The sequence below is a fragment of the Aristolochia californica genome, unplaced genomic scaffold, assembly GCF_029961685.1.
Source record: "Aristolochia californica isolate CCGP_79_NKW_82.1479 unplaced genomic scaffold, dmAriCali1.0.hap1 SCAF_6, whole genome shotgun sequence".
In the NCBI taxonomy this organism is placed as follows: Eukaryota; Viridiplantae; Streptophyta; class Magnoliopsida; order Piperales; family Aristolochiaceae; genus Aristolochia; species Aristolochia californica.
In genome coordinates this window covers 21,451,791-21,523,879 of record NW_027182257.1, presented here as the reverse complement: position 1 = coordinate 21,523,879, position 72,089 = coordinate 21,451,791, and positions in this window count along the sequence as shown.

Below are 72,089 nucleotides of genomic sequence, written 5' to 3'. Positions count from 1 at the left end.
GAGTATAAAAAATCAGATTCTCAAGTGGCTGGATATTTTAACAGAGCCAAACAACCTACTTTTTGCCAATCCTTAAAAATCACAGATACTTTTTGGAATTATCTCTCTCCGCATTTGTCCATTTTCCATTTTGGATATTAAAATTTATTTTCAGATCCAAACTTGAGTTTTCGCTCTCCCATTTTTCTCGTAAACAAAAAAGATATGAGACAAATAGATCACAACAAAATGAAAATTTTAGAGTTGTTATGCGCAAATAAATTTCAAAACTAAAATATATGTATGTGAAGAAAATTATTTCATGGACTAAAAATGAAATCCAAGGTTTTCATATCCTTGTTTGGGAAATTTCACTAGCACAACCCCCAATAATTAGCTTGGTGGAATTTCAAAAGAAAGGGACATCTAACTGATCCTAACATGCTTTAAATGTGGTGGATATACATGCCAGAAACATGTTGAGGATGCAAAGGGCCTAATGATGCCAAAAATTTGAAGGTGTATAAAAAATCAGATTCTCAACTGGGTGGATATTTACCAGAGCCAAACAACCCACTTTTTGCCTATCTTTAATAACCACAGATACTTTTTAGAATTACCTCTCACTGCATTTGTGCATTTCCCATTTTGGATGTTCAAATTTTGTTTCTGATCCAAACTTGAGTTTTCCCTCTCCCATTTTTCTCGTAAAAAAAAAAAGATATAAGGCAAATAGATCCCAACAAAATGAAAATTTAAGAGTTCATGTATGCAAAAAAATTTGAAAACTATAATAAATGTAAGTGAAGAAAATTATTTCATGCACTAAAAATGAACTCCAAGGTTTTGTGATCCATGTTTGGGAAATTCCACTAGTACAACCCCTAATTATTAGCTTGGTGGAATTTTATAGGAAAGGGACATCTAACTTATCCTAACTTGCTTTAAATGTGGTGGATATTTATGCCAGAAACATGTAGAGGATGCAAGTGGCCTAATTATGCCAAAAAGTTCAAGGAGTGGAAAAAATTAGATTCTCAAGTGGTTGGATATTTTACCAGAGCCAAACAACCCACTTTTTGCCAATCCTTAAAAATCACAGATACATTTTGGAATTATCTCTCTCAGCATTTGTGCATTTTCCATTTTGGATGGTCAAATTTTTTTTCAGATCCAAACTTGAGTTTTCGCTCTCACTTTTTTCTTGTAAACAAAAACGATATAGGGCAAATAGATCACAACAAATTTAAAATTTTAGATTTCATATATGGAAAAAAAATTGAAAAGTAAAATAAATGTATGTGAAAAAAATTATTTCACGTACTAAAAATGAACTCCAAGGTTTTGTTATCCATGTTAGGGAAATTCCACTAGTACCACCCCTAATAATTAGCATGGTGGAATTTTATAGGAAAGGGACATCTAACTTATCCTAACATACTTTAAATGTGGTGGATATGCAAGCCAGAAACATGTTGAGGATGCAAGTGGCCTAATGAAGCGAAAAATTTCAAGGAGTATAAAAAATCTGATTCTCAAGTGGGTGGATACTTACCAGAGCCAAACAACCCAGTTTTGGCCTATCTTTAATAACCACAGTTACTTTTTGGAATTATCTCTCTCTGCATTTCTGCATTTTCCATTTTGAATGTTAAAATTTTTTTTTAGATCCAAACTTGAGTTTTCGCTCTCCTATTTTTCTCGTAAAAAAAAAAAGATAACAAGCAAATAGATCCCAACAAAATGAAAATTTTAGAGTTCATGTACACAAAAAATTTGAAAAGTAATATAAATGTATAAGAAGAAAATTATTTCACGGATTAAAAATGAAATCCAGGGTTTTCTTATCCATGTTTATGAAATTCCACTAGTACAACCCCTAATAATTAGCTTGGTGGAATTTTATAGGAAAGGGACTTCTAACTGATCTTAACTTGCTTTAAATGTGGTGGATATGCATGTCAGAAACATGTAGATGATGCAAGTGACCTAATGATGCCAAAAATTTCAAGGAGAAGAAAAATTCAATTCTCAAGTGGTTGGATATTTTACCACAGCCAAACAACCCACTTTTTGCCCATCCTTAAAAATCACAGATACTTTTTGGTATCTCTCTCAGCATTTGGGCATTTTCCATTTTGGATGTACAAATTTTTTTTTTACCCAAACTTGAGTTTGCACTCTCCCTTTTTTCTCGTAAACAAAAAAGATATAAGGCAAATAGATCACAACAAAATGAAAATTTTAGAGTTCATATATGCAAAATAAATTGAAAAGTAAAATAAATGTATGTGAATAAAATTATTTCACGGACTAAAAATGAAATCCAAGGTTTTCTTATCCATGTTTGGGAAATTCCACTAGTACAACCCCTAATAGTTAGCTTGGTGGAATTTTATAAGAAAGGGAAATCTAACTGATCCTAACATGCATTAAATGTGGTCGATATGCATGCCAGAAACATGTTGAGGATGCAAGTGGCCTAACTGTGCCAAAAATTTCAAGGAGTATAAAAAATCTGATTCTCAAGTGGTTGGATATTTTACCAGAGCCAAACAACCCACTTTTTCCCTATCCTTAAAAATCACAGAGACTTTTTGGAATTATCTCTAACAATACTTGTGCATTTTCCATTTCTGATGTTAATATTTTTTTTCATATCCAAATGAGTGTTTTCGCTCTCCCATTTTTGTCGTAAACAAAAAAGATATAAGACAAATAAATCGCAACAAAATGAAAATTTTAGAGTTCATATACACAAAAAATTTGAAAACTAAAATAAATGTATGTGAAGAAAATTAATTCATGTACTAAAAATGAACTTCAAGGTTTTCTTATCCATGTTTGGGAAATTCCACTAGTACAACCCCTAATAATTAGCTCTGTAGAATTTTATAAGAAAGGGACATCTAACTGATCCGAATATGCTTTAAATGTGGTGGATATGCATGCCAAAAACATGTTGAGGATGCTAGTGGCCTAATGATGCCAAAAATTTGGAGGAGAAAAAATCATATACTCAAGTGGGTGGATATTTTCCAGAACCAAACAACCCACTTTTTGCCTATCATTAAAAATCACATATGCTTTTTGGAATTATCTCTCTCTGCATTTATTCATTTCCCATTTTGGATGTTCAAATTTATTTTTCAGATCCAAACTTGAGTTTTCGCTCTCCCATTTTTCTCGTAAACAAAAAAGATATAAGGCAAATAGATCGCAACAAAATGAAAATTTACGAGTTCACATACGCAAAAAAATTAGAAAACTAAAATAAATGTATGTGAAGAAAATTATGTCATGCACTAAAAATGAACTCCTAGGTTTTGTTATCCATGTTAGGGAAATTCCACTAGTACAACCCCTAGTAATTAGCTTGGTGGAATTTTATAGGAAAGGGACATCAAACTGATCCTAACATGCTTTAAATGTGGTGGATATGCATGCCAAAAACATGTTGAGGAAGCAAGTGGCCTAATGATGCCAAAATTTTCAAGGAGTAGAAAAAATCAGATTCTCAAGTGGGTGGATATTTACCAGAGCCAAACAACCTACTTTTTGTCTATCTTTAAAAATCATAGATACTTTATGGAATTATTTTTCTCTGCATGTGTGCATTTCCCATTTTGGATGTTCAAATTTATTTTCAAATCCAAACTTGTGTTTTCGCTCTCCCATTTTTCTTGTAAACAAAAAAGATATAAGGCAAATAGATCGCAACAAAATAAAAATTTTAGAGTTCATGTACGCAAAAAAATTTGAGAATTATAAAAAATGTAATTGAAGAAAATTATTTCACGCACTAAAAATGAAGTCAGAGGTTTTGTTATCAATGTTTGGGAAATTCCACTAGTACAACCCCTAATAATTAGCTTGGTGGAATTTTATTGGAAACAGACTTCTAACTGATCCTAACATGCTTTAAAAGTGTTGGATATGCATGCCAGAAACATGTTGAGGATGCAAGTGGCCTAATGATGCCAAAAATTTCAAGGGGTAGAAAAAATCAAATTCTCAAGTAAGTGGATATTTACTAGAGCCAAACAACCCACTTTTTCCCACCATTAAAAATCACTGATACTTTTTGGAATTATCTCTCTCTGCATTTGTTCATTTTCCATTTTGGATGTTCTAAATTTTTTTCAGATCCAAACTTGAGTTTTCGATCTCCCATTTTTCTCATAAAAAAAAAAGATATAAGGCAAATAGATCACAACAAAATAAAAATTTTAGAGTTCATATACGAACAAAAATTTGAAAAGTAAAATAAAATTATGTGAAGAAAATTATTTCACGTACTAAAAATGAATTCCAAGGTTTTGTTATCCATGTTAGGGAAATTTCACTAGTACAATCCCAAATAATTAGCTTGGTGGAATTTTATAGGAAAGGGACATCTAACTGATCCTAGCATGCTTTAAATGTGGTGGATATGCATGCCAGAAAGATGTTGAGGATGAAAGTGGCCTAATGAAGCCAAATATTTCAAGGAGTATAAAAAATCAGATTCTCAAGTGGGTGGATATTTTACCAGAGCCAAACAACGGACTTTTTGCCTATCTTTAATAACCACAGATACTTTTTTGAATTATCTGTCTCTGCATTTGTGCATTTCCCATTTTGGATGTTAAATTTTTTTTTCAGATCCAAACTTGAGTTTTAGCTCTCCCATTTTTCTCGTAAACAAAAAAGATATAAGGCAAATAGATCACAACAAAATGAAAGTTTTAGAGTTCATATACGCAAAAAAAATTGAAAACCTAAATAAATGTATGTGAAGAAAATTATTTCACTGACTAAAAATGAAATCCAAGGTTTTCTTATCCATGTTTGGGAAATTCCACTAGTACAACCCCTAATAATTAGCTTGGTGGAATTTTATAGGAAAGGGACTTCTAACTGATCTTAACTTGCTTTAAATGTGGTGGATATGCATGCCAGAAACATGTAGAGGATGCAAGTGGCCTAATAATGCAAAAAACTTCGAGGAGTATATAAAATCAGATTCTCAAGTGGGTGGATATTTACCAGAGCCAAACAACCCTCTTTTTGCCTATCTTTAATAACCAAAAATACTTTTTGGAATTATCTCTCTCTGCATTTGTGCATCTCCCATTTTTTATGTTAAAATTTTTTTTCAGATCCAAACTTGAGTTTTCGCTCTCCCATTTTTCTTATAAAAAAAAAGATAATAGGTAAATAGATCCAAAAAAAATGAAAATTTTAGAGTTCATGTACACTAAAAAATTTGAAAACTATAATAAATGTAAGTGAAGAAAATTATTTCATGAACTAAAAATGAACCCAAGGTTTTGTGATCCATGTTTTGGGAAATTCCACTAGTACAAACCCTAATAATTAGCTTGGTGGAATTTTATAGGAAAGGGACTTCTAACTGATCTCAACTTGTTTTAAATGTGGTGGATATGCATGTCAGAAACATGTAGAGGATGCAAGTGGTCTAATGATGCCAAAAACTTCAAGGAGAAGAAAAATCTAATTCTCAAGTGGTTGGATATTTTACCAGAGCCAAGCAACCCACTTTTTGCCTATCCTTAAAAATCACAGATACTTTTTGGAATTATCTCTCTCAGTATCTGTGCATTTTCCATTTTAGATGTTCAAATTTTTTTTCAGATCCAAACTTGAGTTTTTGCTCTCCCTTTTTTCTCGTAAACAAAAAAAAGATATAAGGCAAATAGATCACAACAAAATGAAATTTTTGGAGGTCATATAAGCAAAAAAATTTGAAAAGTAAAATAAATGTATGTGAAGAAAATTATTTCACGGACAAAATATGAAATCCAATGTTTTCTTATCCATGTTTGGAAATTCCACTAGTACAACCCCTAATAATCAGCTTGGTGGAATTTTATAGGAAAGGGACTACTAACTGAACTGAACTTGCTTTAAATGTAGTGGATATACATGTCAGAAACATGTAGAGGATGCAAGTGGCCTAATGACGCCAAAAACTTCAAGGAGAAGAAAAATCAGATTCCCAAGTGGTTGGATATTTTACGAGAGCCAAACAATCCACTTTTTGCCTATCCTTAAAAATCACAGATACGTTTTGGAATTATCTCTCCTAGACTTTGGGCATTTTCCATTTTGGATGTTAAAATTTTTTTTCATATCCAAACTTGAGTTTTCATTCTCTCCCATTTTTCTCGTAAACAAAAAAGATATAAGGCAAATAGATCAAAACAAAATGAAAATTTTAGAGTTCATATCTGCAAAAAAAATTGAAAACTAAAATAAATGTACGTGAACAAAATTATTTCACGGACTGAAAATGAAATCCAAGGTTTTCTTATCCTTGTATGGGAAATTGCACTAGTACAACCCCTAATAATTAGCTTGGTGGAATTTTTTAAGAAAGGGACATCTAACTTATCCTAACATGCTTTAAATGTGGTGGATATGCATGCCAGAAACATGTTGAGGATGCAAGTGGCCTAATGTTGCCAAAAATTTCAAGGAGTATAAAAAATCAGATTTTCAAGTGGGTGGATATTTACCAGAGCTAAACAACCCACTTTTTGCCTATCTTTAGTAACAACAAATACTTTTTGGAATTATCTCTCTCTGCATTTGTGAATTTCCAATTTTGGATGTTCAAATTTTTTTTCAGATCCAAACTTGAGTTTTCGCTCTCCCTTTTTTCTCGTAAAAAAAAGATATAACGTAAATAGATCCGAACAAAATGAAAATTTTAGAGTTCATGTACGCAAAAAAAATTGAAAACTATAATAAAAGTAAGTGAAGAAAATTATTTCATGCACTAAAAATGAACTCCAAGGTTTTATGATCCATGTTTGGGAAATTCTACTAGTACAACCCCTAATAATTAGCTTGGTTCAATTTTATAGGAAAGGGACATCTAACTTATCCTAACTTGCTTTAAATGTGGTGGATATGCATGCCAGAAACATGTAGAGGATGCAAGTGGCCTAATGGTGCCCAAAAGTTCTAGGAGTAGAAAAAATCAGATTCTCAAGTGGTTGGATATTTTACCAGAGCCAAACAACCCACTTTTTGCCTATCCTTAAAAATCACAGATACTTTTGGGAATTATCTCTCTCAGCATTTGTCCATTTGACATTTTGGATGTTCATATTTTTTTTTAGATCCAAACTTGAGTTTTCTCTCTCCCATTTTTCTCGAAAACAAAAAAGATATAAGCCAAATATATTCCAACAAAATGAAAATTTTAGAGTTCATATACGCAAAAAAATTTGAAAAGTAAAATAAATGTATGTGAAAAAAATTATTTTACGGACTAAACATGAAATCCAATGTTTTCTTATCCATGTTTGGGAAATTCCACTAGTACAACCCCTAATAATTAGCTTGGTGGAATTTTATAGGAAAGGGACTTCTAACTGATCTTAACTCGCTTTAAATGTGGTGGATATGCATGCAAGAAACATGTAAAAGATGCAAGTGGCCTAATGATGCGGAAAACTTCAAGGAAAAGAAAAATCAGATTCTGAAGTGGTTGGATATTTTACGAGAGCCAAACAACCCACTTTTTGCCTATCCTTAGAAATCACAGATACATTTTGGAATTATCTCTCGCAGTATTTGGGCATTTTCCATTTTGGATGTTAAAATTTTTTTTCATATCCAAACTTGAGTTTTCGCTCTGCCATTTTTCTCGTAAACAAAAAAAATATAAGGCAAATAGATCACAACAAAACGAAAATTTTAGAGTTCATATACGCAAAAAAAATTGAAAAGTAAAATAAATGTATGTGAAGAAAATTATTTCACGTACTAAAAATGAACTCCAAGGTTTTGTTATCCATGTTTGGGAAATTCCACTAGTACAACCCCTAATAATTAGCATGGTGGAATTTTATAGGAAAGGGACATCTAACTGATCCTAACATGCTTTAAATGTGATGGATGTGCATGCCAGAAACATATTGAGGATGCAAGTGGCTTAATGATGCCAAAAATTTCAAGGAGTATGAAAAATCAGATTCTCAAGTGGGTGGATATTTACCAGAGCCAAACAACCCACTTTTTGCCTATCTTTAATAACCACAGATACTTTTTGGAAGTATCTCTCTCTGCATTTGTGCATTTCCCATTTTGGATGTTCAAATTTTTTTCAGATCCAAACTTGAGTTTTCGCTCTCCCATTTTTCTCATAAAAAAAAGATAATAGGCAAATAGAACCCAACAAAATGAAAATTTTAGAGTTCATGTATACAAAAAAAATTGAAAACTATAATAAATGTAAGTGAAGAAAATTATTTTATGCACTAAAAATGAACTCCAAGGTTTTGTGATCCATGTTTGGGAAATTCCACTAGTACAACCCCTAATAATTAGCTTGGTGGAATTTTATAAGAAAGGGACATCTAACTTATCCTAACTTGCTTTAAATGTGGTGGATATGGATTCCAGAAACATGTAGAGGATGCAAGTGGCCTAATGATGCCAAAACTTCAAGCAATAGAAGAAATCAGATTCTCAAGTGGTTGGATATTTTACCAGAGCCAAACAACCCACTTTTTGCAAATCCTTAAAAATCACAGATACTTTTTGGAATTATCTCTCTCAGCATTTGTGCATTGTCCATTTTGGATGTTCAAATTTTTTTTCTGGTCCAAACTTGAGTTTTCGCTCTCCCATTTTTGTCGTAAAAAAAAAAAGATATAAGGCAAATAGATCACAACAAAATGAAAATTTTAGAGTTCATATACGCAAAAAAATTTGAAAAGGAAAATAAATGTATGAGAAGAAAATTATTTCACAGACTAAAAATGAAATCCAAGGTTTTCTTATCCATGTTTGGGAAATTCCTCTAGTACAACCCCTAATAATTAGCTTGGTGGAATTTTATAGGAAAGGGACTTCTAACTGATCTTAACTTGCTTTAAATGTGGTGGATATGCATGTCAAAATTATGTAGAGGATGCAAGTAGCCTAATGATGGCAAAAACTTCAAGGAGAAGAAAAATCAGATTCTCAAGTGGTTGGATATTTTACGAGAGCCAAACAACCCACTTTTTGCCTAACCTTAAAAATCACAGATACTTTTTGGAATTATCTCTCTCAGCATTTGGGCATTTTCCATTTTGGATGTTCAAATTTTTTTTCAGATCCAAACTTGAGTTTTCACTCTCCCATTCTTCTCGTAAACAAAAAAGATATAAGGCAAATAGATCACAACAAAATGAAAATTTTAGAGTTCATATACGGAAAAAAAATTGAAAACTAAAATAAATGTATGTGAAGAAAATTATTTCATGGACTAAAAATGAAATTCAAGGTTTTCTTATCCATGTTTGGGAAATTCCACTAGTACAACCCGTAATAATTACCTTGGTGGAATTTTATAAGAAAGGGACATCTAACTTATCCTAACATGCTTTAAATGTGGTGGATATGCATGCCAGAAACATGTTGAGGATGCAAGTGGCCTAATGATGCCAAAAATTTCAAGGAGTATAAAAAATCAGATTCTCAAGTGGGTGGATATTTACCAGAGCCAAACAACCCACTTTTTGCCTATCTTTAATAACCACAAATACTTTTTGGAATTATCTCTCTCTGCATTTGTGCATTTCGCATTTTGGATTTTCAAATTTTTTTTCAGATCCAACTTGAGTTTTCGCTCTCCCATTTTTCTCGTAAAAAAACAGATCATAGGCAAATAGATCCCAAGAAAATGAAAATTTTAGAGTTCAAGTACACAAAAAAAATTTGAAAACTATAATAAATGTAAGTGAAGGAAATTATTTCACGCACTAAATATGAACTCCAAGGTTTTGTGATTCATGTTTGGGAAATTCCACTAGTACAACCCCTAATAATTAGCTTGGTGGAATTTTATAGGAAAGGGACATCTAACTTGTCCTAACTTGCTTTAAATGTGGTGGATATGCATGCCAAAAAAATGTAGAGGATGCAAGTGGCCTAATGATGCCAAAAAGTTCAAGGATTAGATAAAATCAGATTTTAGAGTGGTTGGATATTTTACCAGAGCCAAACAACCCACTTTTTGCCAATCCTTAAAAATCATAGATACTTTTTGGAATCATCTCCCTCAGCATTTGTGCATTTTCCATTTTGGATATTCAAATTTTTTTTCAGATCCAAACTTGAGTTTTCGCTCACCCATTTTTTTAGTAAACAAATAAGATATAAGGCAGCTAGATCACAACAAAATGAAAATTTAAGAGTTCATATACGAAAAAAAATTTGAAAAGTAAAATAAATGTATGTGAAGAAAATTATTTCACGTACTCAAAATGAACTCCAAGGTGTTGCTATCCATGTTTGGGAAATTCCACTAGTACAACCCCTAATAATTAGCTTGGTGGAATTTTATAGGAAAGGGACTTCTAACTCATCTTAACTTGTTTTAAATGTGGTGGATATGCATGTCAGAAACATGTAGAGGATGCAAGTGGCTTAATGATGCCAAAAACTTCAAGGAGAGGAAAAATCAGATTCTCAAGTGGTTGGATATTTTACCAGAGCCAAACAACCCACTTTTTACGTATCCTTAAAACTCACAGATACTTTTTGGAATTATCTCTCTCAGCATTTGGGCAATTTCCATTTTGGATGTTAAAATTTGTTTTAAGATCCAAACTTGAGTTTTCGCCCTCCCATTTTTCTCGTAAAAAAAAAGATATAAGGCAAATAGATCACAACAAAATGAAAAATTTAGAGTTCATATTCGAAAAAAAATTTGAAAACTATAATAAATGTTAGAGAAGAAAATTATTTCATGCACTAAAAATGAACTCCAAGGTTTTGTGATCCATGTTTGGGAAATTCCACTAGTACAACCCCGAATAATTAGCTTGGTTGAATTTTATAGGAAAGGGACATCTAACTTATCCTAACTTGCTTTAAATGTGGTGGATATGCATCACAGAAACATGTAGAGGATGCACGTGGACTAATGATGCCAAAAATTTCAAGGAGTAGAAAAAATCAGATTCTCAAGTGGTTTGATATTTTAGAAGAGCCAAACAAGCCACTTTTTGCCAATCCTTAAAAATCACAAATACTTTTTGGAATTATCTCTCTCAGCATTTGTGCATTTTCCATTTTCGATGTTCAAATTTTTTTTCAGATCCAAACATGAGTTTTCTCTCTCCCATTTTTCTCGTAAACAAAAAAGATATAAGGCAAATAGATCACAACAAAATGAAAATTTTAGAGTTCATATACGGAAAAAAAATAGAAAACTAAAATAAATGTATGTGAAGAAAATTATTTCATGGACTAAAAATGAAATTCAAGGTTTTCTTATCCATGTTTGGGAAATTCCACTAGTACAACCCCTAATAATTACCTTGGTGGAATTTTATAAGAAAGGGACATCTAACTGATCCTAACATGCTTTAAATGTGGTGGATATGCATGCCAGAAACATGTTGAGGATGCAAGTGGCCTAATGATGCCAAAAATTTCAAGGAGTATAAAAAATCAGATTCTCAAGTGGGTGGATATTTACCAGAGCCAAACAACCCACTTTTTGCCTATCTTTAATAACCACAGATAATTTTTGGAATTATCTCTCTCTGCATTTGCGCATTTCCCATTTTGGATGTTCAAATTTGTTTTCAGATCCAAACTTGACTTTTCACTCTCCCATTTTTCTCGTAAAAAAAATAGATATAAGGCAAGGAGATTCCAACAAAATGAAAATTTTAGAGTTCATGTACGCAAAAAAATTTGAAAACTAAAATAAATGTAAGTGAAGGAAATTATTTCATGCACGAAAAAAGAACTCCAAGGTTTTGTAATCCATGTTTGCGAAATTCCACTAGTACAACCCCTAATTATTAGCTTGGTCGAATTTTATAGGAAAGGGACATCTAACTTATCCTAACTTGCTTAAATGTGGTGGATATGCATGCCAGAAACATGTAGAGGATGCAAGTGGCCTAATGATGCCAAAAAGTTCAAGGATTAGAAAAAATCAGATTCTCAAGTGGTTGCATATTTTACCAGAGCCAAACAACCCACTTTTTGCCAATCCTTAAAAATCACAGATACTTTTTGGAATTATCTCTCTTGGCATTTGTGCATTTTCCTTTTTGGATGTTCAAATTTTTTTTTAGATCCAAAGTTGAGTTTTCGCTCTCCCATTTTTCTAGTAAACAAAAAAGATATAAGGCAAATAGATAACAACAAAATCAAAATTTTAGATTTCATATAGGAAATATTTTTTGAAAAGTAAAATAAATGTATGCGAAGAAAATTATTTCATGTACTAATAATGAACTCCAAGGTTTCCACTAGTACAACCCCTAATAATAAGCTTGGTGGAATTTTATAGGAAAGGGACATCTAACTGATCCTAACATGCTTTAAATGTGGTGGATATCCAAGCCAGAAACATGTTGAGGATGCAAGTGGCCTAATGATGCCAAATATTCCAAGGAGTATAAAAAATCAGATTCTCAAGTGGGTGGATATTTACCAGAGCCAAACAACCCACTTTTTGCCTATCTTTAATAACCACATATACTTTTTGGAATTATCTCTCTCTGCATTTCTGCATTTCCCATTTTGGATGTTCAAATTTTTTTTCAGATCCAAACTTGAGTTTTCGCTCTGCCATTTTTCTCGTAAAAAAAAAATAATAGGCAAATAGATCCCGACAAAATGAAAATTTTAGAGCTCATGTACACAAAAAAATTTGAAAACTATAATAAATGTAAGTGCTGAAAATATTTCATGCACTAAGAATGAACTCCAAGGTTTTGTGATCCATGTTTGGGAATTTCCACTAGTACAACCCCTAATAATTAGCTTGGTGGAATTTTATGGGAAAGGGATATCTAACTTATCCTAACTTGCTTTAAAAGTTGTGGATAAGCATGCCAGAAACATGTAGAGGATGCAAGTGGCCTAATGATCCCAAAAATTTCAAGGAGTAGAAAAAATCATATTCTCAAGTGGTTGGATATTTTACTAGAGCCAAACAACCTACTTTTTGTCTATCTTTAAAAATCACAGATACTTTTTGAAATTATCTTTCTCTGCATTTGTGCATTTCCCATTTTCGATGTTCAAATTTATTTTCAGATCCAAACTTGAGTTTTCGCTCTCCCATTTTTCTCGTAAACAAAAAAGATATAAGGCAAATAGATCGCAACAAAATAAAAATTTAAAAGTTCATGTACGCAAAAAAATTTGAAAACTATAAAAAATGTAAGTAAAGAAAACTATTTCACGCACTAAAAATGAACTCAGAGGTTTTGTTATCCATGTTTGGGAAATTCCACTAGTACAACCCCTAATAATTAGCTTGGAGGAATTTTATAGGAAAGGGACTTCTAACTGATCCTAACATGCTTTAAATGTGGTGGGTATGCATGCCCGAAACATGTTAAGGATGCAAGTGGCCTAATGATGCCAAAAATTTCAAGGAGTATAAAAAATCAGATTCTCAAGTGGGTGGATATTTACCAGAGCCAAACAACGCACTTTTTGACTATTTTTAATAACCACAGATACTTTTTGGAATTATCACTCTCAGCATTTGTGCCTTTCCCATTTTGGATGTTCAATTTTTTTTTTTCAGATCCAAACTTGAGTTTTCGCTCACCCATTTTTTTCATAAAAAAAAAAGATAATAGGCAAATAGATCCCAACAAAATGAAAATTTTAGAGTTCATGTACGCAAAAAATTTTGAAAACTATAATAAATGTATGTAAAGAAAATTATTTGATGCACTAAAAACGAACTCCAAGATTTTGTTATCCATGTTTGGGAAATTTCACTAGTACAACCCCTAATAATTAGCTTGGTAGAATTTTATAGGAAAGGGACATCTAACTTATCCTAACTTGTTTTAAATGTGGTGGATATGCATGCCAGAAACATGTAGAGGATGCAAGTGGCCTAATGATGCCAAAATTTTCAAGGAGTAGAAAAAATCAGATTCTCAAGTGGGTGGATATTTACCAGAGCCAAACAACCTACTTTTTGGAATTATCTTTCTCTGCATTTGTGCATTTCCCATTTTGGATGTTAAAATTTATTTTCAGATCCAAACTTGAGTTTTCGCTCTCCCATTTTTCTCGACAACAAAAAGGATATAAGGGAAATAGATCGCAACAAAATAAAAATTTTAGAGTTCATGTACGCAAAAAATTTTACAAACTATAAAAAATGTAAGTGAAGAAAATTATTTCACGCACTAAAAATGAACTCAGAGGTTTTGTTATCCATGTTTGGGAAATTTCACTAGTACAACCCCTAATAATTAGCTTGGTGGAATTTTAGACGAAAGGGACTTCTAAATGATCCTAACATACATTAAATGAGGTGGATATCAATGCCAGAAACATGTTGAGGATGCAAGTGGCCTAATGATGCCAAAAATTTCAAGGGGTAGAAAAAATCAGATTCTCAAGTAAGTGGATATTTACTAGAGCCAAACAACCCACTTTTTCCCATCATTAAAAATCACTGGTACTTTTTGGAATTATCTCTCTCTGCATTTTTTCATTTCCCTTTTTGGATTTTCAAATTTTTTTTCATATCCAAACTTGAGTTTTTGCTCTCCCTTTTTTCTCATAAACAAAAAAGATATAAGGCAAATATATCGGAACAAAAAAACAATTTTAGACTTCATGTACGCAAAAAAATTTGAAAACTATAAAAATGTAAGTGAAGAAAATTATTTCACGTACTAAAAATGAACTCCTAGGTTTAGTTATCCTTGTTAGGGAAATTCCACTAGTACAACCACTAATTATTCGCTTGGAGGAAGTTTATGGGAAAGGGACATCTAACTGATCCTAACATGCTTTAAATGTGGTGGATATGTATGCCAGAAACATGTAGAGGATGCAAGTGGCCTAATGATGCCAAAACGTACGAGTAGAAAAAATCAGATTCTCAAGTGGTTGGACATTTTACCAGAGCCAAACAACCCACTTTTTGCCAATCCTTAAAAATATCAGATACTTTTTGGAATTATCTCTCTCAGCATTTGTGCATTTTCCATTTCGGATGTTCAAATTTTTTTTCAAATCCAAACTTGAGTTTTCGCTGTCCCATTTTTCTCGTAAACAAAAAAGATATAAGGCATATATATCACAACAAAATGAAAATTTTAGAGTTCATATACGAAAAAAAATTTGAAAAGTAAAATAAATGTATGTGGAGAAAATTATTTCATGTACTAAAAATGAACTCCAAGGTTTTGCTATCCATGTTAGGGAAATTCCACTAGTACAACCCCAAATAATTAGCTTGGTGGAATTTTATAGGAAAGGGACATCTAACTGATCCTAACATGCTTTAAATATGGTGGATATGCATGCCAGAAACATGTTGAGGATGCAAGTGGCCTAATGTGGCCAAAAATTTCAAGGAGTATAAAAAATCAGATTCTCAAGTGGGTGGATATTTACCAGAGCCAAACAACCCACTTTTTGCCTATCTTTAATAACCACAGATACTTTTTGGAATTATCTCTCTCTGCATTTGTGCATTTCCCATTTTGGATGTTCAAATTTGTTTTCAGATCCAAACTTGAGTTTTCGCTCTCCCATTTTTCTAGTAAAAAAAAAAGATATAAGGCAAATAGATCCCAACAAAATAAAAATTTTAGAGTTCACGTACGCAAAAAAATTTGAAAACTATAATACATGTAAGTGAAGAAAATTATTTCTTGCACTAAAAATGAACTCCAAGGTTTTGTGATCCATGTTTGGGAAATTCCACTAGTACAACCCCTAATAATTAGCTGTGTGGAATTTTATAGGAAAGGGATATGTAACTTATCCTAACTTGCTTTAAATGTGGTGGATATGCATGCTAGAAACATGTAGAGGATGCAAGTGGCCTAATGATGCCAAAAATTTCAAGGAGTAGAAAAAATCAGATTCTCAAGTGGGTGGATATTTACCAGAGCCAAACAACCCACTTTTTGCCTCTCCTTAAAAATCAAAGATACTTTTTTGAATTATCTCTCTCGGCATTTCTGCATTTTCCATTTTGGAAGTTCAAATTTTTTTTCAGATGCAAACTTGAGCTTTCGATCTCCCATTTTTATCGTAAACAAAAAGGATATAAGGCAAAGAGATCGCAACAAAATAAAAATTTTAGAGTTCATGTACGTAAAAAAATTTGAAAACTATAAAAAATTTAAGTGAAGAAAATTATTTCATGCACTAAAAATGAACTCAGAGGTTTTGTTATCCATGTTTGAGAAATTCCACTAGTACAACCCCTAATAATTAGCTTGGTGGAATTTTATAGGAAAGGGACTTTTAACTGATCCTAACATGCTTTAAATGTGGTGGATATGCATGCCAGAAACATGTTGAGGATGCAAGTGGCCTAATGATGCCAAAAATTTCAAGGGGTAGAAAAAATCAAATTCTCATCTAAGTGGATATTTACCAGAGCCAAACAACCCACTTTTTCCCATCATTAAAAATCACTGATACTTTTTGGAATTATCTCTCTCTTCATTTGTTCATTTCCCATTTTGGATTTTCAAATTTTTTTTTAGATCCAAACTTGAGTTTTTGCTCTCCCTTTTTTCTCATAAACAAAAAAGATATAAGGCTAATATATCGCAACAAAAAAACAATTTTAGACTTCATGTACGAAAAAAAAATTTGAAATCTATAATAAATGTCAGTGAAGAAAATTATTTCACGCACTAAAACTGAACTCCAAGGTTTTGTGATCCATTTTTGGGAAATTCCACTAGTACAACCCCTAATAATTAGCTTGGTGGAATTTTATAGGAAAAGGACATCTAACTTTTCCTAACTTGCTTTAAATGTGGTGGATATACATGCCAGAAACATGTAGAGGATGCAAGTCGTCTAATGATGCCAAAAAGTTCAAGGATTAGAAAAAATCATATTCTCAAGTGGTTGGATATTTTACAAGAGCCAAACCCACTTTTTGCCAATCCTTAAAAATCACATATACTTTTTGGAATTATCTCTCTCCGCATTTGTCCATTTTCCATTTTGGATGTTCAAATTTTTTTTCTGATCCAAACTTGAGTTTTGCGCTCTCCCTTTTTTCTCGTAAACAAACAAGATATAAGGCAAATAGATCACAACAAAATGAAAATTTTAGAATTCATATTCGCAAAAAAATTTGAAAAGTAAAATAAATGTATGTGAAGAAAATTATTTCACAGACTAAAAATGAAATCCATGGTTTTCTTATCCATCTTTGGGAAATTCCACTAGTACAACCCCTAGTAATTAGCTTGGTGGAATTTTATAGGAAAGGGACTTCTAACTGATCTTAACTTGCTTTAAATGTAGTGGATATGCATGCCAGAAACATGTAGAGGATGCAAGTGTCCTAATGATGCGAAAAACTTCAAGGAGAAGAAAAATCATATTCTCAAGTGGTTGGATATTTTACGAGAGCCAAACAACCCACTTTATGCCTATCCTTAAAAATCACAGATACTTTTTGGAATTATCTCTCTCAGCATTTGGGCATTTTCCAATTTGGATGTTCAAATTTTTTTACAGATCCAAACTTGAGTTTTTGCTCTCCCATTTTTCTCGTAAACAAAAAAGATATAAGGCAAATAGATCACAACAAAATGAAAATTTTAGAGTTCATATACGCAAAAGAATTTGAAAACTAAAATAAATGTTTGTGAAGAACATTATTTCAAGGACTAAAAATGAAATTCAAGGTTTTCTTATACATGACAAAATGAAATTTTAGAGTTCATGTGTGCAAAAAAATTTGAAAACTATAAATAATAGAAAATTATTTTACGCACTAAAAATGAACCTCAAAATCCATGTTTGGGAAATTCCACTAGTACAACCCCCTAATAATAGCTTGGTGGAATTTTGTTGGAAAGTGACTTCTAACTGATCCCAACATGCTTTAAGTGTGGTGGATGTGCATGCCACAAGCATTTTGAGGATACAAGTGGCCTAATGATCCAAAAATTAGGGGGACTAGAAAAAATTAAATTTTCATGTGGTTGGATATTTAACAGAGCCAAACAACCCACTTTTTGCCTATCCTTAAAAATCACTGATACTTTTTGGTATTATCTCTCTCAGCATTTGTGCATTTCCATTTTGGATGTTCCAATATTTTTTTTTTAGATCCAAACTTGATTTTTCACTCCCCCATTTTTCCTCGTAAAAAAAAAGATATAAAGATCACAAAAAAATGAAAATTTTAGAGTTCACGTGTACAAAAAAATTTGAAAACTATAATAAAAAGAAAATTATTTCACGCACTAAAAATGAACCACAAAATCCATGTTTAGGAAATTCCACTAGTATAACCCCCTAATAATAGCTTGGTGGAATTTTATAGGAAAGGGAGTTCTAACTGATCCCAACATGCTTTAAGTGTGGTGGATGTGCATGCCACAAGCATGTTGAGGATGCAAGTGGCCTAATGATCCAAAAATTTGGGGGAGTAGAAAAAATTAAATTCTCAAGTGGTTGGATATTTACCAGACCCAAACAACACACTTTTTTCCTATCCTTAAAAATCACATATACTTTTCTGAATTATCTCTCTCAGCATTTGGGCATTTCCATTTTGGATGTTCAAATTTTTTTTTCAGATCCAAACTTGATTTTTCACGCTCCCATTTTTCCTCGTAAATAAAAAAGATATGAAAATCACAACAAAAAGAAAATTTTAGAGCTAATGTGTGCCAAAAAATTTGAAAACTATAATAAACAGAAATTTATTTCACGCAATAAAAATGAACCCTAAATCATGTTTCGTAAATTCCACTTGTACAACCCCCTAATAATAGCTTGGTGGAATTTTATAGGAAAGAGGATTCTAACTGATCGCAACATACTTTAAGTGTGGTGGAAGTGCATGCCACAAGCATGTTGAGGATGCAAGTAGCCAAATGATCCAAAAATTAGGGGGAGTAGAAAAAATTAAATTCTCAAGTGGTTAGATATTTACCAGAGCCAAACAACCCACTTTTTGCCTATCCTTAAAAATCATAGATACTTTTTGGCATTATCTCTCTCAGCATTTGTGCATTTCCATTTTGGATGTTCAAATTTTTTTTTCAGATCCAAACTTGAGTTTTCACTCTCCCATTTTTCCTCGTAAACAAAAACGATATAAAGATCGCAAAAAAATGAAAATTTTAGAGTTCATGTGTGCAAAAAAAATTGAAGACTATAAGAAATAGGAAATTATTTCACGCACTAAAAATGAACCCCAAAATCCATGTTTGGGAAATTCCACTAGTACAACCCCCTAATAATAGCTTGGTGGAATTTTTTAGGAAAGAGACTTCTAACTGATCCCAACATGCTTTAAGTGAGGTGGATGTGCATGCCACAAGCACCAGAGCCAAATAACCCACTTTTTGCCTATCCTTAAATGTCACAGATTCTTTTTTGAATTATCTCTCTCAACATTTGTGCATTTCCATTTTGGATGTCCAAATTTTTTTTTCAGGTCCAAACTTGTGAGTTTTCACTCTCCCATTTTTCCACGTAAACAAAAAAGATATAAGATCACAACAAAGTGAAAAATTTTAGAGTTCATGTGTGCAAAAACATTTGAAAACTATATTAAATTGAAAATTATTTCACGCACTAAAAATGAACCCCAAAATCCATGTTTGGGAAATTCCTCTTGTACAACCCCCTAATAATAGCTTGGTGGAATTTTATCGGAAAGAGACTTCTGACTGATCCCAACATGCTTTAAGTGTGGTGGATGTGCATGCCACAAGCATGTTGACGATGTAAGTGGCCTAATGATCCAAAAATTAGGGGGAGTAGAAAAAATTAAATTCTCAAGTGGTTGGATATTTACCAGAGCCAAACAACCCACTTTTTGCCTATCCTTAAAAATCACAAATACTATTTGGAATTATCTCTCTCAGCTTTTGTGCATTTCCATTTTGGATGTTCAATTTTTGTTTTTCAGGTCCAAACTTGTGAGTTTTCACTCTCACATTTTTCCTCGTAAAAAAAAAAAGATGTATGATATCACCAAAATGAAAATTTTAGAGTGCATGTGTGCAAAAAAAATTGAAAACTATAGTAAATAGAAAATTATTTTACGCACTAAAAATGAAGCCATCAATCCATGTTTGGGAAATTCCACTAGTACAACACCCTAATAATATCTTGGTGGAATTTTATAGGAAAGAGACTTCTAACTGATCCCAACATGCTTTAAGTGTGCTGGATGTGCATGCCACAAGCATGTTAAGGATGCAAGTGGCCTAATGATCCAAAAATTAGGGGGAGTAGAAAAAATTAAATTCTCAAGTGGTTCGATATTTACCAATGCCAAACAACCCACTTTTTGCCTATCCTTACAAGTCACAGATACTTTTTGGAATTATCTCTCTCTTCATTTTGTCATTTTTTTTTTGGTCCAAACTTGTGAGTTTTCACTCCCCCATTTTCCCTCGTAAACAAAAAAGATATAAGATCGCAACAAAATAAAAAATTTAGAGTTCAAGTATGCAAAATAATTTGGAAACTATATTAAATAGAAAATTATTTCACGCACTAAAGATGAACCCCAAAATCCATGTTTGGGAAATTCCACTAGTACAACCCCCTAATAATAGCTTGGTGGAATTTTATAGGAAAGAGACTTCTAACTGATCCCAACATGCTTTAAGTGTAGTGGATGTGCATGCCACAAGCAGGTTGAGGATGCAAGTGGCCTAACGATCGAAAAATTAGGGGGAGTAGAAAAAATTAAATTCTCAAGTGGTTGGATATTTACCAGTGCAAAACAACCCACTTTTTGCCTATCCTTAAAAATCACAGATACTTTTTGGAATTATCTCTCTGGGCAATTGTGCATTTCCATTTTGGATGTTCAAATATTTTTTTTTCAGGTCCAAACTTGTGAGTTTTCACTCACCCATTTTTCCTTGTAAAAAAAAAAGATATAAAATAGCACAAAAATGAAAATTTTAGAGTGCAAGTGTGCAAAAAAATTTGAAAACTATAGTAAATAGAAAATTATTTTACGCACTAAAAATGAAGCCATCAATCCATGTTTGGGAAATTCCACTAGTGCAACCCCCAAATAATAGCTTGGTGGAATTTTATAGGAAAAATACTTCTAACAGATCACAACATGCTTTAAGTGTGGTGGATGTGCGTGCCACAAGCATATTGAAGATGCAAGTGGCCTAATGATCGAAAAATTAGGGCGAGTAGAAAAAATTAAATTCTCAAGTGGTTGGAAATTTACCAGATCCAAACAACCCACTTTTTGCCTATCCTTAAAAGTCACAGATACTTTTTGGAATTATCTCCCTCAGCATTTGTTCATTTCCATTTTGGATGTTCAAATTTTTTTTTTAGGTCCAAACTAGTGAGTTTTCACTCTCCCTTTTTTCCTCGTAAACAAAAACGATATAAGATCGCTACAAAATGAACATTTTAGACTTCCTGTGTGCAAAATAATTTGAAGACTATATTAAAAAGAAAATTATTTCATGCACTAAAGATGAACCCCAAAATCCATGTTTGGGAAATTCCACTAGTACCCCCTAATAATAGCTTGGTGGAATTTTATAGGAAAGAGACTTCTAAGTGATCCCAACATGCTTTAAGTGTGGTGGATGTGCATACCAGAGGCATGTTGAGGATTCAAGTGGCCTAATGATGCAAAAATTAGGGGGAGTAGAAAAAATTAAATTCTCAAGTGGTTGGATATTTACCCGAGCAAAACAACCCACTTTTTGCCTATCCTTAAAAATCACAGACACTTTTTGGAATTATCACTCTCTGCATTTGTGTATTTTCATTTCGAATGTTCAAATTTTTTATTTCAAGTCGAAACTTGTGAGTTTTCACTCTCCTATTTTGCCTCGTAAACAAAAAAGATATAAGATCGCAACAAAATGTAATATTTTAGAGTTCATGTGTGCAAAAAAATTAGAAAGCTCTAATCAATAGAAAATTATTTCACGCACTAAAAATGAACCCCAAAATCCATGTTAGGGAAATTCCACTTGTACAACCCCCTAATAATAGCTTGATTGAATTTTATAGGAAAGAGACTTCTATTTGATCCCAACATGTTTTAAGAGTGGTGGATGTGCATGCCACAAGCATCTTGAACATGCAAGTGGCCTAATGATCCAAAAATTAGGGGGAGTAGAAAAAATTAATGTCTCAAGTGGTTGGATATTTATCAGAGCCAAACAACCCACTTTTTGCCTATCCTTAAAAATCACAGATACTTTTTGTAATTATCTCTCTCATCATTTCTTCATTTCCATTTTGGATGTTCAAATTTTTTTTAGGTCCAAACTTGTGAGTTTTCACTCTCTCATTTTTCCTCGTAAACCAAAAAGAAATAAGATCGAAACAAAATAAAAATTTTAGAGTTCCAGAATGAAAAATAATTTGAAAACTATATTAAATAGAAAATTATTTCACGCACTAAAGATGAACCCCAAAATCCATGTTTGGGAAATTCCACTAGTACAACCCCCTAATAATAGCTTGGTGGAATTTTATAGGAATGAGACTTCTAACTGATCCCAACATGCTTTAAGTGTGGTGGATGTGCGTTCCACAAGCATGTTGAGGATTCAAGTGGCCTAACGATCGAAAAATTAGGGGGAGTAGAAAAAATTATATTCTCAAGTGGTTGGATTTACCAGAGCAAAACAACCCACTTTTTGCCTATCCTTAAAAATCGCAGATACTTTTTGAAATTATCTCTCTCAGCAATTGTGCATTTCCATTTTGGATGTTCAATTTTTTTTTTCAGGTCCGAACTTGAGAGGTTTCACTCTCTCATTTTTTCTCGCAATCAAAAAAGATATAAGATCGCAACAAAATGAAAAATTTTAGAGTTCTTGTGTGCAAAAAAATTTGAAAATGATAATAAAAAGAAAATGCTTTCACGCACTAAAAATGAACCTAAAAATCCATGTTTGGGAAATTCCACTAGTACAACCCCCTAATAATAGCTTGGTGGAAATTTATCGGAAACAGACTTCTAACTGATCCCAACATGCTTTAAGTGTGGTGGATAAGCATGCCACAAGCATGTTGAGGATGCAAGTGGCCTAATGATCCAAAATTTAGGGGGAGTAGAAAAAATTAAATTCTCAAGTGGTTGGATATTTACCAGAGCCAAACAACCCACTTTTTGCCTATCCTTAAAAATCACAGATACTTTTTGGAATAATCTCTCTCAGCATTTGTGCATTTCCATTTTTGATGTTCAATTTTTTTCTTCAGGTCCAAACTTGTGAGTTTTCAATCGTCCATTTTTCCTCATTAAAAAAAAGATATTAGATCACAATAAAATGAAAAATTTTAGAGATCATGTGTGCAAAAAAATTTGAAAACTATAATACATAGAAAACATTTTCACGCACTAAAAATGAACCCCAAAATCCATGTTTGGGAAATTCCACTAGTACAACCCCCTAATAATAGCTAGGAGGAATTTTATTGGAAAGAGACATCTAACTGATCCCAACATGCTTTAAGTGTGGTGGATGTGCATGCCACAAGCATGTTGAGGATGCAAGTGGCCTAATGATCCAAAAATTAGGGGGAGTAGAAAAAGTTAAATTCTCAAGTGGTAGGATATTTACCAGAGACAAACAGCCCACTTTTTGCCTTTTGTAAAAAATCACAAACATTTTTTGGAATTATCTCTCTTAGCATTTTTGCAATTCCATTTTAGATGTCCAATTTTTTTTCAGGTCCAAACTTGTGAGTTTTCACTCTTCCATTTTTCCTCGTAAACAAAAAAGATATAAGATCGCAACAAAATGAAAATTTTAGAGTTCATATGTGCAAAAATTTTGAAAAATTTAATAATTAGAAAATTATTTCACGCAATAAAATTGAACCCCAAAATCCATGTTTGGGAAATTCTACTAGTACAACCCCCTGACAATAGCTTGGTGGAATTTTATAGGAAAGAGACTTCTAACTGATCCCAACATGCCTTAAGTGTGGTGGATGTGCATGCCACAAGCATGTTGAGGTTGCAAGTGGCCTAGTGATCCAAAATTAAAGGGGAGGAGAAAAAATTAAATTCCAAAGTTTTTGGATATTTACCAGGGCCAAACTGCCCACTTTTTGCCTATCCGTTAAAATCACAAATACTTTTTGAAATTATCTCTCTCAGCATTTGTGCATTTCCATTTTGGATGTTCAAATTTTTTTGTTCAGGTCCAAACCTCTGAGTTTTCACTCTCCCATTTTTCCTCATAAACAAAAAAGATATAATATTGCAACAAAATGAAAATTTTGGAGTTCATGTGTGCAAAAAAATTTGAAAACTATAATAAGTAGAAAATTATTTCACGCACTAAAAATGATCCCCAAAATCCATGTTTGGGAAATTCCACTAGTACAACCCCCTAATAATAGCTTGCTGGAATTTTATAGGAAAGAGACTTCTAACTGATCCCAACATGGTTTAAGTGTGGTGGATGTGCATGCCAAATGCTTGTTGCGGATGCAAGTGGCCTAATGATCCAAAATTAGGGGGAGTAGAAAAAATTAAATTCTCAAGTGGTTGGATATTTACCAGAGCAAAACAGCCCACTTTTTGCCTATCCTTAAAAATCACAGATACTTTTTGGAATTATCTCTCTCAGTATTTGTGCATTTCATTTTTTATGTTCAAATTTTTTTTTCAGATCCAAACCTTAGAGTTTTCACTCTCCCATTTTTTCCTCGCAAGAAAATGAAAATTTTAGAGTTCATGTGGGCAAACAAATTTGAAAACTATTATAAATAGAAAATTATTTCACGCACTAAAAATGAACCCCAAAATCCATGTTTGGGAAATTCCACTAGTACAACACCCTAATAATAGCTTGGTGGAATTTTATAGGAAAGAGACGTCTAACTGATCCCAACATTGTTTAAGTGTGGCATGTTGTGCATACCACAAGCATGTTGAGGATGCAAGTGGCCTAATGTTCCAAAAATTTTGGGGCATAGAAAAAATTAAATTCTCAAGTGGTTGGATATTTATCACAGCCAAACCGCTCATTTTTTGCCCCTCTTTAAAAATCACAGATACTTTTTGGAATTATCTCTCTCAGCTTTTGTGCATTTCTATTTTGGATGTCAAATTCTTTTTTTCAGGTCCAAACTTGTCAGTTTTCACTCTCCCATTTTTCCTCGTAAACAAAAAAGATATAAGTTCGCAACAAAATGAAAATTTTGGAGTTCATGTGTAAAAAAAAATTGAAAACTATAATAAATAGAAAATTATTTCATGCACTAAAAATAAACCCCAAAGTCCATGTTTGGGAAATTCCACTAGTACAACCCCCTAATAATAACTTGGTGAAATTTTATAGGAAAGAGACTTCTAACGGATCCCAACATGCTTTAAGTGTGGTGGATGTACATGCCACAAGCTTGTTGCGGATGCAAGTGGCCTAATGATCCAAACATTAGGGGGAGTAGAAAAAAATAAATTCTCAAGTGGTTGGATATTTACCAGAGCCAAACAGCCCACTTTTTGCCTATCCTTAAAAATCACAGATACTTTTTGGAATTATCTCTCTCAGCATTTGTTCATTTCCATTATGGATGTTCAAATTTTTTTTTCAGGTCCAAACTTGTGAGTTTTCACTCTCCCATTTTTCCTCGTAAACAAAAAAGATATTAGATCGCAATAAAATGAAAATTTTGGAGTTCATGTGTGCAAAAAACTTTGAAAACTATAATAAATAGAAAATTATTGCACGCACTAAAAATGAAACCCAAAATCCATGATTGGGAAATTCCACTAATACAACCCCCTAATAATGGCTTGGTGGAAATTTATAGGAAATAGACTTCTAACTGATCCCAACATGCTTTAAGTGTGGTGGATGTGCATGCCACAAGCATATTGAGGATGCAAGTGGCCTAACGATAAAAAAATTAGGGGGAGTCGAAAAAATTAAATTCTCAATTGGTTGGATATTTACCAGAACCAAACAACCCACTTTTTGCCTATCGTTAAAAATCACAGATACTTTTTGAAATTATCTCTCTAAGCATTTGCGCATTTCCATTTTGGATGTTCAAATTTTTTTTTTCAGGTCCAAACTTGTGAGTTTTCACTATTCCATTTTTCCTCGTAAACAAAAAAGATATAAGATCGCAACAAAATGAAAATTTTAGAGTTCATGTGTGCAAAAAAAATTTGAAAACTATAAAAAATTGAAAATTATTTCACGCACTAAAAATGAACCCCAAATCCATGTTTGTGAAATTCCACTAGTACAACCCCCTAATAATAGCTTGGTGGAATTTTATGGGAAAGAGACTTCTAACTGATCCATACATGCTTTAAGTGTGGTGGATGTGCATGCCACAAGCATGTTGAGGATGCAAGCGGCCAAATGTTCCAAAAATTAGGGGGAGTAGAAAAAATTAAATTCTCAAGGGGTTGGATATTTACCCGAGCCAAACAGCCCATTTTTTTCCTACCCGTAAAAATCACAGATACTTTTTTGAATTATTTCTCCCTGCATTTGTGCATTTCCATTTTGGATGTTCAAATTTTTTTTTTTTCAGGTTCAAACTTGTGAGTTTTCACTCTCCCATTTTTCCTCGTAAACATAAAAGATATAAGATCGCAACAAAATGAAAATTTTAGAGTTCATATGTGCAAAAAAATTTGAAAACTATAATAAATAGAAAATTATTTCACGCACTAAAAATACACCCGAAAATCCATGTTTGGGAAATTCCACTAGTACAATCCCTTAATAATAGCTAGGTGGAATTTTAAAAGAAAGAGACTTCTAAATGATCCCAACATGCTTTAAGTGTGGTGGATGTACATGCCACAAGAATGTTGAGGATGCAAGTGGCCTAATGACCCAAAATTTAGGGGGTGTAGAAATAATTAAATTCTCAAGTGGTAGGATATTTACCAGAGCCAAACAGCCCACTTTTTGCCTATCCTTAAAACTCACAGATATTTTTTGGAATTATCTCTCTCAGCATTTGATCATTTCCATTTTAGATGTTCAAATTTTTTTTTACTGGTCCAAACTTGTGAGTTTTCACTCTCCCATTTTTCCTCGTAAAAAAAAAAGATATAAGAACGCAACAAAATGAAAATTTTGGAGTTCATTGTGCAAGAAAATTTGAAAACTATAATAAATAGAAAATTATTTCACACTTTAAAAATGAATCCCAAAATCCATGTTTGGGAAATTCCACTAGTACAACCGCCTAATAATAGCTTGGTAGAATTTTATAGGAAAGAGACTTCTAAATGATCCCAACATGCTTTAAGTGTGGCGGATGTGCATGTCACAAGCGTGATGAGGATGCAAGTGGCCTACTGAACCAAAATTTAGGGGGAGTAGAAAAAATTAAATTCCATAGAGGTTGGATATTAACCAGAGCCAAACAGCCCACTTTTTGCCTATCCTTAAAGATCACAGATACTTTTTGGAATTATCTCTCTCAGCATTTGTGCATTTCCATTTTGGATGTTAAAATTTTTTTTTCACGTCCAAACTTGTGATTTTTCACTCTTCCATTTTTCCTCATAAACAAAAAAGATATAAGATCGCAACAAAATGAAAATTTTGGAGTTCATGTGTGCAAAAAAATTTGAAAACTATAATAAATAGAAAATTATTTCACGCACTAAAAATGAACCCCAAAATTCATGATTAGGAAATTCCTCTAGTACATGCCCCTAATAATAGCTTGGAGGAATTTTATAGGAAAGAGACTTCTAACTGATCCCGACATGCTTTAAGTGTGGTGGATGTGCATGCCACAAGCATGTTGAGGATGGAAGTGGCCTAATGATCCAAAAATTAGGGGGAGTAGAAAGAATTAAATTCTCAAGTGGTTGGATATTTACCAGAGCCAAACAGCCCAATTTTTGCCTTTCCTTAAAAATCACAGATACTTTTTGGAATTTTCTCTCTCAGCATTTGTACATTTCCATTTTGGATGTTCAATTTTTTTTTCGGTCCAAACTTGTGTGTTTTCACTCTCCCATTTTTCCTCGTTAACAAAAAAGATATAAGATCGGAAAAAAATGAAAATTTTAGAATTCATGTGTGCAAAAAAATTTGGAACGTATAATAAATAGAAAATTATTTCAGCCACTAAAAATGAATCCCAAAATCCTTGTTTGGGAAATTCCACTAGTAGAACGCCCTAATCATAGCTTGGTAGAATTTTAAAGGAAAGAGACTTCTAACTGATCCCAACATGCTTTAAGTGTGGTGGATGTGCATGCCACAAGCATGTTGAGGATGCAAGTGGCCTAATGATCCAAAATTTAGGGGGAGTAGAAAAAATTAAATTACCATGTGGTTGGATATTTACCTGAGCCAAACAGCCCACTTTTTGCCTATCCTTAAAAATCAGTGATACTTTTTGGAATTATCTCTCTTAGCATTTCTACATTTCCATTTTGGATATGCAAATTTTTTTTTAGGTCCAAACTTGTGATTTTTCACTCTCCCACTTTTCCTCTTAAAAAAAAAGATATAAGATTGCAACAAAATGAAAATTTTAGAGTTCATGTGTGCAAAAAAATTTCAAAACTATAATAAATAGAAAATTATTTCACGGATTAAAAATGAACCCGAAAATCCATCGTTGGGAAACTCCACTAGTACAACCCCCTAATAATAGATTGGTGGAGTTTTATAGGAAAGAGACTTCTAACTGATCCCAACATGCTTTAAGTGTGGTGGATGTGCAATCCACAAGCATGTTGAGGATGCAAGTGGCCTAATGATCCAAAAATTAGGGGGAGTAGAAAGAATTAAATTCTCAAGTGGTTGGATATTTACCAAAGCCAAAAACCCACTTTTTCCATATCCTTAAAAATCACAGATACTTTTTGGAATTATCTCTCTCAGCATTTGTGCATTTCCATTTTGGATGTTCATTTTTTTTTTCAGGTCCAAACTTGTGAGTTTTCACTCTCCCATTTTTCCTCGTAAAAAAAAGATATAAGAGAACAACAAAATGAAAATTTTAGAGTTCATGTGTGCAAAAAAAATTGAAAACTAAAATAAATAGAAAATTATTTCACGCAGTAAAAATGAACCCCAAAATCCATGTTTGGGAAATTCCACTAGTACAACCCCCTAATAATAGCTTGGTGGAATTTTATAGGAAAGAGACTTCTAACTGTTCCCAACATGGTTTAAGTGTGGTGGATGTGCATGCCACAAGCATGTTGAGGATGCAATTGGCCTAATGATCCAAAAGTTATGGGTAGTAGAAAGAATTAAATTCTCAAGTGGTTGGATATTTACCCGATCCAAACAACCCAATTTTTGCCTATCCTTAAAAATCACAGATACTTTTTGGAATTATCTCGCTCAGCATTTGTGCATTTCAATTTTGGATGTTCAAATTTTTTTTTTCAGGTCCAAATTGGTGGGTTTTCACTCTCCCATTTTTCCTCTTAAAAAAATGATAAAAGATCGCTACAAAATGAAAATTTTAGAGTTTAAGTGTGCAAAAAAATTTGTAAACTATAATAAATAGAAAATTATTTCACGCACTAAAAATGAACCCCAAAATCCATGTTTGGGAAATTTCACTAGTACAACCCCCTAATAATATCTTGGTGGAATTTTATAGGAAAGAGATTTCTAACTGATCCCAACTTGCTTTAATTGTGGTGGATGTGCATTCCACAATCATGTTGAGGATGCAAGTGGCCTAATGATCCAAAAATTAGGGGGAGTAGAAAGAATTAAATTCTCAAGTGGTTGGATATTTACCAGAGCCAAACAAGCCACCTTTTTCGTATCCTTAAAAATCACAGATACTTTTTGGAATTATCTCTCTTAGCATTTGTGCATTTCCATTTTGGAGGTTCAAATTTTTTTTTCAGATCCAAACTTGTGACTTTTCTCTCTACCTTTTTTCCTCGTAAAAAAAAAAAAAGATATAAGATCGCAACAAAATGAAAATAGTAGAGTTCATATGTGCAAAAAAATTTGAAAACTATAATAAATTGAAAATTATTTCACCCACTAAAAATGAACCCCAAAATCCATGTTTGGGAAATTCCACTAGTACAACCCCCTAATAATAGCTTGGTGGAATTTTATAGGAAAGAGACTTCTAACTGATCCCAACATACTTTAAGTGTGGTGGATGTGCATGCCACAAGGATGTTGAGGATGCAAGTGGCCTAATGATCCAAAAATTAGGGGTAGGAGAAAGAATAATATTCTGAAGTTGTTGGATATTTTACCAGAGCCAAACAACCCACTTTTTGCCTATCGTTAAAAATCAAAGATACCTTTTGGAATTATCTCTCTCATCATTTATGCATTTCCTTTTTGGATGTTCAATTTTTTATTTTCAGGTCCAAACTTGTGAGTTTTCAGTCTCCCATTTTTCCTTTTAAAAAAAATGATAAAAGATCGCTACAAAATCAAAATTTTAGACTTCATGTGTGCAAAAAAATTTGAAAACTATAATAAATAGAAAATTATTTCACGCGCTAAAAATGAACCCCAAAATCCATGTTTGGGAATTTCCACTATTACAACCCCCTAATAATAGCTTGATGGAATTTGATAGGAAAGAGACTTCTAACTGATCCCAACATGCTTTAAGTGTGGTGGATGTGCATGCCACAAGCATGTTGAGGATGCAAGTGGCTTAATGATCCAAACATTAGGGGGAGTAGAAAGAATTAAATTCTCAAGTGGTTGGATAATTACGAGAGCCAAACAGCCCACTTTTTGCCTATCGATAAAAATCACAGATACTTTTTGGAATTATCTCTCTCAGCATTTGTGCATTTCCATTTTGGATGTTCAAATTTTTTTTTTTCAGGTCCAAACTTGTGAGTTTTCATTCTCCCATTTTTCCTCGTAAACAAAAAAGATATAAGATCGCAACAAAATGAAAATTTTAGAGGTCATGTGTGCAAAAAAATTTGAAACTATAATAAATAGAAAATTATTTCACGCGCTAAAAATGAACCCCAAAATCCATGTTTGGGAAAGTCCTCTAGTACAATCCCCTAATAATAGCTTGGTGGAATTTTATAGGAAAGAGACTTGTAATTGATCCCAACATGCTTTAAGTGTGGTGGATGTGCATGCCACAAACATGTTGAGGATGCAAGTGGCCTAATAATCCAAAAATTAGGGGGAGTAGAAAGAATAATATTCAGAAGTTGTTGGATACTTACGAGAGCCAAACAACCCACTTTTTGCCTATCGTTAAAAATCACAGATACTTTTTGGAATTATCTCTCTCAGCATTTGCGCATTTCCTTTTTGGAAGTTCAAATTTTTTTTTTCAGGTCCAAACTTGTGAGTTTTCACTCTCCCATTTTTCCTAGTAAAAAAAAAAGATATAAGATTGCAACAAAATGAAAATTTTAGAGTTGATGTATGCAAAAAAATTTGAAAACAATAATAAATTGAAAATTATTTCACGCACTAAAAATAAACCCCAAAATCCATGTTTGGGAATTTCCACTAGTACAACACCCTAATAATAGCTTGGTGGAATTGTATAGGAAAGAGACTTCTAACTGATCCCAACATGCTTTGAGTGTGGTGGATGTGCTTGCCACAAGCATGTTGAGGATGCAAGTGGCCTAATGATCCAAAAATTACAGGGAGTAGAAAAAATTAAATTCTATAGTGTTTGGATATTTACCAGAGCCAAACAACCCTCTTTTTGCCTATCCATAATAATCACAGATACTTTTTTGAATTATCTCTCTTAGCATTTGTACATTTCCAATTTGGTTGTTCAAATTTTTATTTTTATTTTCAGGTCCAAAATTGTGTGTTATCACTCTCCCATTTTTCCTCGTAAACAAAAAAGATATAAGATCGGAACAAAATGAAAATTTTAGAGTTCATGTGTGCAAAGAAAATTTGAAAACTATAATAAATAGAAAATTATTTCACGCACTAAAAATGAACCCCAAAATCCATGTTTGGGAAATTCCACTAGTGCAACCCCCTAATAATAGCTTGGTGGAATTTTATAGGAAAGAGACTTCTAACTGATCCTAACATACTTTAAGTGTGGTGGATGTACATGCCACAAGCATGTTTAGGATGCAAGTAGCCTAATGATCCAGAAATTAGCGGGAGTAGAAAAAATTAAATTCTCAAGTGGTTGGACATTTACCAGAGCCAAACAACCCACTTTTTGCCTATCCTTAAAAATCACAGTTACTTTTTTGAATTATCTCTCTGAGCATTTGTGTATTTACTTTTTCGATGTTCAAATTTTTTTTGCAGGTCCACACCTATGAGGTTTTACTCTCCCATTTTTCCTCCTAAATAGAAAAGATATAAGATCGCAACACAATGAAAATTTTAGAGTTCATGTGTGCAAAAAAATTTGAAAACTATAATAAATAGAAAATTATTTTACTCAGTAAAAATGAACCCCAAAATCCATGTTTTGGAAATTCCACTAGTACAACCCCCTAATAATAGCTTGGTGGAATTTTATAGGAAAGAGACTTATAACTGATCCCAACATGCTTTAAGTGTGGTGGATGTGCATGTCACATGCATGTTGAGGATGCAAGTGGCCTAATAATCCAAAAATTAGGGGGAGTGGAAAAAATTAAATTCTCAAGTGGTTGGATATTTACCAGAGCCAAACAACCCACTTGTTGCCTATCCTTGAAAATCAAAGATACTTTTTGGAATTATCTCTCTCAGCGTTTGTGCTTTTCCATTTTGGATGTTCAAATTTTTCTTTTCAAGTCCAAACCTATGAGTTTTCACTCTCCCATTTATGCTCGTAAACAGAAAAGATATTAAGATTGCAACAAAATGAAAAATTTAGAGTTCATGTGTGCAAAAAAATTTGCAAACTATAATAAATAGAAAATTATTTCACGCACTAAAAATGAACCCCAAAATCCATGTTTAGGAAATTCCACTAGTACCACCCCCTAATAATAGCTTGGTGGAATTTTATTGGAAAGTGACTTCTAACTTTTAAGTGTGGTGGATGTGCATGCCACAAGCATGTTGAGGATGCAAGTGGCCTAATGATCCAAAAATTAGGGGGAGTAGAAAAAATTAAATTCTCAAGTGGTTGGATATTTACCAGAGCCAACAACCCACTTTTTGCCTATCCTTAAAAATCACAGATTCTTTTAGGAATTATCTCTCTCAGCGTTTGTGCATTTCCTTTTTGGATGTTCAAATTTTTTTTTCAAGTCCAAATTTGTGAGTTTTCACTCTCCCATTTTTCCTCGTAGACAAAAAAGATATAAGATCGCATCAAAATGAAAATTTTAGAGTTCGTGTCTGCAAAAAAAATTGAAAACTATAATAAATAGAAAATTATTTCATGCACTAAAAATGAACCCCAAAATCCATGTTTGGGAAATTCCTCTAGTACAACCCCCTAATAATAGCTTCATGGAATTTTATAGGAAAGAGACTTCTAACTGATCCTAGCATCCTTTAAAGTTGGTGGATGTGCATGCCACAAGAATGTAGAGGATGGAAGTGGCCTAATGATCCAAAAAATAGGGGGAGTAGAAAAAATTCAATTCTCAAGTGGTTGGATATTTACCAGATCCAAACAACCCACTTTTTACCTATCCTTAAAAATCACAGATACTTTTTGGAATTATCTCTCTCAGCGTTCGTGCATTTCCATTTTGGATGTTCAAATTTTTTTTTCTGGTCCAAACCTGTGAGTTTTCACTCTCCCATTTTTCCTCATAAACAGAAAAGATATAAGTTCGCAACAATATGAAAATTTTAGAGTTCATGTGTGCAAAAAATTTTGAAAATTATAATAAATAGAAAATTATTTCACGCAACTAAAAATGAACCCCAAAATCCATATTTAGGAAATTCCACTAGTACAACCCCCTAATATTAGCTTGGTGGAATTTTATAGGAAGAGACTTCTAACTGATCCCAACATGCTTTAAGTGTGCTGGATGTGCATGCCACAAGCATGTTGAGGAGGCAAGCGGCCTAATGATAAAAAAATTAGGGGGAGTAGAAAAAATTAAATTCTCAAGTGGTTGGATATTTGCGAGAGCCAAACAACCCACTTTTTGCCTATCCTTAAAAAGCACAGATAGTTTTTGGAATTATCTCTCTCAGCGTTTGTGCTTGTCCTTTTTAGACGTTGAAATTTTTTTTTTCAGATCCAAACTTGTGTTTTCACACTCCCATTTTTCCTCGTAAACAAAAAAGCTATAAGATCGCAACAAAATGAAAATTTTAGAGTTCATGTGTGCAAAAAATTTTGAAAACTATAATAAATAGAAAATTATTTCACCCACTAAAAATGAACCCCAAAATCCATGTTTGGGAAATTCCACTAGTACAACCCCCTAATAATAGCTTAGTGGAATTTTATAGGAAAGAGATTTCTAACTGATCCGAATATGCTTTAAGTGTAGTGGATGTGCATGCCAAAAGCATCTTGAGGATGCAAGTGGTGTAATGATCCAAAAATTAGGGGAGCAGAAAAAATTAAATTCTCAACTGGTTGGATATTTAAAAGAACCAAACAACCCACTTTTGGCCTATCCTTAAAAATCACAAATACATTTTGGAATTATCTCTCTCAGCGTTTGTGCATTTCCATTTTGGATGTTCAAATTTTTTTTTTTCAGGTCCAAACTTTTGAGTTTTCACTCTCCCATTTTTCCTCATAAACAAAAAAGATATAAGATCGCAACAAAATGAAAATTTTAGAGTTCATGCGTGCAAAAAAATTTGGAAACTATAATAAATAGAAAATTATTTGACACACTAAAAATGAACCCCAAAATCCCTGTTTGTGAAATTCCACTAGTACAACCCCTTAATATAAGCTTGGTGGAATTTTATAGGAAAGAGACTTCTAACTGATCCCAACATGCTTTAAGTGTGGTGGATGTGCATGCCACAAGCATGTTGAGGATGCAAGTGGCCTAATGATCAGAAAATTAGGGGGAGTAGAAAAAATTAAATTCTCAAGTGGTTGGATATTTACCAGAGCCAAACAACCCACTTTTTGCCTATCCCTAAAAATCACAGATACTTTTCGGAATTATCTCTCTCAGCATTTGTGCATTTCCATTTCGGATGTTCAAATTTTTTTTTCTGGTCCAAACTTGTGAGTTTTCACTCACCCATTTTCTTCGTAAACAGAAAAGACGTAAGATCGCAACAAAATGAAAATTTTTGAGTTCATGTGTGCAAAAAAATTTGAAAACTTTAATAAATAGAAAATTATTTCACGCACAAGATATGAACCCCAAAATCCATGTTTCGGGAAACTCCACTAGTACAACCCCCTAATAATAGCTTGGTGGAATTTTATTGGAAAGACTCTTCTAACTGATCCCAACATGCTTTAAGTGTGGTGGATGTGCATGCAAAAAGCATGTTGAGGATGCAAGTGGGCTAATGATCCAAAAATAAGGGGGAGTAGAAAAAATTAAATTCTCAAGTGGTTGGATATTTAACAGAGCCAAACAACCCACTTTTTGCCTATCCCTAAAAATCACAAATACATTTTGGAATTATCTCTCTCAGCGTTTGTGCATTTCCATTTTGGATGTTCAAATTTTTTTTTTCAGGTTCAAACTTTTGAGTTTTCACTCTCCCATTTTTCCTCGTAAATAAAAAAGATATATGATGGCTACCTAATGAAAATTTTTGAGTTCATGTGTGCAAAAAAATTTGAAAACTATAATAAATCGAAAATTATTTCATGCACTAAAAATGAACCCCAAAATCCATGTTTGGGAAATTCCACTAGTACAACCCCCTAATAATAGCTTGGTGGAATTTTATAGGAAATTGACTTCTAACTGATCCCAACATGCTTTAAGTGTGGTGGATGTGCATGCCACAAGCATGTTGAGGATGCAAGTGGCCTAATGATCAAAAAATTAGGGCGAGTAGAAAAAATTAAATTCTCAAGTGGTTGGATATTTACCAGAGCCAAACAACCCACTTTTTGCCTATCCTTAAAAATCATAGATAGTTTTAGGAATTATCTCTCTCAGCGTTTGTGCATTTCCATTTTGGATGTTCAAATTTTTTTTTTCAGGTCCAAACTTTTCAGTTTTCACTCTCCCATTTTTCCTCGTAAAAAAAAAAAGATATAAGATCTCAACAAAAAGAAAATTTTAGAGTTCATGTGTGCAAAGAAATTTGGAAACTATCATAAATAGAAAATTATTTCACGCACTAAAAATGAACCCCAAAATCCATGTTTGGGAAATTCCACTAGTACAACCACCTAATAATAGCTTGGTGGAATTTTATAGGAAAGAGACTTCTAACTGATGCCAACATGCTTTAAGTGTGGTGGATGTGCATGCCACAAGCATGTTGAGGTTGCAAGTGGCCTAATGATCCTAAAATTAGGGGGAGGGGAAAAAATTAAATTCTCAAGTGGTTGGATATTTACCAGAGCCAAACAACCCACTTTTTGCCAATCCTTGAAAATCACAGATACTTTTTGGAATTATATCTCTCAGCCTTTGTGCATTTCCATTTTGGATGTTCAGATTTTTTTTTTTCAGGTCCAAACTTGTGACTTTTCAGTCCCCTATTTTTCCTCGTAAATTGAAAAGATGTAAGATCGCAAAAAAAGAAAATTTTCGAGTTCAATGTGTGCAAAAAAATTGGAAAACTATAATAAATAGAAAATTATTTCACGCACTAAAAATGAACCCGAAAATCAATGTTTGGGAAATTCCACTAGTACAACCCCCTAATAAGAGCTTGGTGGAATTTTATAGGAAACTGACTTCTATCTGATCCCAACATGCTTTAAGTGTGGTGGATGTACATGCCACAAGCATGTTTAGGATGTTAATAGCCTAATGATCCAAAAATTAGGGGGAGTACAAAAAATTAAATTCTCAAGTGGTTGGATATTTACCAGAGCCAAACAACCCACTTTTTGCCTATCCTTAAAAATCACAGATACTTTTTGGAATTATCTCCCTCAGCGTTTGCGCATTTCCATTTTGGATGTTCAAATCTTTTTTTTTCAGGTCCAAACCTATGAGTTTTCACTCTCCCATTTTTTTCTCGTAAAAAGAAAAGGTATTAAGATTGCAACAAAAAGAAAATTTTAGAGTTTGATATTAAGATTGCAACAAAATGAAAATTTTAGAGTTCATGTGTGCAAAAAAATTGGAAACTATAATAAATAGAAAATTATTTCATGCACTAAAAATGAACCCCAAAATCTATGTTTAGGAAATTCCACTAGTACCACCCCCTAATAATAGCTTGGTGGAATTTTATAGGAAAGAGAGTTCTAACTGATCCCAACATGCTTTAAGTGTGCTGGAAGAGCATGCCACAAGCATGTTGAGGAGGCAAGCGGCCTAATGATAAAAAAATTAGGGGGAGTAGAAAAAATTAACTTCTCAAGTGGTTGGATATTTGCCAGAGCCAAACAACCCACTTTTTGCCTATCCTTAAAAACCACAGATAGTTTTTGGAATTATCTCTCTCAGCATTTGTACTTTTTATTTTTAGACGTTGAAATTTTTTTTTTCAGATCCAAACTTGTGTTTTCACACTCCCATATTTCCTCGTAAACAAAAAAGATATAAGATCGCAACAAAATGAAAATTTTAGAGTTCATGTGTGCAAAAAAACTTGAAAACTATAGTAAATAGAAAATTATTTCACGCTCTAAAAATGAACCCCAAAATCCATGTTTGGGAAATTCCACTAGTACAACCCCCTAATAATAGCTTAGTGGAATTTTATAGGAAAGAGATTTCTAACTGATCCGAATATGCTTTAAGTGTAGTGGATGTGCATGCCAAAAGCATCTTGAGGATGCAAGTTGCCTAATGATCCAAAAATTAGGGGGAGCAGAAAAAATTAAATTCTCAAGTGGTTGGATATTTAAAAGAACCGAACAACCCTCTTTTTGCCTATCCTTAAAAATCACAAATACATTTTTGAATTATCTCTCTCAGCGTTTGTGCATTTCCCTTTTGGATGTTCAAATTTTTTTTTTCAGGTCCAAACTTTTGAGTTTTCACTCTCCCATTTTTCCTCGTAAACAAAAAAGATATAAGATCGCAACAAAATGGAAATTTTAGAGTTCATGTGTGCAAAAAAATTTTGAAACTATAATAAATAGAAAATTATTTCACGCACTAAAAATGAACCCCAAAATCCCTGTTTGTGAAATTCCACAAATACAACCCCCTAATATAAGCTTGGCGGAATTTTATAGGAAAGAGACTTCTAACTGATCCCAACATGCTTTAAATGTGGTGGATGTGCATGCCACAAGCATGTTGAGGATGCAAGTGGCCTAATGATCAGAAAATTAGGGGGAGTAGAAAAAATTAAATTCTCAAGTGGTTGGATATTTACCAGAGCCAAATAACCCACTTTTTGCCTATCCTTAAAAATCACAGATACTTTTCGGAATTATCTCCCTCAGCATTTGGGCATTTCCATTTCGGATGTTCAAATTTTTTTTTCTGGTCCAAACTTGTGAGTTTTCACCCACCCATTTTCTTCGTAAACAGAAAAGACGTAAGATCGCAACAAAATGAAAATTTTTGAGTTCATGTGTGAAAAAAAATTCGAAAACTATAATAAATAGAAAATTATTTCACACACTAAAAATGAACCATAAAATCCATGTTTGGGAAATTCCACGAGTACAACCCCCTAATAATAGCTTGGTGGAATTTTATTGGAAAGACACTTCTAACTGATCCCAACATGCTTTAAGTGTGGTGGATGTGCATGCAAAAAGCATGTTGAGGATGCAAGGGGCGTAATGATCCAAAAATTAGGGGGCGTAGAAAAAATTAAATTCTCAAGTGGTTGCATATTTAATAGAGCCAAACAACCCAATTTTCGCCTATCCTTAAAAATCACAAATACATTTTGGAATTATCTCTCTCAGCGTTTGTGCATTTCCATTTTGGATGTTCAAATTTTTTTTTTTTGGTCCAAACTTTTGAGTTTTCACTCTCCCATTTTTCCTCGTAAACAAAAAAGATATAAGATCGCTACATAATGAAAATTTTTGAGTTCTTGTGTGCAAAAAAATTTGCAAACTATAATAAATCAAAAATTATTTCACGCACTAAAAATGAACCCCAAAATCCATGTTTGGGAAATTCCACTAGTACAACCCCCTAATAATAGCTTGGTGGAATTTTATAAGAAAGAGACTTCTAACTGATCCCAACATGCTTTAAGTGTGGTGGATGTACATGCCACAAGCATGTTGAGGATGCAAGTGGCCTAATGATCAGAAAATTAGGGGGAGTAGAAAAAATTAAATTCTCAAGTGGTTGGATATTTACCAGAGCCAAACAACCCACTTTTTGCCTATCCTTAAAAATCATAGATAGTTTTAGGAATTATCTCTCTCAGCGTTTGTGCATTTCCATTTTGGATGTTCAAATTTTTTTTTCAAGTCCAAACTTTTCAGTTTTCACTCTCCCATTTTTCCTCGTAAACAAAAAAGATATAAGATCGCAACAAAATGAAAATTTTAGAGTTCATGTGTGCAAGGAAATTTGGAAACTATAATAAATAGAAAATTATTTCACGCACTAAAAATGAAACCAAAAATCCATGTTTGGGAAATTCCACTATTACAACCCCCTAATAATAGCTTGGTGGAATTTTATAGGAAAGAGACTTCTAACTGATCCCAACATGCTTTAAGTGTGGTGGATGTGCATGCCCCAAGCATGTTGAGGATGCAAGCGGCCTAATGATCCAAAAATTAGGGGGAGTGGAAAAAATTAAATTCTCAAGTGATTGGATATTTACCAGAGCCAAACAACCCAATTTTTGCCTATGCTTGAAAATCACATATACTTTTTGGAATTATCTCTCTCAGCATTTGTGCATTTCTATTTTGGATGTTCAAAGTTTTCTTTTCAAGTCCAAACCTGTGAGTTTTCACTCTCCAAATTTTCAAGTTCATGTGTGCAAAAAAACAGAAAACTATAATAAATAGAAAATTATTTCACGCACTAAAAATGAACCCCAAAATCAAAGTTTGGGAAATTCCTCTAGTACAACCCCCTAATAAGCGCTTGGTGGAATTTTATAGGAAAGAAACTTCTAACTGATCCCAACATGCTTTAAGTGTGGTGGATGTGCATGCCACAAGAATGTTTAGGATGCAAGTGGCCTAATGATACAAAAATTAGGGGGAGTAGAAAAAATTAAATTCTCAAGTGGTTCGATATTTACCAGAGCCAAACTACTCACTTTTTTCCTATCCTTAAAAATCACAGATACTATTTGGAATTATCTCTCTCAGCGTTTGAGCATTTCCATTTTGGATGTTTTTTTCCGGTCCAAACCTGTGAGTTTTCACTCTCCCATTTTACCTCATAAACAGAAAAGATATTAAGATTGCAACAAAATGAAAATTTTAGAGTTCGTGTGCAAAAAAACTTGAAAACTATAAAAAATAGAAAATTATTTCAAGCACTAAAAATGAACCCCAAAATCCACTTTTGGGAAATTCCTCTAGTACAACCCCCTAATAATAGCTTGGTGAAATTTTATATGAAAGAGACATCTAACTGATCCCAACATGTTTTAAGTGTGGTGTATGTGCATGCCACAAGAATGTTTAGGATGCAAGTGGCCTAATGATCCAAAAATTAGGGGGAGTAGAAAAAATTAAATTCTCAAGTGGTTGGATATTTACTAGAGACAAACAACCCAGTTTTTACCTATCATTAAAAATCACAGATACTTTTTGGAATTATCTCTCTCAGCGTTTGTGCATTTCCATTTTGGATGTTCAAAATTTTTTTTTCAGGTCCAAACCTGTGAGTTTTAACTCTCCCTTTTTTCCTCGTAAACAGAAAAGATATAAGATCGCAACAAAATGAAAATTTTAGGGTTCATGTGTGCAAAAGAATTGGAAAACTTTAATAAATAGAAAATTATTTCACGCATTAAAAATGAACCCCAAAATCCATGTTTGGCAAATTCCACTAGTACAACCCCTGATAATAGCTTGGTGGAATTTTATAGGAAAGAGACTTCCAACTGATCCCAACATGCTTTAAGTGTGGTGGATGGGCATGCCACAAGCATGTTGAGGAAGCAAGTGGCCTAATGATCCAAAAATTAGGGGGAGTAGAAAAAATTAAATTCTCAAGTGGTTGGATATTTACGAGAGCTAAACAACCCACTTTTTGCTTATCCTTAAAAATCGCAGATACTTTTGGGAATTATCTCTCTCACCGTTTGGGCATTTCCTTTTTGGATGTTCAAATTTTTTTTTCAGGTCCAAACTTGTGAGCTTTCACTCTCCCATTTTTCCTCGTAGACAGAATAGATATAAGATTGCAACAAAATGAAAATTTTAGAGTTCGTGTGTGCAAAAAAATATGAAAACTATAATAAATAGAAAATTATTTCAAGTACTAAAATTGAACCACAAAATCCATGTTTGGGAAATTTCTCTAGTACAACCCCCTAATAATAGCTTGGTAGAATTTTATGGGAAAGAGACTTCTAACTGATCCCAACATGCTTTAAGTGTGGTGGATGTGCATGCCACAAGCATTTTTAGGATGCAAGTGGCCTAATGATCCAAAAAATAGGAGGAGTAGAAAAAATTAAATTCTCAAGTGGTTGGATATTTACTAGTGCCAAACAACCCAATTTTTGCCTATCTTTAAAAATCCCAGATACTTTTTTGAATTATCTCTCTCAGCGTTTGTGTATTTCCTTTTTGGATGTTCAAATTTTTTTTTCAGGTGCAAACCTGGGAGTTTTCACTCTCCCATTTTTCCTCCTAAACAAAAAAGATATAAGATCGCAACAAAATGAAAGTTTTAGAGTTCTTGTGTGCAAAAAAATTTGAAAACTATAATAAATAGAAAATTATTTTACTCACTAAAAATGAACCCCAAAATCAATGTTTTGGAAATTCCACTAGTACAACCCCCTAATAATAGCTTGGTGGAATTTTAGAGGAAAGAGACTTCTAACTGATCCCAACATCCTTTAAGTGTGGTGGATGTGCATGCGACAAGCATGATGAGGGTGCAAGTGGCCTAATGACCCAAAAATTAGGGGGAGTGGAAAAAATTAAATTTTCATGTGGCTGGATATTTACCAGAGCCAAACAACCCACTTTTGCCTATCCTTGAAAATCACAGCTACTTTTTAGAATTATCTCTCTCAGTATTTGTGCATTTCCATTTTGGATGTTCAATGTTTTCTTTTCAGGTCCAAACCTGTGAGTTTTCACTCTCCCAATTTTCCTCGTAAATTGAAAAGATATAAGACCGCAACAAAATGAAAATTTTCAAGTTCATGTGTGCAAAAAAAAAAGAAAACTTAAATAAATAGAAAATTATTTCACGCACTAAAAATGAACCCCAAAATCAATGTTTGGGAAATTCCTCTAGTACAACCCCCTAATAAGAGCTTGGTGGAATTTTATAGGAAAGAGACTTCTAACTAATGCCAACATGCTTTAAGTGTGGTGGATGTGCATGCCACAAGAATGTTTAGGATGCAAGTGGCCTAATGATACAAAAATTAGGGGGAGTAGAAACAATTAAATTCTCAAGTGGTTCGATATTTACCAGAGCCAAACAACTCACTTTTTTCCTATCCTTAAAAATCACAGATACTATTTGGAATTATCTCTCTCAGCGTTTGAGCATTTCCATTTTGGATGTTTTTTTCCGGTCCAAACCTGTGAGTTTTCACTCTCCATTTTCCCTCGTAAACAGAAAAGATATTAAGATTGCAACAAAATGAAAATTTTAGAGTTCGGTGCAAAAAAATTTGAAAACTATAATAAATAGAAAATTATTTCAAGCACTAAAAATGAACCCCAAAATCCACTTTTGGGAAATTCCTCTAGTACAACCCCCTAATAATAGCTTGGTGGAATTTTATAGGAAAGAGACTTCCAACTGATCCCAACAAGCTTTAAGTGTGGTGGATGGGCATGCCACAAGCATGTTGAGGAAGCAAGTGGCCTAATGATCCAAAAATTAGGGGGAGTAGAAAAAATTAAATTCTCAAGTGGTTGGATATTTACGAGAGCTAAACAACCCACTTTTTGCTTATCCTTAAAAATCGCAGATACTTTTGGGAATTATCCCTCTCACCGTTTGGGCATTTCCTTTTTGGATGTTCAAATTTTTTTTTCAGGTCCAAACCTGTGAGCTTTCACTCTCCCATTTTTCCTCGTAGACAGAATAGATATAAGATTGCAACAAAATGAAAATTTTAGAGTTCGTGTGTGCAAAAAAATATGAAAACTATAATAAATAGAAAATTATTTCAAGCACTAAAATTGAACCATAAAATCCATGTTTGGGAAATTTCTCTAGTACAACCCCCTAATAATAGCTTGGTAGAATTTTATGGGAAAGAGACTTCTAACTGATCCCAACATGCTTTAAGTGTGGTGGATGTGCATGCCACAAGCATTTTTAGGATGCAAGTGGCCTAATGATCCAAAAAATAGGAGTAGAAAAAATTAAATTCTCAAGTGGTTGGATATTTACTAGTGCCAAACAACCCAATTTTTGCCTATCTTTAAAAATCCCAGATACTTTTTTGAATTATCTCTCTCAGCGTTTGTGTATTTCCTTTTTGGATGTTCAAATTTTTTTTTCAGGTGCAAACCTGGGAGTTTTCACTCTCCCATTTTTCCTCCTAAGCAAAAAAGATATAAGATCCCAACAAAATGAAAGTTTTAGAGTTCATGTGTGCAAAAAAATTTGAAAACTATAATAAATAGAAAATTATTTTACTCACTAAAAATGAACCCCAAAATCAATGTTTTGGAAATTCCACTAGTACAACCCCCTAATAATAGCTTGGTGGAATTTTAGAGGAAAGAGACTTCTAACTGATCCCAGCATCCTTTAAGTGTGGTGGATGTGCATGCGACAAGCATGATGAGGGTGCAAGTGGCCTAATGACCCAAAAATTAGGGGGAGTGGAAAAAATTAAATTTTCATGTGGTTGGATATTTACCAGAGCCAAACAACCAACTTTTTGCCTATCCTTGAAAATCACAGATACTTTTTAGAATTATATCTCTCAGCATTTGTGCATTTCCATTTTGGATGTTCAAAGTTTTCTTTTCAGGTCCAAACCTGTGAGTTTTCACTCTCCCAATTTTCCTCGTAAATTGAAAAGATATAAGACCGCAACAAAGTGAAAATTTTCAAGTTCATGTGTGCAAAAAAAAAAAAAACTATAATAAATAGAAAATTATTTCACGCACTAAAAATGAACCCCAAAATAAATGTTTGGGAAATTCCTCTAGTACAACCCCCTAATAAGAGCTTGGTGGAATTTTATAGGAAAGAGACTTCTAACTGATGCCAACATGCTTTAAGTGTGGTGGATGTGCATGCCACAAGAATGTTTAGGATGCTAGTGGCCTAATGATACAAAAATTAGGGGGAGTAGAAAAAATTAAATTCTCAAGTGGTTCGATATTTTACCAGAGCCGAACAACTCACTTTTTTCCTATCCTTAAAAATCACAGATACTATTTGGAATTATCTCTCTCAGCGTTTGAGCATTTCCATTTTGGATGTTTTTTTCCGGTCCAAACCTGTGAGTTTTCACTCTCCCATTTTCCCTCGTAAACAGAAAAGATATTAAGATTGCAACAAAATGAAAATTTTAGAGTTCGTGTGCAAAAAAATTTGAAAACTATAATAAATAGAAAATTATTTCAAGCACTAAAAATGAACCCCAAAATCCACTTTTGGGAAATTCCTCTAGTACAACCCCCTAATAATAGCTTGGTGGAATTTTATAGGAAAGAGACTTCCAACTGATCCCAACATGCTTTAAGTGTGGTGGATGGGCATGCCACAAGCATGTTGAGGAAGCAAGTGGCCTAATGATCCAAAAATTAGGGGGAGTAGAAAAAATTAAATTCTCAAGTGGTTGGATATTTACGAGAGCTAAACAACCCACTTTTTGCTTATCCTTAAAAATCGCAGATACTTTTGGGAATTATCTCTCTCACCGTTTGGGCATTTCCTTTTTGGATGTTCAAATTTTTTTTTCAGGTCCAAACCTGTGAGCTTTCACTCTCCCATTTTTCCTCGTAGACAGAATAGATATAAGATTGCAACAAAATGAAAATTTTAGAGTTCGTGTGTGCAAAAAAATATGAAAACTATAATAAATAGAAAATTATTTCAAGCACTAAAATTGAACCACAAAATCCATGTTTGGGAAATTTCTCTAGTACAACCCCCTAATAATAGCTTGGTAGAATTTTATGGGAAAGAGACTTCTAACTGATCCCAACATGCTTTAAGTGTGGTGGATGTGCATGCCACAAGCATTTTTAGGATGCAAGTGGCCTAATGATCCAAAAAATAGGAGGAGTAGAAAAAATTAAATTCTCAAGTGGTTGGATATTTACCAGAGCCAAACAACCCACTTTTTGCCTATCCTTAAAAATCATAGATAGTTTTAGGAATTATCTCTCTCAGCGTTTGTGCATTTCCATTTTGGATGTTCAAATTTTTTTTTCAAGTCCAAACTTTTCAGTTTTCACTCTCCCATTTTTCCTCGTAAACAAAAAAGATATAAGATCGCAACAAAATGAAAATTTTAGAGTTCATGTGTGCAAGGAAATTTGGAAACTATAATAAATAGAAAATTATTTCACGCACTAAAAATGAAACCAAAAATCCATGTTTGGGAAATTCCACTATTACAACCCCCTAATAATAGCTTGGTGGAATTTTATAGGAAAGAGACTTCTAACTGATCCCAACATGCTTTAAGTGTGGTGGATGTGCATGCCCCAAGCATGTTGAGGATGCAAGCGGCCTAATGATCCAAAAATTAGGGGGAGTGGAAAAAATTAAATTCTCAAGTGATTGGATATTTACCAGAGCCAAACAACCCAATTTTTGCCTATGCTTGAAAATCACATATACTTTTTGGAATTATCTCTCTCAGCATTTGTGCATTTCTATTTTGGATGTTCAAAGTTTTCTTTTCAAGTCCAAACCTGTGAGTTTTCACTCTCCAAATTTTCAAGTTCATGTGTGCAAAAAAACAGAAAACTATAATAAATAGAAAATTATTTCACGCACTAAAAATGAACCCCAAAATCAAAGTTTGGGAAATTCCTCTAGTACAACCCCCTAATAAGCGCTTGGTGGAATTTTATAGGAAAGAAACTTCTAACTGATCCCAACATGCTTTAAGTGTGGTGGATGTGCATGCCACAAGAATGTTTAGGATGCAAGTGGCCTAATGATACAAAAATTAGGGGGAGTAGAAAAAATTAAATTCTCAAGTGGTTCGATATTTACCAGAGCCAAACTACTCACTTTTTTCCTATCCTTAAAAATCACAGATACTATTTGGAATTATCTCTCTCAGCGTTTGAGCATTTCCATTTTGGATGTTTTTTTCCGGTCCAAACCTGTGAGTTTTCACTCTCCCATTTTACCTCATAAACAGAAAAGATATTAAGATTGCAACAAAATGAAAATTTTAGAGTTCGTGTGCAAAAAAACTTGAAAACTATAAGAAATAGAAAATTATTTCAAGCACTAAAAATGAACCCCAAAATCCACTTTTGGGAAATTCCTCTAGTACAACCCCCTAATAATAGCTTGGTGAAATTTTATATGAAAGAGACATCTAACTGATCCCAACATGTTTTAAGTGTGGTGTATGTGCATGCCACAAGAATGTTTAGGATGCAAGTGGCCTAATGATCCAAAAATTAGGGGGAGTAGAAAAAATTAAATTCTCAAGTGGTTGGATATTTACTAGAGACAAACAACCCAGTTTTTACCTATCATTAAAAATCACAGATACTTTTTGGAATTATCTCTCTCAGCGTTTGTGCATTTCCATTTTGGATGTTCAAAATTTTTTTTTCAGGTCCAAACCTGTGAGTTTTAACTCTCCCTTTTTTCCTCGTAAACAGAAAAGATATAAGATCGCAACAAAATGAAAATTTTAGGGTTCATGTGTGCAAAAGAATTGGAAAACTTTAATAAATAGAAAATTATTTCACGCATTAAAAATGAACCCCAAAATCCATGTTTGGCAAATTCCACTAGTACAACCCCTGATAATAGCTTGGTGGAATTTTATAGGAAAGAGACTTCCAACTGATCCCAACATGCTTTAAGTGTGGTGGATGGGCATGCCACAAGCATGTTGAGGAAGCAAGTGGCCTAATGATCCAAAAATTAGGGGGAGTAGAAAAAATTAAATTCTCAAGTGGTTGGATATTTACGAGAGCTAAACAACCCACTTTTTGCTTATCCTTAAAAATCGCAGATACTTTTGGGAATTATCTCTCTCACCGTTTGGGCATTTCCTTTTTGGATGTTCAAATTTTTTTTTCAGGTCCAAACTTGTGAGCTTTCACTCTCCCATTTTTCCTCGTAGACAGAATAGATATAAGATTGCAACAAAATGAAAATTTTAGAGTTCGTGTGTGCAAAAAAATATGAAAACTATAATAAATAGAAAATTATTTCAAGTACTAAAATTGAACCACAAAATCCATGTTTGGGAAATTTCTCTAGTACAACCCCCTAATAATAGCTTGGTAGAATTTTATGGGAAAGAGACTTCTAACTGATCCCAACATGCTTTAAGTGTGGTGGATGTGCATGCCACAAGCATTTTTAGGATGCAAGTGGCCTAATGATCCAAAAAATAGGAGGAGTAGAAAAAATTAAATTCTCAAGTGGTTGGATATTTACTAGTGCCAAACAACCCAATTTTTGCCTATCTTTAAAAATCCCAGATACTTTTTTGAATTATCTCTCTCAGCGTTTGTGTATTTCCTTTTTGGATGTTCAAATTTTTTTTTCAGGTGCAAACCTGGGAGTTTTCACTCTCCCATTTTTCCTCCTAAACAAAAAAGATATAAGATCGCAACAAAATGAAAGTTTTAGAGTTCTTGTGTGCAAAAAAATTTGAAAACTATAATAAATAGAAAATTATTTTACTCACTAAAAATGAACCCCAAAATCAATGTTTTGGAAATTCCACTAGTACAACCCCCTAATAATAGCTTGGTGGAATTTTAGAGGAAAGAGACTTCTAACTGATCCCAACATCCTTTAAGTGTGGTGGATGTGCATGCGACAAGCATGATGAGGGTGCAAGTGGCCTAATGACCCAAAAATTAGGGGGAGTGGAAAAAATTAAATTTTCATGTGGCTGGATATTTACCAGAGCCAAACAACCCACTTTTGCCTATCCTTGAAAATCACAGCTACTTTTTAGAATTATCTCTCTCAGTATTTGTGCATTTCCATTTTGGATGTTCAATGTTTTCTTTTCAGGTCCAAACCTGTGAGTTTTCACTCTCCCAATTTTCCTCGTAAATTGAAAAGATATAAGACCGCAACAAAATGAAAATTTTCAAGTTCATGTGTGCAAAAAAAAAAGAAAACTTAAATAAATAGAAAATTATTTCACGCACTAAAAATGAACCCCAAAATCAATGTTTGGGAAATTCCTCTAGTACAACCCCCTAATAAGAGCTTGGTGGAATTTTATAGGAAAGAGACTTCTAACTAATGCCAACATGCTTTAAGTGTGGTGGATGTGCATGCCACAAGAATGTTTAGGATGCAAGTGGCCTAATGATACAAAAATTAGGGGGAGTAGAAACAATTAAATTCTCAAGTGGTTCGATATTTACCAGAGCCAAACAACTCACTTTTTTCCTATCCTTAAAAATCACAGATACTATTTGGAATTATCTCTCTCAGCGTTTGAGCATTTCCATTTTGGATGTTTTTTTCCGGTCCAAACCTGTGAGTTTTCACTCTCCATTTTCCCTCGTAAACAGAAAAGATATTAAGATTGCAACAAAATGAAAATTTTAGAGTTCGGTGCAAAAAAATTTGAAAACTATAATAAATAGAAAATTATTTCAAGCACTAAAAATGAACCCCAAAATCCACTTTTGGGAAATTCCTCTAGTACAACCCCCTAATAATAGCTTGGTGGAATTTTATAGGAAAGAGACTTCCAACTGATCCCAACAAGCTTTAAGTGTGGTGGATGGGCATGCCACAAGCATGTTGAGGAAGCAAGTGGCCTAATGATCCAAAAATTAGGGGGAGTAGAAAAAATTAAATTCTCAAGTGGTTGGATATTTACGAGAGCTAAACAACCCACTTTTTGCTTATCCTTAAAAATCGCAGATACTTTTGGGAATTATCCCTCTCACCGTTTGGGCATTTCCTTTTTGGATGTTCAAATTTTTTTTTCAGGTCCAAACCTGTGAGCTTTCACTCTCCCATTTTTCCTCGTAGACAGAATAGATATAAGATTGCAACAAAATGAAAATTTTAGAGTTCGTGTGTGCAAAAAAATATGAAAACTATAATAAATAGAAAATTATTTCAAGCACTAAAATTGAACCATAAAATCCATGTTTGGGAAATTTCTCTAGTACAACCCCCTAATAATAGCTTGGTAGAATTTTATGGGAAAGAGACTTCTAACTGATCCCAACATGCTTTAAGTGTGGTGGATGTGCATGCCACAAGCATTTTTAGGATGCAAGTGGCCTAATGATCCAAAAAATAGGAGTAGAAAAAATTAAATTCTCAAGTGGTTGGATATTTACTAGTGCCAAACAACCCAATTTTTGCCTATCTTTAAAAATCCCAGATACTTTTTTGAATTATCTCTCTCAGCGTTTGTGTATTTCCTTTTTGGATGTTCAAATTTTTTTTTCAGGTGCAAACCTGGGAGTTTTCACTCTCCCATTTTTCCTCCTAAGCAAAAAAGATATAAGATCCCAACAAAATGAAAGTTTTAGAGTTCATGTGTGCAAAAAAATTTGAAAACTATAATAAATAGAAAATTATTTTACTCACTAAAAATGAACCCCAAAATCAATGTTTTGGAAATTCCACTAGTACAACCCCCTAATAATAGCTTGGTGGAATTTTAGAGGAAAGAGACTTCTAACTGATCCCAGCATCCTTTAAGTGTGGTGGATGTGCATGCGACAAGCATGATGAGGGTGCAAGTGGCCTAATGACCCAAAAATTAGGGGGAGTGGAAAAAATTAAATTTTCATGTGGTTGGATATTTACCAGAGCCAAACAACCAACTTTTTGCCTATCCTTGAAAATCACAGATACTTTTTAGAATTATATCTCTCAGCATTTGTGCATTTCCATTTTGGATGTTCAAAGTTTTCTTTTCAGGTCCAAACCTGTGAGTTTTCACTCTCCCAATTTTCCTCGTAAATTGAAAAGATATAAGACCGCAACAAAGTGAAAATTTTCAAGTTCATGTGTGCAAAAAAAAAAAAAACTATAATAAATAGAAAATTATTTCACGCACTAAAAATGAACCCCAAAATAAATGTTTGGGAAATTCCTCTAGTACAACCCCCTAATAAGAGCTTGGTGGAATTTTATAGGAAAGAGACTTCTAACTGATGCCAACATGCTTTAAGTGTGGTGGATGTGCATGCCACAAGAATGTTTAGGATGCTAGTGGCCTAATGATACAAAAATTAGGGGGAGTAGAAAAAATTAAATTCTCAAGTGGTTCGATATTTTACCAGAGCCGAACAACTCACTTTTTTCCTATCCTTAAAAATCACAGATACTATTTGGAATTATCTCTCTCAGCGTTTGAGCATTTCCATTTTGGATGTTTTTTTCCGGTCCAAACCTGTGAGTTTTCACTCTCCCATTTTCCCTCGTAAACAGAAAAGATATTAAGATTGCAACAAAATGAAAATTTTAGAGTTCGTGTGCAAAAAAATTTGAAAACTATAATAAATAGAAAATTATTTCAAGCACTAAAAATGAACCCCAAAATCCACTTTTGGGAAATTCCTCTAGTACAACCCCCTAATAATAGCTTGGTGGAATTTTATAGGAAAGAGACTTCCAACTGATCCCAACATGCTTTAAGTGTGGTGGATGGGCATGCCACAAGCATGTTGAGGAAGCAAGTGGCCTAATGATCCAAAAATTAGGGGGAGTAGAAAAAATTAAATTCTCAAGTGGTTGGATATTTACGAGAGCTAAACAACCCACTTTTTGCTTATCCTTAAAAATCGCAGATACTTTTGGGAATTATCTCTCTCACCGTTTGGGCATTTCCTTTTTGGATGTTCAAATTTTTTTTTCAGGTCCAAACCTGTGAGCTTTCACTCTCCCATTTTTCCTCGTAGACAGAATAGATATAAGATTGCAACAAAATGAAAATTTTAGAGTTCGTGTGTGCAAAAAAATATGAAAACTATAATAAATAGAAAATTATTTCAAGCACTAAAATTGAACCACAAAATCCATGTTTGGGAAATTTCTCTAGTACAACCCCCTAATAATAGCTTGGTAGAATTTTATGGGAAAGAGACTTCTAACTGATCCCAACATGCTTTAAGTGTGGTGGATGTGCATGCCACAAGCATTTTTAGGATGCAAGTGGCCTAATGATCCAAAAAATAGGAGGAGTAGAAAAAATTAAATTCTCAAGTGGTTGGATATTTACTAGTGCCAAACAACCCAATTTTTGCCTATCTTTAAAAATCCCAGATACTTTTTTGAATTATCTCTCTCAGCGTTTGTGTATTTCCTTTTTGGATGTTCAAATTTTTTTTTCAGGTGCAAACCTGGGAGTTTTCACTCTCCCATTTTTCCTCCTAAACAAAAAAGATATAAGATCCCAACAAAATGAAAGTTTTAGAGTTCATGTGTGCAAAAAAATTTGAAAACTATAATAAATAGAAAATTATTTTACTCACTAAAAATGAACCCCAAAATCAATGTTTTGGAAATTCCACTAGTACAACCCCCTAATAATAGCTTGGTGGAATTTTAGAGGAAAGAGACTTCTAACTGATCCCAACATCCTTTAAGTGTGGTGGATGTGCATGCGACAAGCATGATGAGGGTGCAAGTGGCCTAATGACCCAAAAATTAGGGGGAGTGGAAAAAATTAAATTTTCATGTGGTTGGATATTTACCAGAGCCAAACAACCAACTTTTTGCCTATCCTTGAAAATCACAGATACTTTTTAGAATTATCTCTCTCAGCATTTGTGCATTTCCATTTTGGATGTTCAAAGTTTTCTTTTCAGGTCCAAACCTGTGAGTTTTCACTCTCCCAATTTTCCTCGTAAATTGAAAAGATATAAGACCGCAACAAAGTGAAAATTTTCAAGTTCATGTGTGCAAAAAAAAAAAAAAACTATAATAAATAGAAAATTATTTCACGCACTAAAAATGAACCCCAAAATAAATGTTTGGGAAATTCCTCTAGTACAACCCCCTAATAAGAGCTTGGTGGAATTTTATAGGAAAGAGACTTCTAACTGATGCCAACATGCTTTAAGTGTGGTGGATGTGCATGCCACAAGAATGTTTAGGATGCTAGTGGCCTAATGATACAAAAATTAGGGGGAGTAGAAAAAATTAAATTCTCAAGTGGTTCGATATTTTACCAGAGCCAAACAACTCACTTTTTTCCTATCCTTAAAAATCACAGATACTATTTGGAATTATCTCTCTCAGCGTTTGAGCATTTCCATTTTGGATGTTTTTTTCCGGTCCAAACCTGTGAGTTTTCACTCTCCCATTTTCCCTCGTAAACAGAAAAGATATTAAGATTGCAACAAAATGAAAATTTTAGAGTTCGTGTGCAAAAAAATTTGAAAACTATAATAAATAGAAAATTATTTCAAGCACTAAAAATGAACCCCAAAATCCACTTTTGGGAAATTCCTCTAGTACAACCCCCTAATAATAGCTTGGTGGAATTTTATAGGAAAGAGACTTCCAACTGATCCCAACATGCTTTAAGTGTGGTGGATGGGCATGCCACAAGCATGTTGAGGAAGCAAGTGGCCTAATGATCCAAAAATTAGGGGGAGTAGAAAAAATTAAATTCTCAAGTGGTTGGATATTTACGAGAGCTAAACAACCCACTTTTTGCTTATCCTTAAAAATCGCAGATACTTTTGGGAATTATCTCTCTCACCGTTTGGGCATTTCCTTTTTGGATGTTCAAATTTTTTTTTCAGGTCCAAACCTGTGAGCTTTCACTCTCCCATTTTTCCTCGTAGACAGAATAGATATAAGATTGCAACAAAATGAAAATTTTAGAGTTCGTGTGTGCAAAAAAATATGAAAACTATAATAAATAGAAAATTATTTCAAGCACTAAAATTGAACCACAAAATCCATGTTTGGGAAATTTCTCTAGTACAACCCCCTAATAATAGCTTGGTAGAATTTTATGGGAAAGAGACTTCTAACTGATCCCAACATGCTTTAAGTGTGGTGGATGTGCATGCCACAAGCATTTTTAGGATGCAAGTGGCCTAATGATCCAAAAAATAGGAGGAGTAGAAAAAATTAAATTCTCAAGTGGTTGGATATTTACTAGTGCCAAACAACCCAATTTTTGCCTATCTTTAAAAATCCCAGATACTTTTTTGAATTATCTCTCTCAGCGTTTGTGTATTTCCTTTTTGGATGTTGAAATTTTTTTTTCAGGTGCAAACCTGGGAGTTTTCACTCTCCCATTTTTCCTCCTAAACAAAAAAGATATAAGATCCCAACAAAATGAAAGTTTTAGAGTTCATGTGTGCAAAAAAATTTGAAAACTATAATAAATAGAAAATTATTTTACTCACTAAAAATGAACCCCAAAATCAATGTTTTGGAAATTCCACTAGTACAACCCCCTAATAATAGCTTGGTGGAATTTTAGAGGAAAGAGACTTCTAACTGATCCCAACATCCTTTAAGTGTGGTGGATGTGCATGCGACAAGCATGATGAGGGTGCAAGTGGCCTAATGACCCAAAAATTAGGGGGAGTGGAAAAAATTAAATTTTCATGTGGTTGGATATTTACCAGAGCCAAACAACCAACTTTTTGCCTATCCTTGAAAATCACAGATACTTTTTAGAATTATCTCTCTCAGCATTTGTGCATTTCCATTTTGGATGTTCAAAGTTTTCTTTTCAGGTCCAAACCTGTGAGTTTTCACTCTCCCAATTTTCCTCGTAAATTGAAAAGATATAAGACCGCAACAAAGTGAAAATTTTCAAGTTCATGTGTGCAAAAAAAAAAAAACTATAATAAATAGAAAATTATTTCGCGCACTAAAAATGAACCCCAAAATAAATGTTTGGGAAATTCCTCTAGTACAACCCCCTAATAAGAGCTTGGTGGAATTTTATAGGAAAGAGACTTCTAACTGATGCCAACATGCTTTAAGTGTGGTGGATGTGCATGCCACAAGAATGTTTAGGATGCTAGTGGCCTAATGATACAAAAATTAGGGGGAGTAGAAAAAATTAAATTCTCAAGTGGTTCGATATTTTACCAGAGCCAAACAACTCACTTTTTTCCTATCCTTAAAAATCACAGATACTATTTGGAATTATCTCTCTCAGCGTTTGAGCATTTCCATTTTGGATGTTTTTTTCCGGTCCAAACCTGTGAGTTTTCACTGTCCCATTTTCCCTCGTAAACAGAAAAGATATTAAGATTGCAATAAAATGAAAATTTTAGAGTTCGTGTGCAAAAAAATTTGAAAACTATAATAAATAGAAAATTATTTCAAGCACTAAAAATGAACCCCAAAATCCACTTTTGGGAAATTCCTCTAGTACAACCCCCTAATAATAGCTTGGTGGAATTTTATAGGAAAGAGACTTCCAACTGATCCCAACATGCTTTAAGTGTGGTGGATGGGCATGCCACAAGCATGTTGAGGAAGCAAGTGGCCTAATGATCCAAAAATTAGGGGGAGTAGAAAAAATTAAATTCTCAAGTGGTTGGATATTTACGAGAGCTAAACAACCCACTTTTTGCTTATCCTTAAAAATCGCAGATACTTTTGGGAATTATCTCTCTCACCGTTTGGGCATTTCCTTTTTGGATGTTCAAATTTTTTTTTCAGGTCCAAACCTGTGAGCTTTCACTCTCCCATTTTTCCTCGTAGACAGAATAGATATAAGATTGCAACAAAAAGAAAATTTTAGAGTTCGTGTGTGCAAAAAAATATGAAAACTATAATAAATAGAAAATTATTTCAAGCACTAAAATTGAACCACAAAATCCATGTTTGGGAAATTTCTCTAGTACAACCCCCTAATAATAGCTTGGTAGAATTTTATGGGAAAGAGACTTCTAACTGATCCCAACATGCTTTAAGTGTGGTGGATGTGCGTGCCACAAGCATTTTTAGGATGCAAGTGGCCTAATGATCCAAAAAATAGGAGGAGTAGAAAAAATTAAATTCTCAAGTGGTTGGATATTTACTAGTGCCAAACAACCCAATTTTTGCCTATCTTTAAAAATCCCTGATACTTTTTTGAATTATCTCTCTCAGCGTTTGTGTATTTCCTTTTTGGATGTTCAAATTTTTTTTTCCAGTGCAAACCTGGTAGTTTTCACTCTCCCATTTTTCCTCCTAAACAAAAAAGATATAAGATCCCAACAAAATGAAAGTTTTAGAGTTCATGTGTGCAAAAAAATTTGAAAACTATAATAAATAGAAAATTATTTTACTCACTAAAAATGAACCCCAAAATCAATGTTTTGGAAATTCCACTAGTACAACCCCCTAATAATAGCTTGGTGGAATTTTAGAGGAAAGAGACTTCTAACTGATCCCAACATCCTTTAAGTGTGGTGGATGTGCATGCGACAAGCATGATGAGGGTGCAAGTGGCCTAATGACCCAAAAATTAGGGGGAGTGGAAAAAATTAAATTTTCATGTGGTTGGATATTTACCAGAGCCAAACAACCCACTTTTTGCCTATCCTTGAAAATCACAGATACTTTTTAGAATTATCTCTCTCAGCATTTGTGCATTTCCATTTTGGATGTTCAAAGTTTTCTTTTCAGGTCCAAACCTGTGAGTTTTCACTCTCCCAATTTTCCTCGTAAATTGAAAAGATATAAGACCGCAACAAAGTGAAAATTTTTAAGTTCATGTGTGCAAAAAAAAAAGAAAACTATAATAAATAGAAAATTATTTCACGCACTAAAAATGAACCCCAAAATCAATGTTTGGGAAATTCCTCTAGTACAACCCCCTAATTAGAGCTTGGTGGAATTTTATAGGAAAGAGACTTCTAACTGATGCCAACATGCTTTAAGTGTGGTGGATGTGCATGCCACAAGAATGTTTAGGATGCAAGTGGCCTAATGATACAAAAATTAGGGGGAGTAGAAAAAATTAAATTCTCAAGTGGTTCGATATTTTACCAGAGCCAAACAACTCACTTTTTTCCTATCCTTAAAAATCACAGATACTATTTGGAATTATCTCTCTCAGCGTTTGAGCATTTCCATTTTGGATGTTTTTTTCTAGTCCAAACCTGTGAGTTTTCACTCTCCCATTTTCCCTCGTAAACAGAAAAGATATTAAGATTGCAACAAAATGAAAATTTTAGAGTTCGTGTGCAAAAAAACTTGAAAACTATAATAAATAGAAAATTATTTCAAGCACTAAAAATGAACCCCAAAATCCACTTTTGGGAAATTCCTCTAGTACAACCCCCTAATAATAGCTTGGTGAAATTTTATATGAAAGAGACATCTAACTGATCCCAACATGCTTTAAGTGTGGTGTATGTGCATGCCACAAGAATGTTTAGGATGCAAGTGGCCTAATGATCCAAAAATTAGGGGGAGTAGAAAAAATTAAATTCTCAAGTGGTTGGATATTTACTAGAGACAAACAACCCAGTTTTTACCTATCATTAAAAATCACAGATACTTTTTGGAATTATCTCTCTCAGCGTTTGTGCATTTCCATTTTGGATGTTCAAAATTTTTTTTTCAGGTCCAAACCTGTGAGTTTTAACTCTCCCATTTTTCCTCGTAAACAGAAAAGATATAAGATCGCAACACAATGAAAATTTTAGGGTTCATGTGTGCAAAAGAATTGGAAAACTTTAATAAATAGAAAATTGTTTCACGCATTAAAAATGAACCCCAAAATCCATGTTTGGGAAATTCCACTAGTACAACCCCCTAATAATAGCTTGGTGGAATTTTATAGGAAAGAGACTTCTAACTGATCCCAACATGTTTTAAGTGTGGTGGATGTACATGCCACAAGCATTTTTAGGATGCAAGTGGCCTAATGATCCAAAAATTAGGGGGAGTAGAAAAAATTAAATTCTCAAGTAGTTGGATATTTACTAGAGCCAAACCACCCACTTTTTGGCTATCCTTTAATATCACAGATACTTTTTTGAATTATCTCTCTCAGCGTTTGGGCATTTCGATTTTGGATGTTCAATTTTTTTTCAGGTTCAAACCAGTGTGTTTTTTCACTCTCCCATTTTTCCTCGGAAATAGAAAAGATATAAGATCGCAACAAAATGAAAATTTTAGGGTTCATGTGTGCAAAAAAATTAGAAAACTATAATAAATAGAAAATTATTTCACGCACTAAAAATGAACCCCAAAATCCATGTTTGGAAATTCCACTAGTACAACCCCCTAATAATAACTTGGCGGAATTTTATTGGAAAGAGACTTCTAACTGATCCCAACATGCTTTAAGTGTGGTGGATGTGCATGCCACAAGCATGTTGTGGAAGTAAGAGGCCTAATGATCCAAATATTAGAGGGAGTAGAAAAAATTAAATTCTCCAGTGGTTGCATATTTACCAGAGCCAAACAACCCACTTTTTGCCTATCCTTAAAAATCACAGATACTTTTTGGAATTATCTCTTTCTGCGTTTGTGCATTTCCATTTTGGATGTTCAATTTTTTTTTTGGTCCAAACCTGTGAATTTTCACTCTCCCATTTTTCGTCGGAAACAGAAAAGATATAAGATCGCAAGAAAATGAAAATTTTCGAGTTCATGTGTGCAAAAAAATTTGAAAACTATAATAAAAAGAAAATTATTTCTCACACTAAAAATCACCCCAAAATCCATGTCTGGGAAATTCCACTAGTACAACCCCCAAATAATAGCTTGGTGGAATTTTTAAGGAAAGAGACTTCTAAATGATCCCAACATGCTTTAAGTGTGGTGAATGTGCATGCCACAAGCATGTTTAGGATACACGTGGCCTAATGATCCAAAAATTTGGGGGAGTAGAAAAAATTAAATTCTCAAGTGGTTGGATATTTACCAGAGCCAAACAACCCACATTTTGCCTATCCTTAAAAATCACAGATACTTTTTGGAATTATCTCTCTCAGCGTTTTTGCATTTCCATTTTGGATGTTCAAATTTTTTTTTTGCAGGTACAAACCTGTGAGTTTTCACTCTCCCATTTTTCCTCGTTAACAAAAAAGATATAAGATCGCAACAAAATGAAAATTTTAGAGTTCATGTGTGCAAAAAAATTTGAAACCTATAATAAATAAAAAATTATTTCACGCACTAAAAATGAACCCGAAAATCCATGTTTGGGAAATTCCACTAGTACAACCCCCAAATAATAGCTTGGTGGACTTCTAAATGATCCCAACATGCTTTAAGTGTGGTGAATGTGCATGCCACAAGCATGTTTAGGATGCAAGTGGCCTAATGATCCAAAAATTAGGGGGAGTAGAAAAAATTAAATTCTCAAGTGGTTGGATATTTACCAGAGCCAAACAACCCACTTTTTGCCAGTCCTGAAAAATGACAGATACTTTTTGGAATTATCTCTCTCAGCGTTTGTACATTTCCATTTTGGAAGTTCAAAATTTTTTTTTCTGGTCCAAACCTGTGAGTTTTCACTCTCCCAGTTTTCCTCGTGAACAGCAAAGATATAAGATCGCAACAAAATGAAAACTTAAGAGTTCAAGTGTGAAAAAAAATTTGAAAACTATAATAAATAGAAAATTATTTCACACACTAAAAATGAACCCCAAAATCCATGTTTGGGAAATTCCACTAGTACAACCCCCTAATAATTGCTTGGTGGAATTTTATAGGAAAGAGACTTCTAACTGATCCCAACATGCTTTAAGTGTAGTGGATGTGCATGCCACAAGCATGTTGAGGATGCAAGTGGCCCAATCATCCAAAAATTAGGGGGTGTAGAAAAAAATAAATTATCAAGTGCTTGGATATTTACCAAAGCCAAACAACCCACTTTTTGCCTATCCTTAAAAATCTCAGACACTTTTTGGAATTATCTGTCTCAGCGTTTGCGCATTTCCATTTTGGATGTTAAAATGTTTTTTTTCAGTTCCAAACCTCTTAGTTTTCACTCTCTCATTTTTCCTCGTAAATAGAAAAGATATAATATCACAACAAAATGAAAATTTAGAGTTCATGTGTGCATAAAAATTTGAAAAATATAATAAAAAGAAAATTATTTTACGCACTAAAAATGAACCCCAAAATTCATGTTTGGGAAATTCCACTAGTACAACTCCCCTAATAATAGCTTGGTGGAATTTTATAGGGAAGAGACTTCTAACTGATCCCAACATGCTTTAAATGTGGTGGATGTGCATGCCACAAGCATGTTTAGGATGCAAGTGGCCTAATGATCAAAAAATTAGGGGGATTAGAAAAAATTAAATTCTCAAGTGGTTGGATATTTGCTAGAGCCAAAGAACACACTTTTTGCCTATCCTTAAAAATCACTGATACTTTTTGGAATTATCTCTCTCAGCGTTTGTGAATTTCCATTTTGGATGTTCAAATTTTTTTTTCAAGTCCAAACTTGTGAGTTTTCACTCTCCCATTTTTCCTCGTTAACAAAAAAGATATAAGATCGCAACAAAATGAAAATTTTAGAGTTCATGTGTGCAAAAAAATTTGAAACCTATAATAAATAAAAAATTATTTGACGCACTAAAAATGAACCCCAAAATCCATGTTTGGGAAATTCCACTAGTACAACCCCTAATAATAGCTTGGTGGAATTTTATAGGAAAGTGACTTCTAACTGATCCCAACATGCTTTAAGTGTGGAGGAGGTGCATGCCACAAGCATGTTGAGGATGAAAGTAGCCAAATGATCCAAAAATTAGGGGGAGTGGAAAAAATTAAATTCTCAAGTGGTTGGATATTTACCAGAGCCAAACAACCCACTTTTGGCCTGTCCTTGAAAATCACAGATACTTTTTGGAATTATCTCTCTCTGCGTTTGTTCATTTCCATTTTGGATGTTCAATTTTTTGTTTTTAAGTCTAAACCTGTGAGCTTTCACTCTACCATTTTTCCTCAGAAACAGAAAAGATATAAGATCGCAACAAAATCAAAATTTTAGAGTTCATCTGTGCAAAAAAATTTTAAAACTATAATAAATAGAAAATTATTTCACGCACTAAAAATCAACCCCAAAATCCATGTTTGGGAAATTCCACTAGTACAACCCCCAAATAATAGCTTGGAGGAATTTTTAAGGAAAGAGACTTCTAAATGATCCCAAGATGCTTTAAGTGTGGTGAATGTGCATGCCACAAGCATGTTTAGGATGCAAGTGGCCTAATGATCCAAAAATTAGGGGGAGTAGAAAAAATTAAATTCTCAAGTGGTTGGATATTCACCAGAGCCAAACAACCCACTTTTTGCCAGTCCTGAAAAATGACAGATACTTTTTGGAATTATCTCTCTCAGTGTTTGTACATTTCCATTTTGGAAGTTCAAATTTTTTTTTCAGGTCCAAACCTGTGAGTTTTTACTCTCCCAGTTTTCCTCGTAAACAGAAAAGATATAAGATCGCAACAAAATGAAAACTTTAGAGTTCAAGTGTGCAAAAAAATTTGAAAACTATAATAAATAGAAAATTATTTCACACACTAAAAATGAACTGCAAAATCCATGTTTGGGAAATTCCACTAGTACAACCCCCTAACAATAGCTTGGTGGAATTTTATAGGAAAGTGATTTCTAACTGATCCCAACATGCTTTAAGTATGGTGGATGTGCATGCCACAAGCATGTTGAGGGTGCAAGTGGCCCAATGATCCAAAAATTTGGGGGAGTAGAAAAAATTAAATTCTCATGAGGTTGGATATTTACCAGAGCCAAACAACCCACTTTTTGCCTATCCTTAAAAATCATAGATTCTTTTTGGAATTATCTCTCTCAGCGTTTGTGCATTTCCATTCTAGATGTTCAAATGATTTTTTTCAGGTCCAAACCTCTGAGTTTTCACTCCTTTTTTCCTTGTAAACAGAAAAGATATAAGATCACAACAAAATGAAAATTTAGAGTTCAAGCGTGCAAAAAATTATGAAAACTATAATAAATAAAAAATTATTTTAAGCACTAAAAATAAACCCAAAAATCCATGTTCGGGAAATTCCACTAGTAGAACCCCCTAATAATAGCTTGGTGGAATTTTATAAGAAAGAGACTTCTAACTGATCCCAACATGCTTTAATTGTGGTGGATGTGCATGCCACAAGCATGCTGAGGATGCAAGTGGCCTAATGATCCAAAAATTAGGGGGAGTAGAAAAAATTAAATTCTCAAGTAGTGTCATATTTACTAGAGCCAAACAACCCACTTTTTGCCTGTCCTTCAATATCACAAATACTTTTTGGAAATATCTCTCTCAACATTTGTGCATTTCCACTTTGGATGTTCAAATTTTTTTTGTTTTAGGTCCAAACTTGTGAATTTTCACTCTCCCATTTTTCCTCGTTAACAAAAAAGATATAAGATCGCAACAAAATGAAAATTTTAGAGTTCAAGTGTGCAAAAAAATTTGAAAACTATAATAAATAGAAAATTATTTCACGCACTAAAAATGAACCCCAAAATCCATATTTTGGAAATTCCACTAGTACAAACCCCTAATAAGAGCTTGGTGGAATTTTACAGAAAAGAGATTTCTAACAGATCCCAACATGCTTTAAGTGTGGTGGATGTGCATGCCACAAGAATGTTGAGGATGCAAGTGGCCCAATGATCCAAAAATTAGGGGCAGTAGAAAAAATTAAATTCTCAACAGGTTGGATATTTACCAGAGCCAAACAACCTACTTTTTGCCTATCCTTAAAAATCACAGATACTTTTTGGAATTATCTCTCTCAGCGTTTGTGCATTTCCATTTTGGATGTTAAAATGATTTTTTTCAATTCCAAACCTCTGCGTTTTCACTCTCTCATTTTTTCTCGTAAATAGAAAAGATAAAATATCACAAGAAAATGAAAATTTAGAGTTCATGTGTGCAAAAAAAATTGAAAAAAATAATAAATAGAAAATTATTTTATGCACTAAAAATGAACCCCAAAATACATGTTTGGGAAATTCCACTAGTACAACCCCCTAATAATAGCTTGGTGGAATTTTATAGGAAAGAGACTTCTAACTGATCCCAACATGCTTTAATTGTGGTGGATGTGCATGCCACAAGCACGTTGAGGATGTAACTGGCCGAATGATCCAAAAATTAGGGGGAGTTGAAAAAATTAAATTCTCATGTAGTTGGATATTTACCAGAGCCAAATAACCCACTTTTAGCCTGTCCTTAGAAATCACAAATACTTTTTGGAATTATCTCTCTCAGCATTTGTGCATTTCCATTTGGGATGTTCAAATTTTTTTTTTTCAGGTCTGAACCTGTGAGTTTTCGCTCTGCCATTTTTCCTCGTAAAAAAAAACAAATAAGATCGCACCAAAATGAAAATTTTAGAGTTCATGTGTGCAAAATAATTTGAAAACTAAAATAAATAGTAAATTATTTCACGCACTAAACATGAACCCCAAAATCCATGTTTGGGAAATTCCACTAGTACAACCCCCTAATAATAGCTTGGTGGAATTTTATAGGAAAGAGACTTCTAACTGATCCCAACATGCTTTAAGTGTGGTGGATGTGCATGCCACAAGCATTTTGAGGATGCAAGTGGCCTAATGATCCAAAAATTAGGGGAAGTAGAAAAAATGAAATTCTCAAGTGCCAGGATATTTACCAGAGCCAAACAACCCACTTTTAGCCTATCCTTAAAAATTACAGATACATTTTGGAATTATCTCTCTCAGCATTGCGCATTTCCATTTCGGATGTTCAAATAGTTTTTTTTTCAGGTCCAATCTTGTGAGTTTTCACTCTCCTATTTTCCCACGTTAACAAAAAAGATAATAGATCGCATCAAAATGAAAATTTTAGAGTTCATGTGTGCAAAAAAATATGAAGATTATAATAAGTAGAAAATTATTTCACGCACTAAAAATAAACCACAAAATCCGTGTTTGGGAAATTCCACTAGCACAACCCCCTAATAATAGCTTAGTGGAATTTTATAGGAAAGAGACTTTCTAACTGATCCCAACATGCTTTAAGTGTGGTGGAAGTGCATGCCACAAGCATGTTGAGGATGCAAGTGGTGTAATGATCCAAAAATATGGGGGAGTAGAAAAAAATAAATTATCAAGTGGTTGGATATTTACCAAAGCCAAACAACCCACTTTTTGCCTATCCTTAAAAATCACAGATACTTTTTGGAATTATCTCTCTCAGCATTTTTGTATTTCAATTTTGGATGTTCAATTTTTTTTTCAGGTCCAAACCTGTGAGTTATCTCTCTCCCATTTTTCCTCGTACACAGAAAAGATATAAGATCGCAACAAAATGAAAATTTTAGAGTTCGTGTGTGCAAAAAAAATTGAATACTATAATAAAAAGAAAATTATATCAAGCACTAAAAATGAACCCCAAAATCCATGTTTGGGAAATTCCTCTAGAACAACCCCCTAATAATAGCTTGGTGGAATTTTATAGGAAATAGATTTCTAACTGATCCCAACATGCTTTAAGTGTGGTGGATGTGCATGCCACAAGCATGTTGAGGATGCAAGTGGCCTAATGATCCAAAAATTAGGGGGAGTAGAAAAAATTAAATTCTCAAGTGGTTGGATATTTACGAGAGCCAAACAACCCACTTCTTGCCTATCCTTAAAAATCACAGATACTTTTTGGAATTATCTCTCTCAGCGTTTGAGCATTTCCTTTTTGGATGTTCAAATTTTTTTTTCAAGTGCAAATCTGTGAGTTTTGACTCTCCCATTTTTCCTTGTACACAGAAAAGATATAAGATCGCAAAAAAATAAAAATTTTAGAGTTCTTGTGTGAAAAAAAATTTGGAAACTATAATAAATAGAAAATTATTTCAAGCACTAAAAATGAACCGCAAAAAACATGTTTGGGAAATTCCTCTAGTACAACCCCCTAATAATAGCTTGGTGGAATTTTATAGGAAATAGACTTCTAACTGATCCCAACATGCTTTAAGTGTGGTGGATGTGCATGCCAGAAGAATGTAGAGGATGCAAGTGGCCTAATGATCAAAAAATTAGATGGAGTAGAAAAAATTAAATTCTGAAGTGGTTGGATATTTACCAGAGCCAAACAACTCACTTTCTACCTATCCTTAAAATTCACAGATACTTTTTGGAATTATCTCTCTCAGCGTTTGTGCATTTCCATTTTGGATGTTAAATTTTTTTTCAGGTCCAAACCTGTGAGTTTCACTTTCCCATTTTTCCTCGTAAACAGAAAAGATATAAGATCGCAACAAAATGAAAATTTTAGAGTTCATATGTGCAAAAAAATTTGAAAACTATAATAAATAGAAAATTATTTCATGCACTAAAAATGAACCCCAAAATCCATGTTTGGGAAATTCCACTAGTACAACCCCCTAATAATAGCTAGGTGGAATTTTATAGAGAAGAGACTTCTAACTGATCCCAACATGCTTCAAGTGTGGTAGATGTGCATGCCACAAGCATGTTGAGGATGCAAGTGGCCTACTGATCCAAAAATTAGGGGGAGTAGAAAAAATTAAATTCTCAAGTGGTTCGATATTTACCAGAGCCAAACAACCCACTTTTTGCCTATTCTTAAACATCACAGATACTTTTTTGAATTATCTCTCTCAGCGTTTGTGTATTTCCTTTTTCGATGTTCAAATTTTTTTTTCTTGTCCAAACCTGTGAGTTTTCACTCTCCCATTTTTCCTCATAAACAGAAAAGATATAAGATTGCAACAAAATGAAAATTTTAGAGTCCATGTGTGCAAAAAATTTTGAAAACTACAATAAATAGAAAATTATTTTACTCACTAAAAATGAACCCCAAAATCCATGTTTTGGAAATTCCACTAGTACAACCCCCTAATAATAACTTGGTGGAATTTTATAGGAAAGTGACTTCTAGCTGATCCCAACACGCTATATGTGTGGTGGATGTGCATGCCACAAGCATGTTCAGGATGCAAGTGGCCTAATGATCCCAAAATTAGGGGGAGTAGAAAAAATTATATTCTCAAGGGGATGGACATTTACCAGAGCCAAACAACCCACTTTTTGCCTATACTTAAAAATCACAGATACTTTTTGGAATTATCTCTCTCAGCGTTTGTGCATTTCGATTTTGGATGTTCAATTTTTTTTTTCAGGTCCAAACCAGTGAGTTTTTCACTCTCCCATTTTTCCTCGTAAATAAAAAACATATAAGATCGTAACAAAATGAAAATTTTAGAGTTCATGTGTGGGAAAAAATTTGAAAACAATAACAAATAGAAAATTATTTCACGCATTAAAAATGAACCCCAAAATCCATGTTCGGGAAATTCCACTAGTACAACCTCCAAATAATAGCTTGGTGGAATTTTATAGGAAAGAGACTTCTAGATGATCCCAACATACTTTAAGTGTGGTGGATGTGCATGCCACAAGCATGTTGAGGAAGCAAGTGGCCAAATGATCCAAAAATTAGAGGGAGTAGGAAAAATTAAATTCTCAAGTGGTTGGATATTTACCAGAGCCAAATACCCACTTTTTACCAATCCTTAAAAATCACAGATACATTTGGAATTATCTCTCTCTGTGTTTGTTCATTTCCATTTTGGATGTTCAATTTTTTTTTTCAGGTCCAAACCTTTGAGTTTTCACTCTCCCATTTTTCCTCGTAAACAGAAAAGACATAAGATCGCAACAAAATGAAAATTTTAGAGTTCAAGTGTGAAAAAAAATTTGAAAACTTTAATAAATAGAAAATTATTTCATGCACTAAAAATGAACCCCAAAATCCATGTTTTGGAAATTCCACTAGTACAACCCCCTAATAATTGCTTGGTGGAATTTTATAGAAAAGAGATTTCTAACTGATCCCAACATGCTTTAAGTGTGGTGGATGTGCATGCCACAAGCATGTTGGGGATGTAAGTGGCCCAATGATCCAAAAATTAGGGGGAGTAGAAAAAATTAAATTTTCAAGAGGTTGGATATTTACCAGAGCAAAACAACCTACTTTTTGCCTATCCTTAAAAATCATAGATACTTTTTTGAATTATCTCTCTCAGCGTTTGTGCATTTCCATTTTGGATGTTAAAATGATTTTTTTCAGTTCCAAACCTCTGAGTTTTCACTCTCTCATTTTTTCTCGTAAACAGAAAAGATAAAATATCATAAGAAAATGAAAATTTAGAGTTCATGTGTGCAAAAAAAATTGAAAAATAAGATAAATAGAAAATTATTTTACGCACTAAAAATGAACCCCAAAATCCATGTTTGGAAAATTTCACTAGTTCAACCCCCTAATAATCGCTTGGTGGAATTTTATAGGGAAGAGACTTCTAATTGTTCCCAACATGCTTTAATTGTGGTGGATGTGCATGCCACAAGCATGTTGAGGATGCAAGTGGCCTAATGATCCAAAAATTAGGGGGAGGACAAAAAATTAAATTCTCAAGGGGTTGGATATTTACCAGAGCCAAACAACCCACTTTTTGCCTATCCTTAAAAATTGCAGATACTTTTTGGAATTATCTCTCTCAACTTTTTGTGTATTACCTTTTTGGATGTTCCAATTTTTTTTTTAGGTCCCAACCTGTGAGTTTTCACTCTCCCATTTTTCCTCGTATTAAAAAAAGATATAAGATCGCAACAAAATGAAAATTTTAGAGTTCATATGTGCAAAAAAATTTGAACACTATAATAAATAGAAAATTATTTCATGCACTAAAAATGAACTCCAAAATCCATGTTCGGGAAGTTCTACTAGTACAACCCCCGAATAATAGCTTGGTGCAATTTTATAGGAAAGAAACTTCTAACTAATGCCAACAAGCATGTTGAGGATGCAAATTGCCTAATGATCAGAAAATTAGGGGGAGTAGAAAAAATTAAATTCTTACGTGGTTGTATATTTACCAGAGCCAAACAACCCACTTTTTGTCAATCCTTTAAAATCACAGATACTTTTTGGAATTATAAGTCTCAGCATTTGTGCATTTCCATTTTGGATGTTCAAAACTTTTTTTTCATGTCCAAACTTGTGAGTTTTCACTCCGCCATTTTTCCTCGTAAATTGAAAAGATAAAAGATCGAATAAATTAAAAATTTTAGAGTTGATGTGTGCAAAAGAATTTTAAAACTATAATAAATAGAAAATTATTTCACGCACTAAAAATGAACCCCAAAATCTATATTTGGGAAATTCCACAAGTACAACCCCTTAATAATAGCTTGGTGGAATTTTAAAGGAAAGAGACTTCTAATTGATCCCAACATGCTTTAAGTGTGGTGGATGTGCATGCCACAAGCATGTTGAGGATGCAAGTTGGCTAATGATCCAATAATTAGGGGGAGTAGAAAGAATTAAATTCTCAAGTGGTTGGATATTTACCAGAGCCAAACAACCAACTTTTTGCCTATCCTTAAAAATCACAGATACTTTTTGGAATTATCTCTCTCAGGATTTGTGCATTTCCATTTTGGATGTTCAAAATTTTTTTTTTAGGTCCAAGCAAGTGAGTTTTCACTCTCCCATTTTTCTTCGTAAACAAAAATGATATAAGCACACAACAAAATTAAAATTTTATAGTTAATGTGTGCAAAAAAATTTGAAAACTAAAATAAATAGAAAATTATTTCACGCACTAAAAATGAACCCCAAAACCATGTTTGGGAAATACCAATAGTACAACCCCCTAATAATAGCTTGGTGGAATTTTATAGGAAAGAGACTTCTGACTGATCCCAACATGCTTTAAGTGTGGCGGATGTGCATGCCACAAGCTTGTTGAGGATGCAAGTGGCCTAATGATCCAAAAATTAAAGGGAGTAGAAAAAATAAATTTTCAAGTGGTTGGAAATTTACTAGAGCCAAACAACCCAGTTTTTACCAATGCTTAAAAATAATAGATACTTTTTGGAATTATCTCTCTCAGCAGTTTTGCATTTCCATTTTGGATGTTCAAATTTTTTTTTTCAGGTCCAAACTTGTGAGTTTTCACTCCCCCATTTTCCTCGTAAATTGAAAAGATAAAAGATCGCAATAAAACAAAAAATTTAGAACTATAATAAATAGAAAATTATTTCACGCACTAAAAATGAACCCCAAAATCTATATTTGGGAAATTCCACAAGTACAACCCCCTAATAATAGCTTGGTGGAATTTTAAAGGAAAGAGACTTCTAACTGATCCCAACATGCTTTAAGTGTGATGGATGTGCATGCCACAAGCATGTTGAGGATGCAAGTTGGCTAATGATCCAATAATTAGGGGGAGTAGAAAGAATTAAATTCTCAAGTGGTTGGATATTTACCAGAGCCAAACAACCAACTTTTTGCCTATCCTTAAAAATCACAGATACTTTTTGGAATTATCTCTCTCAGGATTTGTGCATTTCCATTTTGGATGTTCAAATTTTTTTTTTTAGGTCCAAACAAGTGAGTTTTCACTCTCCCATTTTTCTTCGTAAACAAAAATGATATAAGCACACAACAAAATTAAAATTTTATAGTTAATGTGTGCAAAAAAATTTGAAAACTAAAATAAATAGAAAATTATTTCACGCACTAAAAATGAACCCCAAAACCATGTTTGGGAAATACCAATAGTACAACCCCCTAATAATAGCTTGGTGGAATTTTATAGGAAAGAGACTTCTGACTGATCCCAACATGCTTTAAGTGTGGCGGATGTGCATGCCACAAGCTTGTTGAGGATGCAAGTGGCCTAATGATCCAAAAATTAAAAGGAGTAGAAAAAATAAATTTTCAAGTGGTTGGAAATTTACTAGAGCCAAACAACCCAGTTTTTACCAATGCTTAAAAATGACAGATACTTTTTGGAATTATCTCTCTCAGCAGTTTTGCATTTCCATTTTGGATGTTCAAATTTTTTTTTTCAGGTCCAAACTTGTGAGTTTTCACTCCCCCATTTTTCCTCGTAAATTGAAAAGATAAAAGATCGCAATAAAACAAAAAATTTAGAACTATAATAAATAGAAAATTATTTCACGCACTAAAAATGAACCCCAAAATCTATATTTGGGAAATTCCACAAGTACAACCCCCTAATAATTGCTTGGTGGAATTTTAATGGAAAGAGACTTCTAACTGATCCCAACATGCTTTAAGTGTGGTGGATGTGCATGCCACAAGCATGTTGAGGATGCAAGTTGGCTAATGATCCAATAATTAGGGGGAGTAGAAAGAATTAAATTGTCAAGTGGTTGGATATTTACCAGAGCCAAACGATCCACTTTTTTCCTATACTTAAAAATTACAGATACTTTTTGGAATTATCTCTCTCAACGTTTGTGCATATCCATTTTGGATGTTCAAATTTTTTTTTCAGGTCCAAACTTTTGATTTTTCACTCTCCCATTTTACCTCGTATACAATAAAGATATAAGATCGCAACAAAATGAAAATTTTAGAGTTCATGTGTGCAAAAAAAATTGAAAACTAAAATAAATAGAAAATTATTTCACGCACTAAAAATGAACCCCAAAACCATGTTTGGGAAATACCAATAGTACAACCCCCTAATAATAGCTTGGTGGAATTTTATAGGAAAGAGACTTCTGACTGATCCCAACATGCTTTAAGTGTGGTGGATGTGCATGCCGCAAGCTTGTTGAGGATACAAGTGGCCTAAAGATCCAAAAATTAGGGGGAGTAGAAAAAATAAATTTTCAAGTGGTTGGAAATTTACCAGAGCCAAACAACCCACTTTTTGCCAATGCTTAAAAATGACAGATACTTTTTGGAATTATCTCTCTCATCATTTTTGTTTTTCCATTTTGGATGTTCAAATTTTTTTTTTCAGGTCCAAACTTGTGAGTTTTCACTCCCCCATTTTTCCACGTAAAGAAAAAAGACATAAGATCGCAACAAAATGAAATTTTTGGAGTCCATGTGTGCAAAAAAATTAGAAAACTATAATAAATGGAAAATTATTTCACGTGCTAAAAACGAATCCCAAAATCCATGTTTAGGAAATTCCACTAGTACAACCTCCTAATAATAGCTTGGTGGAATTTTAAAGGAAAGAGACTTCTAATAGATCCCAACATGCTTTCAGTGTGGTGGATGTGCATGCCACAAGCATGTTGAGGATAAAATTAGGGTGAGTAGAAAAAATTAAATTCTCAAGTGGTTGGATATTTACCAGAGCCAAACGACCCACTTTTTTCCTATACTTAAAAATTACAGATACTTTTTGGAATTATCTCTCTCAACGTTTGTGCATATCCATTTTGGATGTTCATTTTTTTTTTTCAGGTCAAAACTTTTTATTTTTCACTCTCCCATTTTACCCCGTATACCATAAAGATATAAGATCGCAACAAAATGAAAATTTTAGAGTTCATGTGTGCAAAAAAAATTGAAAACTATAATAAATAGAAAATTATTACACGCACTAAAAATGAACCCCAAAATCCATGTTTGGGAAATTCCACTAGTACAACCCCCTAATAATAGCTTGGTAGAATATTATAGGAAAGAGACTTCTAACTAATCCCAACATGCTTTAAGTGTGGTGGATGTGCATGCCACAAGCATGTTGAGGATGCAAGTAGCCTAATGATCCAAAAATTCGGGGGAGTAGAAAAAATTAAATTCTCAATGGTTGGATATTTACCAGAGCCAAACAACCCACTTTTTGCCTATCCTTATAAATCATAGATTCTTTTTGGAATTATCTCTCTCAGCATTTGTGCATTTCCATTCTAGATGTTCAAATTTTTTTTTTCATGTCCAAACCTATGAGTTTTCACTCCTTTTTTCCTTGTAAATAGAAAAGATATAAGATCACAACAAAATGAAAATTTAGAGTTCAAGCGTGCAAAAAATTATGAAAAATATAATAAATAAAAAATTATTTTAAGCACTAAAAATAAACCCAAAAATCCATGTTTGGGAAATTCCACTAGTAGAACCCCCTAATAATAGCTTGGTGGAATTTTATAGGAAAGAGACTTCTAACTGATCCCAACATGCTTTAATTGTGGTGGATGTGCATGCCACAAGCATGCTGAGGATGCAAGTGGCCTAATGATCCAAAAATTAGGGGGAGTAGAAAAAATTAAATTCTCAAGTAGTGTGATATTTACTAGAGCCAAACAACCCACTTTTTGCAAATCCTTCAATATCACAGATACTTTTTGGAAATATCTCTCTCAACATTTGTGCATTTCCACTTTGGATGTTCAAATTTTTTTTGTTTTAGGTCCAAACTTGTGAATTTTCACTCTCCCATTTTTCCTCGTAAACAAAAAAGATATAAGATCGCAACAAAATGAAAATTTTAGAGTTCATGTGTGCAAAAAAAATTGAAAACTATAATAAATAGAAAATTATTTCACGCACTAAAAATGAACCCCAAAATCCATGTTTGGGAAATTCAACTAGTACAACCCCCTAATAATTGGTGGAATTTTATAGGAAAGACACTTCTAACTAATCCCAAAATGATTTAAGTATGGTGGATGTGCATGCCACAAGCATGTTGAGGATGCAAGTGGCCTAATGATCTAAAAATTAGGGGGAGGAGAAAAAATTCAATTCTCAAGTTGTTGGATATTTACCAGAGCCAAACAACCCACTTTTTGCCTATCCTTAAAAATCACAGATACTTTTTTGAATTATCTCTCTTAGCATTTGTGCATTTCCATTTTGGATGTTCAATTTTATTTTTTCAGGTCCAAACTTGTCTGTTTTCACTCTCCCTTTTTTCCTCGTAAACAAAAAAGATATAAGATCGCAACAAAATTAAAATTTTAGAGTTCATGTGTGCAAAAAAATTAAAAAACTCTAATAAATAGAAAATAATTTCACACACCAAAAATGAACCCCAAAATCCATGTTTGGGAAATTCCACTAGAACAACCCTTTAATAATAGCTTGGAGGAATTATTTAGGAAAGAGACTTCTAACTGATCCGAACTG